The sequence below is a fragment of the Archocentrus centrarchus genome, chromosome 4 (genome assembly GCF_007364275.1).
Source record: "Archocentrus centrarchus isolate MPI-CPG fArcCen1 chromosome 4, fArcCen1, whole genome shotgun sequence".
Taxonomy (NCBI): domain Eukaryota; kingdom Metazoa; phylum Chordata; class Actinopteri; order Cichliformes; family Cichlidae; genus Archocentrus; species Archocentrus centrarchus.
The window spans coordinates 29,929,793-29,990,740 of NC_044349.1; the positions used below are offsets into that span (position 1 = coordinate 29,929,793).

At 41.5% G+C, this 60,948-nt stretch overlaps 2 protein-coding genes across 5 annotated transcripts; one reads left to right on the forward strand and one right to left on the reverse strand.

The window, feature by feature from the left end:
* The first annotated feature begins 1,915 nt into the window (after positions 1-1,915).
* On the forward strand, positions 1,916-53,505 carry LOC115778745 (cyclin-dependent kinase-like 5). 3 transcript variants are annotated; one of them, XM_030727026.1, is made up of 19 exons: positions 1,916-2,060; positions 4,085-4,305; positions 8,020-8,054; positions 29,791-29,836; positions 30,011-30,147; positions 31,393-31,513; positions 33,183-33,242; positions 37,595-37,685; positions 37,826-38,015; positions 41,512-41,592; positions 42,412-42,578; positions 44,515-45,553; positions 45,993-46,094; positions 46,501-46,606; positions 49,590-49,713; positions 49,930-50,035; positions 50,214-50,336; positions 51,900-52,061; positions 52,983-53,505. In XM_030727026.1, the coding sequence occupies exons 2-19, from the start codon at positions 4,242-4,244 to the stop codon at positions 53,340-53,342; spliced, it is 3,114 nt and encodes a 1,037-aa protein (XP_030582886.1). In that variant the 5' UTR covers positions 1,916-2,060; positions 4,085-4,241; the 3' UTR covers positions 53,343-53,505. The 3 variants fall into 3 exon arrangements, with proteins under 3 accessions (XP_030582886.1, XP_030582888.1, XP_030582887.1); XM_030727028.1 differs by lacking the exon at positions 50,214-50,336; XM_030727027.1 differs by lacking the exon at positions 45,993-46,094.
* A 2,462-nt stretch (positions 53,506-55,967) lies between these two features.
* Positions 55,968-60,191, reverse strand: LOC115778746 (retinoschisin). Of its 2 annotated transcripts, none has more exons than XM_030727030.1 (6): positions 60,086-60,191; positions 59,660-59,685; positions 59,365-59,557; positions 57,133-57,274; positions 56,843-57,038; positions 55,968-56,669 (listed from the first exon to the last, which is right to left on the reverse strand). In XM_030727030.1, the coding sequence occupies exons 1-6, from the start codon at positions 60,138-60,140 to the stop codon at positions 56,517-56,519; spliced, it is 765 nt and encodes a 254-aa protein (XP_030582890.1). In that variant the 5' UTR covers positions 60,141-60,191; the 3' UTR covers positions 55,968-56,516. The 2 variants fall into 2 exon arrangements, with proteins under 2 accessions (XP_030582890.1, XP_030582889.1); XM_030727029.1 differs by having other exon boundaries at positions 59,365-59,560; positions 60,086-60,184.
* Positions 60,192-60,948: the final 757 nt, after the last annotated feature.

Sequence of the window (60,948 nt, forward strand, 5' to 3'; positions counted from 1 at the left end):
CTTTCAAACTCGTTAGAATTATAAAAACTCTATTTTTGAATTATATACTGTATTTCTATACATGTTTGCAAATTTCAATAAATTGCTGCCCCATTTCCCATTTTCCTATTTGTTCTTGCATCAGGAAAAGTAAATACTGTGCCAAATCAAACATGTGGATCCCCTGTGGTAAAACCCTGGGAAATAAGAAAGCACCCAAATGTACCTTTGCTGCAGATTCTCCTGGCAGGCTTTATAACCCACGACTTAAAGGTAGTGTTTGTAATTACCCTCTGCAGAATTTAAGTAACCATTTAACCACCAAGGGGCAGTGTTTTGTCAGTGGGTATTTTCAGATATTTTCATATGTGTGTTGCTGTTTAACTTTTTCAAAAATTCTTTTAAATCCTTCTCCATTTTCACACGAGGATTTTCCTTTTCCCAGGCAGCCATTTTAAAGAAGAATGTGCTTTTCATGACTTTCCTGGATAAATAAAAATTATACTGACTCGCTGCGCCACATAGTGGTGCAAATCGGTATTACACTAAAGTGGCCTGGCCCATGTTCAGCTTCAGTTGATATGTCTTGAACATTGCACATAGATGATTTGACACAGCAGTTTGTTCACATTCTGCTTTCGGTTTTTAGACTGTTTTAAACACAGTAATTTGCATTGATTTATATCGACTGATGAGGCTATTTCGTTTGGAAAGGCACTTAATGTGACGGAGCCTCCACACAAACTTTCAGTCAGTCAGTGTGTGGGGAGTGGTTTGGAATTGGGTCATAGGCTAAAGTTGCATTTCTCCTGCACTCCCTGTGCATTTATATGCCACTGTTGCATGTCATTAACTTTTGCTTATCTCTGCTGTAGTTTTTAGTTTGTGGTCTCTCTCTGAGCTCCTCTTCTCTCTCTCTTCTCGTTCCCCTCATCAGATGAGGCAGCTTGCTGCCCCTTCCTCAGCCTGATCTGGTGGACGTCTGTTCCTGTTCAAAGGGAGTTCTTCCTCAAGCTTATGGACAAGGTCTCCCATCCCATGCATGAAACTGTTGCTGAGCTGGAGAGCTCCTTCAGTGACAGACTGCTGCATCCTAAATGCACAGAGGAGCGTTACCGCAGATCCTTCCTCCCAGCAGCTGTAAGACTTTATAACCATCACTGCTCCCAACAAAAACCACAATAGCCTACACAATGTAGGATAATATATAATATACTGTAAATAGTCCGGCCTGTTAAGGTTCAACACACAGGCACATCATGTACATTGTATATAGTGTTATTATTATTAGTAGTATTAAGGTTAATATTGTTTGTTGATTTTATATATATTCTTTTCTTAATAGTGTGAATTATTATATCTTTATTTATATTTATAATAACTGCGGCTGCTGTTACACCCAAATTTCCCCTCTGTGGGACAATAAAGGCTGTTTCTTCTTTCTTCTTCTCTCCACAGTTGCCAGCTGCTTGTTCCTGATTGTTGGAGTTCTTTAACACTGTAGCATCCTTTAGCTTTAAATATGAACCACCTTGAGATGACTGTTGGCATATGTCTATGACTGCTGATGTGAAGTAAACTGAGTCCTGCCCTTAAGGAAGGCACTTGTTCCTCACTAGTGTTGCGTCTTTAAACACGTTGTTACCTCATAAGATCCTTAAAAAGCAATCTTTCTGCCTCTTTATGTACTTTGGAGAGGCCTTCAGCTAAATTATGTTGTCATATTTGAACGCGGGGTGTGATTTGCCTGAATTATGTAATTGAGAAATTAGAACAATAATATCCCACCTTCATACCAAACACCCTCAGACCGCAACACAGTTTTCTCTCTCCCCTCCGGAAGCCCTTCTTGGCTCCCATTGGCTGGAACGAAGGGGGCGTTGGAATAAACAAGAGTTTCAAGCGTTTTCATTGGTCGCTGTCACGTCGCTCGGACTGTTGCCTGGCGATGGGCTTGGAGCTTGTCAACCGCACGATCCAGTTACTGTAGCTGCCTGCTGCAATGAAAATATCGTCGTTGGTGGGTGGATATATTTATATGGGCCTGTTTCCATCATTTGCCCCCCGAAAACAGTGACTGAGTGAGTATTTTCTTTTGTCTTTACTTGGATAACACTTAACCTCCGAAGGTGACGTGGATTTCTGATGTGATAAGGCAGGCGCGAGGTTTGTTTTTGCATGTTTTGTGAATCAGCTGGCTCAACAATAACTAAAAAGCTGTTAATTCGTGTTAAGTTGGCTTCATAGGTTTGACTTGTTGGGTTTGCTGTTGCTCTGCATTAAAAATGTGGGTGCTACATTCAGTCTGTGGGCAGTCATAGCTCTCTCTCACACACACACACACACACACGTATGCATACATATGTACATATATATATATATATATATATATATATATATATATATATATATATATATATATATATATGCACACTTTAATGCACAGGCTACAGTTAAAAATGATGATTTGTGACAGCTACATTTCACCCTGGTAACTGTTAAGAATGTGAGAGGCTTGTTATAAGAAGCAACACCACAAATGCAGGTGAGATATTTACATAAACAGCAGTAAAATTTTTACATTTTTTCAACCATAATTCATAATTTTATTATACATCTAAACTTCTCTCTATATTGTTGTTTGTCTAATTTTGTGTCTTTTCCCCCCAAAAGATCAAATTACTTCAAACCTGAGTGACATTGTTAGATGGATCCCTTATTTATTTATTTATGTATTTATTTTTATTATTTGTTTTTGCAAATTCCCACCATTTCATCTATATTTCTACACAAATAATGGTGCATTGATCATGTTAAGAGATTTTGGAGGTCCTGCATTTTCAATTCCACGCACCACGCATGAGTCACGCTGTTGATAGAGACAAAATATATGATCCACAGCTATGCACTGTGCATTCCTGATCATATTATCCTTCTAGGAGTGGGCCTGGTGGGTTAGTTGGCAAAAAAAAAAAATCTGCATGGGAAAAACAATAGGCTGCATGCCACCCCATGTAGGCTGCAAGCTGAAAGGGACTGAAGGAAGCACAGAAGCACACTCACGAGTAAAGATAAAAGGCATTTTCCATGAGGTGAAAAGTGTTTGAGTTTAGCTTACAGTTGAGGGTTTGCTGCTGAGTAAGATAAGGGACTAACAGACCACACAGCGATATTTGGTGTTCTGGGAGACTCGGTTTATTTTGGTGCCGAGGTTTTTGCATAGTGATGAGCAGCTCCTGTGCCCACAGCTCTGTAGGAGACTGCGAGTATGTGTGTGTGTAGGCTATACAAGTCCTTGAGCTTTCCAGCTAGGAGAAGATGAAATGGAGAAAGTGGTATCTGGAGTCTTATCTGATTCAATAAAGAGTGTGTGGATCAGAGGAGATCCTTTGATCACTGCGTGTGGTGCCCTTTCACTCTCGCTAAAAGAAGTAGGAATTTGGGATTTTCACCATTATTTTCATCAGGTTTTCTAAACTATTATATGACATCTTGTTTTTACTTAATTTATGCTGAGGAGACACTCCACTGATTTCACACATTCAGGTCCAGTTACTCGGTATGTGGAGTGCTGCACGGCCTGTTAAAACACTCGTACAATGTCTTCTGTGGTTCTAAAGGAGCTTGGCCAAGTCTTGAGAAAACAACCCCTGTGATATGATCGGGGTTTATCTTTACTAATGCCGAAGACTTCAATTAGCTGTCAGAAAGCCTGTGATTTAAAACTGTGGGTATAGCGATAGAAAAATTAGGGCATTTCACAGGCAGGAGAGGTCTAATGAAAGATTGTATTAAACTGCTTTCTGGGAATTCGAGGATCCTCCTTTTTTTCTTTTAATAGGGATTAAAGGTTGGGACATCTCAGCCTCTGCTGCACCTATTTTGATTATTTTGACCTTTCTCAATATGCTTACATGCTTAATAAGAGGGAAATATACGTATCAGGAATAGCCCTTTAACTAAAGGATTGTCAGTTTTGTGACATAGATGCACCTTTTCTCAAGCTTTCGCGGACACTTTCCATTTGGTATTGGCAGATTTTCTTTTAGATCTGGGCTGGGGGGGCTCTGTATCTATCTTGATTTGGTGCATTGTTTTCCTGCAGGTGAAGACGAGGCACTGAAGGAGGCATGTGACGGATATTATGGCTTACAGCAGGCGTTCTCCGCTTGGGAGCCGACAGCTGGCCGCCTCATGCCGTCCTGTAGCCGGGGCCCCGAGCCTGTGCGCCACGCACCTCATGCAGCATACCTTTTGACTTCATGAAGATCCCTGACATTGGTGATGTAATGAATAAATTTGAAGTCCTTGGGATTGTGGGTGAAGGTAAGAGTGGTTATTTACTTGCTGGAAAGCCTGTTTTATGTGTTTTTGTCAGTCTGCAGTAGACTGTGAGAGCCAGTCAGGTCTTGCCCTTCATGCACACTTTCCTGAGCTTTTTAGTTTATTGTTTTTATCCACATTATTATATTTTTTGCCTGCACAACAAGCTCATCAAGAGCCTGACCTGTACAGCTTAGTCAGGTCAATGGCATTTATTTCATATTTATTTATCAGAAAGAATTTTAATGTGTCAAACTGAAGCTAGATGCTTTAATCTGATTCATACTCTTGGGGTTTTAATTTATTGTAGTAAATATCAGCAGGGCATGGCTGTTTGATGGTTAAATTCCCCTGAAATGCTTCTCCTGGCTTTTCTTTTGCCTTGAGCTACTTGGTTGATAGAAAGTGGCAGCAGCCCTGAGGTGAGGCCACCCACTCGTCCCAGTTTTTACACCCTTACTCTTCTACTCCCACGTCTTAGAAGTTTTATAATGCGTGGCTGGAGGACACGGGGAAATCTTGGTAAGCTGCGTGCCTGTCCAGTGATGAGCTGGTTGGGAAGGAAGTCAGCACTTTTAGTGCCACATTAAACTGTAAAGTTGTAGAAGTTTTCCAGCTCGGCTCCCCCCTTTCCTGTCATTTCACTGTGCGCTCCACTTGATCACAGCATTATAGATTTTTCCTCAGTGATCTTGAGGTCAGTCAATTTTGTTAATGATTTAGTACTAAGTGCTAAGTGCATGCAGCTCACCCCAGCAATTAAAAATACACTGAATCTTGTTCAGTTTTCTCCAGCTCCTCATTCAAGGACAAAAATGAACAGGAGAAATAATTTTCCCATATTTTTGTACTTCAGGCACGTTTTGCAGCTTTTTATGTAACATTTCATGAGATTGCGTGACATGGAAAATGATTAGGGATAGGGTAAGGGGTGGGGCTAAGGTGTCCTTACTTTAAACTACAAAAATTCATAGTAATATCACACAAAGTGACTTAAATTGTCATGATACCAGGCTGGATACATTATAAACCTGTCCAGTTTTGATTCTCGTTAAGTTAGTCAGTGGATTTGTCATTAGTGGAGGTTCTCAAACTGTGGGGCGTGGAACCACAGGATGTCCAAGTAAAAAATATAAAGCCAAACTAAGATAAATAAATATGATTGATTTAGTGTAAATAAACAAGCTAAAAAATTGTGGTGTGTGAACTTTTTTTGGCTTCTGAAGTGGCGAAAAGCAGGAAAAGTTTGATCTGTAGCAATGGCGTTTGTGCTTTTTATGTTCACTGGAGTCACCAGAGTCAGAGATGCCAGCTGAACAACAATAAACATTTTAATATAAGAACTTTAATTGAATTCAGATCATCCCATAAATCCTATTAATGGTACCTTGTTTAATTTTCTGTTGTTAAGAATTAAAAAAACAGAGCCAGCAGAAAGTCATCAGCAGAGAGAACATCTAAATGCTAATGGATTAAGTAGCTTAACTTTTTGGAGTGAATGACAAACACTATCAACTTTTTCAGGGTCAGATACACCCGGCACAGGTTGCCAGCCTGTCGCAGGGCTAACACAGAGAGACAGGCAACCATTTACACCTATGGGCATTTTAGAATCACCAGTTAACCTAACCCCAGTAACTGCATGTCTTTGGACTGTGGGAGGAAACCGGAGTACCTGGAGGGAACCCACGCAGACACGGGGAGAACATGCAAGCTCCACACGGAGAGGCCCCAGCCTGCCGGTGGATACGAGAATCCAGACCTTCTAGCTGTGAGGCAGCAGTGTTAACCACCACGCCACTGGGCCTGTTCAGTATCAACTTATAATGTGCAAAATCTATAAACACATGGCATTTATTAAACATTTTCCTTGGAAAAAACAAACTTGTTTAAGCTACTTTTGTGCCTGTGATTGATTATGGTGATTATGGTGTTTGCACAGCACCTCCTCAGTAAATGTGTTGATTCAGTGTGCTGTATAGCTCTTTGTTTTGTTACAAATGCAAAGTTTCTTACTTGCCATTGTCTTCTTTATTATTTGTGGTCCTTGCAGGAATCATAGAACATATAAAATAAAGGTGTAGCCATCATAATAGCACACCCGGATTTTGGATTCTGTATTTTGAAGCCGCATTATCATTTTGTGTGCTGCCATTTTAGTTTTTTGAAGCTAGAACTTGCCATATTTGGACTTCACAAAAAAAAAAAAATAAATAAAAAAATTCTCATCAGGTCAAATTTAGCGTCTCAGATTAGACAAGTGGTAGCAGACACTGATTGGCTTTAGCTTCCAATCAAGGTGGCCATAGCCTTATTTCCACTGAATGGGTGGGTGAGTAATACAAACATTTGCCTGTCGTGCTGTTCTTATGAAGAGGGAAATGATCCACAGAGGTCAAAATAAATTTCTGTATCAGGCCTTAAACTGTTCATTCCTGCTGTAAAGTTGGGCATGACACGTGAGTCTGTGGGGAATGAATTGCCTTTGGGGACATCCTCGAGTGGCCACTAAAATCTGCAGTTTTTGGCACTTCCACATTGGCTTCATTCTTCAGTCCCAGAGGGTGCCACTTGGTTTCTATCTATAAAAAAAAACCGTTACTTCCAGCATAGCTGTACCCTCCCCTGTCTCAGCCCCAGCAGATACCAGCTATACTCCTCCAAATGGTTGCTTTTTAATTTTGATAGATCTTTTTGACATTAGCAGCATAGTAGCTTAGTTGTTGCTGTTCTTGCCTTGCAACAAGTAAATCCTGGGTTCAATCCCAGTCAGGGCCCTTCTGGGTGGAGTTTGCATGTTATACCGGTGTGTGGGCAGGTTTTCTCTGGGAGATCTGGTTTCTCCTGTAATGAGGGGGTACATGAGGGGGTAAGTTGGTGCTGGCTATACTTATCTCTAACATTTTACCTTCCTGTTCCTGGTTAAAATAAAAGATTAAAAACAAAAATGTAAATCATGTTTTATCTGCTGCAGTTTGTGTTGTATTTGTTGCATTTTGAATATGCTGTTTGTACATTTGCTACCTTGTCAAGGTTTCTCTTGAAAAAGAGAGTTTGATCTAAACTTGTAGAAATAATAACAATAATAATAATAATAAAGTTAAAATTGTTGCCTGTGGTAAAAATACATCAATACTATTTGTTAAATTCTACAGATCCAGTTGTAGTTGGCCTTTAAAGTGTATATTAATTTGTTAGAGTCTGGTCTATTGTAGATGACTTCTCGCAGCGCTGATGTGCTCGTGGAGGAGCACAGATCTGTTCATCATATGCCTGTTGAGTCCAAGAATTCCTCTCGAACCCTCGGGGATGCATGTGTGTGACTACCAGGGTCGATAACATCAGATCTACAGTAGCTTGCCAACACTTGTGTCCTACTTTCTGGACCACCTGTCCTTTTATAGGGGGGAGGACGTTTAGTTCATGTGAACATATAAGAAGCACTCAAAAGGTTATTTAAAGGCCTTTTCACTTTGCAGCAGTGCACTGAAGTGAAACAGGTTCAAATCAATCTCTGCAAAAGTTGGAGTGATAGTCTTTGTTTATTTATGGCTGTAGATCATGTTGGCATGCTAATTACAGAGTTTCAAGCTGAATTCGTGTTGTCGTTTTTATTATTTACTGATATAAATTCTACCTGAAAGTAAACAGTAGCTCTGAATAAATAATCAAGGAACACTGAAATCAAGTTAATCTTGCACTTTGCTTCTGTTTCAGGTGCCTATGGTGTTGTTCTGAAGTGCCGACAAAAGGTAAGGGCCAATTTTTTAATGTTTTGTGTACTATACTATACTGTCCAAATGAACCACAAAGTTTTAAAGGGTAAGAGGTTTATATTTGTCAGCAAAGCTAACAATAAACCGTGAGTGTGCTTATTACTCTGTGTTGTAGAGCTCTGTTGTTTTCTGTTAAAAACACATAAATGAGTCACACTGTTGCACTTGGTGACTTGATTGCTCCTTACAGTGAACCGGGCCAGTGTTTTATGGCTTAAGTCAAGCTCACATACACCACCTTAGTGCTGTAAATACTCACTAGAGCACAAATGGGTATAATTTATGGTCAAACAGTTGCCAAAAGTTGCACTGCTTACAAAATGCTTCTAGTACCCAACTGATTTCTTTCTTAAAAAATTATATAAAATACATAACCTGCTATTGACGTATGTCTCTAGTAAGAAGCAGTGGACTCAAGACTGAAAGGCACAGACATGCTGGAGATTTCATAACTTCTATAAAACATACTGACAGAGATAAATTAAGCGAAGGGCCACACTTCAAACAATTCAATTTAATTAGGATGCACATATTGCTGAACTTGTGAAAATTATGCTAAACTGCATGAATTTTGTTAGAGCAGAGTTGTAACAACTTTTTATCATCCGCTGAGCATTAACATAACACTTCCAGGGTTCTAGCCAGAAAAAAATTTCAGAGGGGGGACTAATTAGCATTAGCTTGCTACTTCTAAATGCTAAATGCCACGCCAGCTTGATAATTCAGTGACGGTGAACAGCTGGATAATATTATTTGTGTAATATTCTGTGATAATGGTTGGTCCTACGGGTCATTGAAGGCACCTGAATCTGATTGTTGATTGAACCATGTGACTTGATGCCCACAGGGAGTGTGGATCCCTCTAGTCTGTGTTACAATTCTCTGAAAATAAGATATCTACCTGCAGCTATTGTTAAACATTCCTTAAGCAGCATGTCAGTGTGTTGTCCTTGTGAGTCTACAAAGACAAGAAACAAGACAAGCTCCTCGGATTTTATGTTTAATAGGAAGCCCAAAATTGTCCTTTGAGCTCCCCTTTTCCTCTACTTCCCCCTCGGTTTCACGCCGGTTGCCATGTTGCTCCGTAAAATCAAGCATGAACAGAACCGTTGGGAGATTGCATGTGCACATTGTGACCAAAACTGGACGTGCCCAGTGGTAGATTGCAAATTGTGGTGAAAAAATGCTATAGTGCAGCGATCTAGCCAGAGGAAAAAAAAAAATCTGGTATCTGCGATGGGGTGGTGTGTGCGGGGTGCACACCTGCTTACTAATTACAGTGATTGAACACTTCTAACAGAGCAGGGCGATCAGCTGGACTTGTTTAGTTTGCCCTGAAGATTATTGGGGATTGAAACAGTCCATTATAAACATATATCCACATGTAATATATGGATATGTAGAGTGTGCAAGTAAGAGACACAATTTTTGGTATCAGCAGGGCCAGAGGCCCGGGGCTCCCACCATAGACTAAAGTCTGGACCCCTCCCAGGCCACCTTACACAGCCAGTGGTGAAGCCTGTTACGGGCACTGAGCATGCTCATAGAACTACACTTACATTAAATAGTTATTATTTTTCTACCAGAACTTTTTATACAACTATTTTTCACATGTAATTGCCTTATAAGAACAACTCTAGCAGCAGTTTGAGCTGGTTATTTTTTAATCAGCTGAGCGAGGTAAATCACTGGAATCCAAAAAGTCAAGTCTCTGACCATCTGGCTTACACCAATTTGCCTTTTTGAAAAAGAAAAACAGAGAAAACATCATTTTCTCTGTGGTCAGGGCACCCGTTTAAAATCCCTCTTACACTTGATGGGTTTTGTTTGTTTGGAGCATTGATGGATCGCAGGCTTTGTTGCATGGAGGTAGCAAACAGTCCATGCAGACAGCCAAAGGGCAGTGAATGCCAAAATTAAATCTTGATCCCTAAACCATATCCCTATCCCTATCCACCGAAGATTACTTCGTTTTGGGTTTTTTTCCTTATATATCTGCATTCATAAAGATCTCTGCATTAATCAGGAAGTCTGGACCTAGATGTGAGCAATATGATCAAAGGTCCCAAATCATTTGTCCCTGTCCAGTCATCGGACAATAGCTAATGGATTCCCAGACAGAGGACCAGAATCACGCTTCGGTTTCTTGCACTCTTTGTGGAATTTAATGACAATAACAAATCGACGTACCTTCGCCAAGGAGGTTACGTGGCTGGTTTGGTTTGTGTCTTTGTCTCACTAAACACATTGCTCAAAAAGATATTAAGAGATTTGCATGGAAATCTATCCAGAGGTGGCACTTGGCCCAAATTTGGAGTCGATCTGGATGCTATAAGACTGGACAACAATGGACATTTTGTGTCATGTTTTCCCAAATATACATCATATTGAAATGAGAAGTATAATCCAGGGACCTGATTCATCCATGTTTTGGAGGCAGAGATGTCCATTGTCAGACCACTGTTGTTTGTAAAGCTCCAGCTTTGTTCTTTGAGTGTAGTGGTCAGAGGGTAATGCTTGTTTGCCTGATAGAAGAGATCAAGGCTATGTGACATCAGGGTTTTGCTTGTGGGAGGTTAAAAAAGATCTACAGAAGCCCGGTGAACATCAGCTCTAGACCGTGTTTGTTTTCCAAAGGAGACGTGTGTGAAGCAAGTGTTCCTCATGAACCAGGAGAGGAAGATCTGCTTTGAAGGATAACAAATTCATTTCTTCCACCGCTTAGATTTTTTTTTTTTATATTCATGTAAAAGCGGCTTTGATAGGTTGCCCTAAAGCAGTTAATTTTTAGGAAAAGAAAAAGGAAACCAAAACAACCGCAAAAAAGAAAGTAGCAGGCGACCCACACTGCAGTAATAGCCTTGTCATCTCAGTCCATGTGAGGAAGAGGCTGTGCCAGGAATTGACAGCAATCCAGTATGAATAAGAGAGGCTAACTACCTCCTACTTACAGAGATCTGCAGGAAGGAGACAAAAACACTTTCTCAGCCTCCCCTATCAAAATCCTCAATGTTTTTTTTCCTGCTCTACAATTACTACGCATCTGCCGTCATTTTAATGTTTATTACAGCAGCGATTTCACTCTGTTTATCCACTGGCCTGATCTCTAATGCCAGCCGGTTAGCTTAAATGTTAGAAATAAAAAAACGCCAACACAAAAGCTTGATGTTGAAAGAGGAAAAATAGGAGAGAGGATATAAATATTATTCAAACCGATTGATCATGGGCCGAGGCGTCTGCAAATGCCAATGTCTCCATTTTGCACAACAGAACTCACATCAATAAACCTCCGTTAGGTTCACACCACAGATGGAGGCTGCTTTCTGCAGTGCTCTCGGTATTGTCTTCATTTGTGTGAAAATCCATCGGTGTCAAAATTCAGCAACAAAAGTTTGTCAGAACAGGATGAAATAAAGCTCAACATACATCTGCCAGGCTGATACGTTGCCTAATCACAGATAGAGGTGGTTATGATGTAATAAACTACTAGTTCTGGCTTACACTTCATCAGAGATTTCATTTAAATTTCATTTGGAGCAAAGAACCAGAGTGACTAGCTGGTGAACATAGTGGAACATTTGGGGGTTAAAAGCCTGAGTAATCCGTGCAGGAGTTGGTGGAGATCAACTTAATCTAAAGGAAAGTGATTATTAGGCCTGTAGTTGTTGGATGTAATGCACGTAGCTTTGTAAGGTAACAGTACTCAGCTTGCACCATAATCCCACCGCCACTCTGGAAAATGAAGTTTTACCTCCAGTTTTACTTTGAACAGACAGATTTGGAGAAACTGTTGACCTAATCAGCCAATAACGGCTGAATGCTCCCAATCCTGGAAGAGATGTGAATGCACTGTTCCTCACTGAGATTTGTTTTTCTACCCGTGATGTGTTAATAGTGCTTTGGCTAAAAATATATATGTGTATGTTAATGGGCTACTTTGCAAGCCGTGTTTTCATTAGTTGGTTAAGCGTTTTTGGAATGTGTTTTTAATTAGATCATTATGGTTTTTTTTTTTTTTTTAATTATTTCCTCAGTTGCATAAAAAAGAAGTAAATGATCCCCCAGAAGCCTGACATTTTGTCTCACGTTGCCTGGGCCTTTTGTGTGTTAGAAACTCAACAATATATGCATTTTTGATAGAATTTCTGCTGCTGACTTTATTGCTTGATGTGTGGAAGCACAGGAGGATGAATGCTCTGGCTGCAGATCAATGTGGACCTGTGCCATCTGGAAAATATCGTATTGTTAGTGTGAATGAACTGGCATGTTTTTTCAAGGGCTAACTCACAGATCTATGCTGCATAATTATGTGTGCATACACACAGACACTGGCACAGTGTCAAACGCACACTTCATGCGCACACACACACACACACACGTGCGTGCTAGCAGAAAAACACATAAGCTTAGCAAGGCTTTGATGATGCCGTGAGGATGAGCAGGGAAGTGCACTGACCAGAGAAAATGGCTGCATTTATATGGAGCTGCAGCTGCTCGTTCTCACAAAACACACTTATTTCACCAGCGACACGCCCCTTTGAACTTGAACTACCCAGTACATGTATTTAACAGGAATAATTAGATCCAAGAAAGATGTGGGGGCCAGATATAGAAGGGATGGAAATAGGCAAACATGCATTCGGGTTCTACGCAATAATCAGAATCTGTTTAGAAAGATGATGGATTACAGTGTGCGTACCTGATATTACAGGCTCCTCTAGAGTTATCTGGGTTAGTTGTGACACAGAGAGGAGGAGGAGGACATCGATTTTTTTTTAGGTTTCCATGTGGTCGCAGTAGATAAATGTATGAGGATGATTTATTATTCTTGCAAAGTTACGCTCCTTAAATCGTGATGCAAACACAAACGGGATAAAAGATTAGACCTCAATGCTGAATGTTTGCTGCTCTGGCATCATTACAAGATTTGAATAATTGTGTGCTTCCTCATCACGCCAGTGACTGCGATTTATGAGCTTTTTAACATCTATTTATGAAAGATTGTTGATACGAAATAGGATAATTTTCTTGTTTAATGTGTGCCTGAACATTATCCCACAGTGCAGGATTTAATGACCGGTTGTCATGACCCATTCTATGGTTCGGTCCTACACGCTCGTATATGCTGAAAGTAAACATAGAGTTAGCCATGAGAGTGTCACTCAGCCTAACATTTCAAAAAGCTTTACTAATATTCAAATTAAATGGATAGCCACAAAATTTTGTACAGATTTTTTGTGGTCACCAGATGCTGAATCCTGATCGAGCATGAAGTCTGACTCTGTATGATGTGAAAGAGAGAGAGGCGATTTCCCTAATATGGTCATCTCAGGCACACAGCTCCACCCACCTGCTTATGTTTGTGAGGGGCAGCCAGTGAGAAGAAAGTTGGCTTAAAGAGGGAGGGGCCTAAAACTGCTTGTTTCAGACATGGGATGAAGTGCGAGGCTGCATAAAGGCCCAGTATAAAATAAATAAGGATTATTTTGAACTATGATTTATGCAAAGCTACGCTATTAGAGGCCAACTCTATAAAAACCTGAAGCTGGAAATGAGCATAATGGGTATCTCTGAGTTGCTTTAGTCTGTCTACAGTTGCTGCTTTTCATGCTGTGTCTGATTTAATCAGTGTGATGTCTGCTGTCATTGATGCCTGCTCCACTCTGTATGGGGCTCTTGCTGCTGCTCTCCGCCTCAGGCTTTTCATGTATGCATGTGGAAGGGCGGGAAGATTCAGAACAGAGCCGTACGGCTAAATATAAATAGCTGCAGATGGAAATAACAATACCTTCCTTTGACTGTAGCGGTCCTGACTGAAATAGGCTCGACAGTATCACCTCATACCTTATAGGGACCCAGTTTTTCAAGACTCTCCAGCTTCACTCGCTCTTGGGCTGCACTGCCAAATGTTGCCACAGCTTTTTGATAAAGAGAGTACTCAGAGTAAAACTGCAACATGCTGCTATGTCAAGAGGGTTGAGCACACGGAGACACAGAGGAGCTTTTGTCTTGTACTTCATGCTCATCTGTTATTATTTTCTTGTCCATTTAAATAGATAACTGTAAGAACACGTTTGGGTTCACTGATTCTTTTTTGGCCACTCTTTTGGGACTGCAGCCTGTCATCATGGAGTGAGGAAATGAAGGGGCCACCAGATTCAAGCAGCTTCAAGGATGCTGCAGCTACAGATCCACCTTTTGCCAAATGAGCCACGAGGATGCTTCAGGACTTTTTCTGATGCTCGATAAAGCCCTATGAATTATGCTAATTTATTGTAAGCTAATTAAGAGGTTTAATCATGCTCATGTCGCCTAGAAGACGTCACTGTGCAGCTGTTTTTTTTTTTGTTTTTTGTTTTTTTTTTTAAAGCAAGTTCCAGCTTAAACAGATTCGAGAAAAATATGCTTATTTTCTGCACAGTATGGTGTTTGTGACCGTGCTTGACGTCAGAGATTGTGAGGCTTGAGAGAGCCTTGTGTTGGTTTGAAAAGACATTTCTGTGATGTGTTATCCAACAGTGACATGAGGAAAATGCTTTTATAGCTGTCCTGAAAGGCCACCCTTTAAGGTGTCAGTAGAAAGCTGGCATGAAACAATAGTCGTTTAACTGAGGGTGACAGTGCAGTTACGGTTAAATAGTTATAATGAATGAAAATTTGAAAAGCAGAAAATGATCTGATGACTGATGTGGGAAAGGTGTGGGAGGTTTCCAAAGTTATTCAACCCATCTGAAGTTCTGGTAGAGCATACTGATAGTATATACATTTGCCACTGTCTGGTCTTGGTATCTGTGAAGAAGTTAAATGTAGAACGTGAAACGAAAAAGCTGCATATATGTACTGTACACGATGTGATGTAGTCTATCTCTATGTCTATGTGTGGACATTGATAAGATTCATGGGCACTCCACTCCTTCCTTTTTCACGTGCGTTTATGTTGTGCCACAACAACAGTCGCCTCAAGATGCTTTGTATTGTAAGGTGAAGACCCTTAGAGGGAAAACCCCACCAATCAGATGACCCTCTAAGACCAAGCACTTGCAGATGGTTGGGAAGAAGAACTCCCTTTTAACAGGAAGAGACCCTGAACCATCCGTTATGCTGCTGTCCTGATGCGTTTACGTACCACTACAGCTTGCTGCCTCTTTTTGAGGCTGGTTCTGTTTGAGGTCTCGTCCTCTTAAATGGGAGTTCTTTCTCCCCATTGTCTCCAGGTGCTGCTCATAGGCAATCATGTAATTGTAGGAATTTTTTCTATATATTGTAAGATAAAACCCTACAATATCTAAATGACTAGCATAATATAAATAGAATTTAACTGAAGATTTTATGATGGCATTCTATTAATATGCCAGTTTGTTTATCGGTTTCCTTTTTTGGTTCCTGGTCAGTTTGGTGGTGGTACAAATATTGATTAATGGCTACAGTAAAATTAAGTATGTTTTTAAATACTGGGATTTAATTGGCTTGACGTCACTCATATCGTTTGTATCTTTTCTTCAAAATTCAAAATCTGTAAATCTGCAAAGTTACGTTTTAAACTTGGTGATATTTCGTAGTTTAGTCACAGTGTTGACAAAACTGGGAATATCAGTGCTGGGAGTGGAAACTGTGCTTTTTGCTCGCTCCAGTTTGACCCTGAGCTCACTGACACATGTTAAAAGGTATGTTTGCTCAGCAGAGATTACAGTGCAAGCTCTCACACACGCAGCTCTCAGCTGACCCAGAAAAGGCCGGTTAATGGACGAGTGTTTGCGGGAAGGTTGCGCATGAACTTATTGTGTTTTGTTCTAAATGAGAGATGTATTATATTTAACCAAAAACCTCATCGTCATCAGACCAGTGCCATACATATTGGCCTCTTTCAAAGTCGTGCAAATTCTACTGTAAACATACTATATTAAAGTCTATGATTAGAAGCCTTACTGGAAAAACAAATGGTTGAACTTGGCCATGAACATGTGAAACACTATCTGTTTACCATGTTTTGTGTTTTATGACTTCCCAGCAAACTCTGGGACCGGGTGACTTACAAATGAAACTCTTTGTTAAACCTTATCTGAGTCAAATACAAAGGCTTCTCTCTAGCAGCTAATCTAAATCCTGTTTAAGGCCTCTGCGTGGCCTTGTACACCAGTGTTTTTGTAGTGTGGACTGTGGGAGTGAGGGGTTAAATGTAGCAGCGCTGAGTGTGAGGAATGCACACTACACACAGCGGCACCCATGAACTGGTTTTCATAAGACAGTTGATTGAAAGAGAGGTAAAACATTGACAGGTGGGCTCTGTCTCCTGGAATAATAATCATCTTAAAGCAATGAATTACCTGTTTTTATCAGTCATAAAAGAATCGACCTTCTATATGAAAAGTCACGGCCCCCCAGCTGCAGAAGCATCGACTCGATATGTTCAGATTGGGTTTCAGTCGGAGCCACATGAGTTTAAATTAGTCATTCCCACAACAGGAATCACAGAGGTATACAAACAACATATAACCATTATGACACAGTTAAAAAAATATCTTGGGTCGTGGTGGGACCTTACTGTATGTACCTTATTGGGCAAATAATGAGAGTCAAATCTGTTTTAAGTCAAGCAATATTTTATGTTACATGTGCAGGGGTTAAAGAGGCTAAAGATACTTAGCTTACATGCTATCCAAATTGGAGCCTCCCTTCTTAGTGATGCATCTTGGGAGAGTAAAACTTTATTTATGTTTTTACTGAGACCCGGGGATGTCTACATGTCTGCGCATCAGCTGCTTTCACCAAGTCGTGTTTTTACATTGTAATATATATTCTGAACTTCTTAAATCCTAACCCTCCCTATTATAATTATTAAAAAAGGCTAAAGCTAATAAAAAACGGAACTAAAACTAAGCATTAAAAAAAATAAATAAATAAAATAAAATAAGCAAATCTGCTGTGGAAGCTGAAGCGAAACTGACCTCAAAATGAAGCTGGTGCTTTCATTATTGTGTGCCATAATGTTGGCCCTCATATGAAAGTATTTTTTTCACATGATTAGAACCATGACTGAGAAGAGTCACTGATACAGGTCTCCTCTCAGCGCACCCTCTCATATCACTAGTTACTAATTATCCCTTTAAACCACCTGAAAAGCAGTACCTATGCAGTAAAATGTATTCATATTTAAATTTTTTTTTTTAAATTGTGAAATTTGTTTTGAAAAGGTCATAGACAAGATGTATCACTGTCAAAGTGTGTTTGCATGACCATGACCAGGGGCGTCTAACTCAGATTGATTAAGATTAATTGATTAAGAACACAACAACCAGGCTACCGCTCAACTACAAAATTCAGAGAACCTGAGGCGACACGAGGGCCGCGGGCCTCGAGTTTGACACGTGTTCCTGTCAGAGCATCAATAAAATCTGCATATCTTGGATGATTGAATGATTACAATGTGAAGGAGACAGCAGAGCAGGTGTGTGTGTGTGTGTGTGTGTGTGTGTGAGGTGTCATCTTCTTCTATAAAAACATCAACAAACAGGCGGCTGTTTCCCACATCAAAACAAAACTTAAAATCGGTGTAGGGACATATGAAATACAATCACATTACTGTTGACAGAATGAATGAAAGCGCAGAAACAGCAGGTGTGAGCGTGTTTATTATCCAGATAATGTTATTAAATCCTTTTTTTTTTTAAAAAAAAAAAACAGTTGTCTCATTTTCTGTGACCTGTGTTAAAAAAACAAAACAAAACACATCTACAGTTTGAGTGACAGACGGATGCTGCACAGAAACGTTACACATGTCCAGAAAAGTGACAACATAGTAAATATAACCGTTTAAATCTTTGGATTGAAATATGAGAAGTGCAGCTATAAATCTGTAAACATTTACTTTTCCAGCTGCGGTGTGAAGCAGCTTTAGATTGACCTGAAATTTGAAGTAGTACGGTATTTAAATTTGAAACAATCCATCCATCCATCCATTTTCTTCCGCTTATCCGGGGCCGGGTCGCGGGGGCAGAAGCCTAAGCAGAGAAGCCCAAGCTTCCCTCTCCCCAGCCACCTCCTCCAGCTCATCCGGAAACAAATATTGCATTTTATGACATTTTACAGCTTTTTATCAAGCTTCATGTACTGTGCATTTTTGAACATTTCAATTTCATAAACAACAACAATATACTCTAGAGACTGCATGAGTGTCACAGAATATTTAGCTTTCATGCTGTTATATAATATATAGTAGATAATGCAGGATATAGAGAGCTACACTTGTGACATTATTTCCTGGCGAGCCTCTTTTTCCACTGGGAGATCAGGTGTATTTTTGACTTTCAAAAAAATGAATGCTTACTGTAAAATAATAATTAGCTTTACTGCAGCAGCTAAAAAAGAAAAAAACAAACAAAAAAAACCCCACACACACATTCTTTGTAGTTTTGCCTCCGTATACGACCAAAGTGGATTTCAAATGTGATGAAAAGATGTGATTGAAGTGCAGACTTTCAGCTTTAATTCAGGGGCTTTAACAAAACCTTTGCGTTAATTGTTTAGGAATTACAGCCATTTTTTTGCATGAGCCATTTTGTAGTCGTTTGTAGTCAATTTTAAATATAAGGATTGTTTTTAGTACTTGGATGAAAATTGACTGCCTGAAGTCTAGAACCCAAATACTGCATTTCCACTCTTGAGATGCTCTGCAGGCCTTCACTGCAGCCTTCAGTTGCTCCTTGTTTGTTGCTGTCTCAGTTTTGTCATCAGTAACTGAAAAGCTGCTCTATTGGGTTGAGACCAGGTGACTGACTTGGCCTTTGAAGAATATCTCATTTGCTTTTGCTGTATGTTTTGGGTCATTATCCATGTGCACAGTGAAGCACTGTCCAGGTTTTGCAGCATTTGGCTGAATCTGAACAGAGTATAGCCCTGTACACTTTGCATTTCCCCCTGCTACTTCTGTCACATCATCAATAAACACTAGTGACCTGTTTCCACTGGCAGCCATATACGCCCATGCAATAGCATTGCCTTCATCGTGTTTGACAGATGATGTGGTGTTCTTCGGATCCTGAGCTGTTTCTCTCCTTCTTCATGTTTTTCTAATCATTCTTGTACAAGTTCATCTTGGTTTTGGTTTTTCTGTGCACGCTCTTTTTACATGTTTTCTGGCAAAGACTAATCTGGTCTTTCTGTTCTGAAGTGTAACCAGTGGTTTGCACCATGAAATAAGAAGGGAGCAGACTTCACCTGGCGCTGAGACCGCTTGTCAGTCAATTGTCCAACAGTTTTTGAGCCATAAGAACAGATGCTGATGATATGTTGGCATGAAAATTAAAGGGAAAGACAGGCTTAAGTTGATTGTGACAGAAAAACCTTTTGACAGCGATCCCCATGCATTACTTGACATGCAAGAAGGAACTGACAGCTAAGTAAACTGAAGGAGTACATTTCTCTCCTTCAGTAAGTTGGCACTTTCGTTAATTAGTCTGAGAAAACTAATAGACGGGTTGGATTGCTTAACCGATCATATCATGAAATGTAAACAAGAAATTTTGTGAGTTGAGAGCAAAGAGCAGAGCATTTGTTCTGCTGAGCAGCAGAAAGGGTCACATGATCACATGAGTCATCCTATTATTAGCAATGAACATATGTGGCACATGCCAAAAGCAGTCTACAGGCACAATGCTTGCTTCTTATGGTGAAGGCTCCTGGCAGCTCCACTGTGGTGTGGGGTTGTATTTTCCTGGCACAGTTCAGGTTCACAGAACCCCCGAGGGCCGGAGAATGATGCCAACAGGAAGCCATCCTGAGTGAATATGTTCAGGAAATGGTGGAGGAGCACTCAGTGCCATTTTTCACAATGATACAGCCAGAGTGAGACCATATATCACAGCCTGTTAATGCAGCAAATGCCACCCTGCTGCCGTTTTAAAATATTTGGTATTAAGATAAATGTTTGGTGTATCGCTTGCAGCCCGAGGCTCAAGACTTGGGTGCCAGCTAGCGTGGTACTCTGGGTGCCTCTGCTACCAATCAAGTCAATGACTAGAGCATACATATAAAATTTTAATCAAATTTGTACCACAGTGAGGTTTTACATCTATCTGCTCTCCGTCTTTTAGTAAAGAGTAAATTATTCACTAAAATGTCTCCCACTCTCTGACGTTGAATTTTTAAATAAATGTTTAAAAAAGTTCTTAAACACGGGCTGTATGAAGTTACTCCCGTGTGTCTCTGTTATGCAATGAAACAGAATACGTTTGCAATCATTTAGCAGGTCAATGAGGGCCACTACAGGAACAAATAAGACTGTTATTTCAGTCTGCACTCATCTGTATTTGATGAGGTTCTTCACACCTTTCAGTGCAGTGCAGAGCAACAGCAAGGTCCCAGCACAGACCAGAGCAGGCATCAGTGACATCACACATGACACTAATTACATCTTTACAACAGCATGAAAGGAGGAAATGGGTTGCAAAGTTGTTTGCAGTGGCACAGGTGTTGTGTTTGACTAAATGATGGAATAGCTAGGCAACTTGATGAGGCCTTTATATGAATCGAATTGCATGTAAAAAGGCTGCATGGGACATGCGATGATGTGATATTTTTATTTATTTTATTAAAGCATAAACTGTATAATTTGTGTCTGGGCCTTGATCCCAGTTTGTCCCTTAGTGAACCTGAGCACAACACTGCTGAGCTGCAGGTTTAAATCGTTGCATCGTTGGCTGGTGTTTTTTTTTTTCTGTGTCATTAACCAACACAAAGCCTGACTTTTGAATCATAACACGGCACTTTTAGATGGATTTTGCATATTGTGTTAATTCATTTTAAGCTTTTTTTTATGCCGGTTCACGTCATGCTGTTTCCACATTGTTTAATAGCTACCACTGAGTGTGCAAAAGCAATTAACAGTGGTGGCTCTGGCTTTGAAAGCATATGCTTTTCACCTGTGAGGTACTCTCAGAATAGCACATTTATTTATTTTTTGCCTTTTGCCCCCCACATCTGACAGGAATCTGGCACCGTTGTATTTTTCCATTGTGGCTTTATGCTAGTAAGTAGGCTGTGAAGGAGAAACACTAGGTGTGATGTCTAATTAGGTTGTGGCCACAAGTGTAATACATGGTGCTCAAACATTTTTAGCCTATGGAGTAATTTAAGACATTTTCTTTTTTTTTTCTTTTTGCTGTGTGATTCATGGATAATTTACCCTTTAATGCTGTGTCACTTTGCCTACTGAGACACAAATCTATTATCTCCTGAAGACGATTCTTCATGTTTGCATTGTATTTGCCTGTAACATAGCACACAGCAATCCAAAAATTAGTAATTAGTGTATTGACTGGATCTAATAAGCCCATCAGTGTTTTAGGAGCTGCCGTGTAGCATCAAATGAGTCACCAGCACTCTGCAGTCATCTGTTGTTTGTCCTATCTTAATTTTTTTAATTATCTTTTATTTTAGATTGCATAACCGCTGCTGCTTTTTCCACAAATACTTGAACTGCTGCAGTAAGTTTTATTCCTCCCATATAAGCTGTCAATAACATCTAGATTTATTTAGTGGGAAAAAGAAAGAAAAAAAAGCCTCCCGCCCCATTTGAAGGGAACAGTTATTTTTGCACCCAGTGAACAGAAACTGGGACAGAAGAGGAAAAAAAAGGACTTTCACAGCATTAAATGGGTCACCTTGAGTGGAACACTTGCCTATGTGGTCCTATTAGGAGCCAGAGAGAGAGAACGACACAGAGATGCAGAGGGGACACATGTTTCCTGTCTGAATGTTAAAGTTGTCACTGTCCCCTGATAGATGGAGGCTATTTTAAGTATAAATGTGAGGCTTTGTCAAACGCAGACCGCCAGGCCCGGCCCACCTGTTGGTGCAGCCTTTTGTGCGTGCACGTGCTGGATATCAAGTGTTTATACGTTACAGAGCTCAGCATGAACAGAAGGCACTGCCTCACTACAGTTAACTCTAACAGGCAGTTAAGTTTTAGTGAATCATTTATCTAAAGTTCCCTTTAGCTTTTGACTTGACCCCAGTTATTCAGTCATTGCCCAACCCTGTACAAACACTTGTCTCTCGTACCACAAAGTGGGACAACCCACTTTATTTTACAAGAGTCTATGTTACCATCAAATTCAGTTAGTGTTTATTTAAATATTGTTCTTGTGGCGGTATTGAAGAAGAGGAGACATATGCACTCGCAAGCACTCATTTAGCGGCAACTAAAGTTTCAAAATAAGAGCGAGCAGATTGCCCAGTAGAAAATCAGTCATGTTATTGTATTGGGCAAATGAAAAAGCAAAACTGTATCACAAAATAGGCCCAAGGAAAATCACTGATATGAGATGAGGTCAGGCAGAATTCTCTGTGGACTTTGCAGATGACATTGTGATCTGTAGTGAGATTAGGGGACAGGTGGAAGAGAGACTGCAGAGGTGGAGGTATGCTCTGGAGAGAGGAGCAATGAAAGTCAGTCTAAGCGTGCCAGAATACATGTGTGTTAAATGAGAGGGTGACAGCTGGAAAGGTGAACATGCAAGAAGTACAGATAGTGATCCAGTGAGCTGCTTTGAGCAAGCATTTGGCAACAGTGAGGAGGAAGAACTCCCTTTTAATAGGAAGAGACCTCTGGCAGAACCAAGCTCAGGTAGGGACAGCTATCAACCTCAACGTGCAGTTGGAGCGGTGTGGTGATAGAGAAGAGGAGTGTAGGAAAGAGGGGAGGAAAGAGATGCTCGGTGCATGATGGGAAGTCCACCTGCAGCCTAAGGCAAGAGCAGCATGACTGAGGGTTCACAGTCACCTGATCCAGCCATAACTAAAAGGAACGTTTTAATCTTAAAAGTTGAGACAGTGTCTGTCTCCTGAATCCGTGCTGGGAGCTGGTTCCACAGGAGAGGGCACAATAGCTGAAGTCCATGTGTCCGCCCATGAAAACAGTTTGTTTTTGTGCTTCTTCCACATCATGGTGAACTATTCAAGCCAATATTTCAACCAATCAGCATTCTGTCTGCACCCAGCAGCATCGCAGTGGAGCTACAGAAGTGACACAAGCTAAAGAGCTTCATTTATAGTACTGCACTGAATCCCTGTTCTAGTAGGTGATATTCTCTTGTGTTGTCATTGCGCTGCAATCACAGGTAAAACTAAGTTGATCATGTTGGACTTCAAGCTCATAAATATTGAACAACACGTTATTTTACTGAAACTCAGGAAGGAGGGTAGACTTCAGAGCCAGCTGACTCTGTGCATGGATTTCAAAAGCTATGGAAACCAAAAAAATAACATCAGCAAATGTCGTCACTGGCAGAAAGCATAATGACAAAGCTGGATACAATTACAGCCTGTTCCATTTTGCTTCACAGTGTCATTATCCTGCAGTTAACTTCAGTCCAATTCAATTTATGTAGCGCCAGCTCACAGCAACCGTTGCCTAAAGGCGCTTTCCATTGTAAGGTGATAACAGCAGAATATCAGAGAGAAAACCTCACCAACATGACAGTCGCCTGTAAACAGCACTTGGCGACCGTGGAGAGGAAAAACTTTTTGTTAACAGGATGAAAACTTCAGCAGAACCAGGTTGAGAGAGGGGCAGTCATCTGCTGTGACTGTTTGAGGGTAAAGGGAAAAAAAGAAAAGAGGAGAGCAGTGAGAGACCAAGGACTCCTTGTGCTAACTAGTTTACTCTATTTACACCATATATTACTACTAAACAGGCCTATTGAAATCTGTGTGGCACCTACAAGCATGAGGGATAACACGGTACAATGAGGTCTTTAAAACATGTTGGCGATTTTAACCGCACTTCTGAATGAAGAGAAACTAATATGGGAGAAATATTAGATCTCCTTTCAGTCCACTTTAGTGCTCTCGCTGCAACGATGTGGACCAAATGAAGGCTGTAGCAGGATTTGCAGGACTGATGTAGCAGATTAAAATGGAGAAGGGGGAAGTAATTGATACTGTTAGTTTCAGTGCCTTTTACATGAGTACAAAAGGTAGATAACATTCACTGGTACCAAATGAACTTGTTCTGCATTACGCTGCTCACTCCACTCAGAGTCCACTCCTATGCTAGTGTCCACGGGAATTAGCTCCAGGGATCCAAGAGGCCTATCACTGAACATCACCTGCAGTCCCCTGCACTGTCTGAAATGCTGGCTCAGCAGCCTGCTGTGGAAAGGCGCTCATTGGGCCAAACAGGAAAACTCTGGCTCTTTGTACTGTATCAATAAATCTGCTGGGGCAAAGTTAAAGCTGCAGCCTAAACATTTTGTAACCTCTCACTTTGCTTTGGGGTAATTTTTCTGCTACCGTTGAACGTTGGCTTTGCACTTGGAGCATTTATCATCACAGAGAACTGCAAAGCTGTTATTAACAAATCTCACAGCCCAGCGGTTTATGTTTGAGCTCCTTGTTTGGACAGTTGAGCATGGGATCTTGACGCTCATAATTTGAAGCTCTACAAGCCTGTGACACAAAATCAATGCCCTTAATGCTGGGTTCAGTGTTGTAGTTTGCTACAGAAGATCGGCAGCAAGCACTTCAATCCAGATGGAAAAATGATGCACAAAGTAACACAGCAGAGTTATGACTCCATCCTCCACTGACTAATTGTGGAAAACACAGGAGATGACTGATTTAATCAAGATTATGAACGATGAATAACTTTGTAATTAATTTGATGTCTTTTATCATTTCCAGTGGGTGAGATTTGCATAGTTACAAAACCGATTTATCAGTGTCTGGAAGTGAAAAATAATCCCACAGTATGAGCTTTAATCACGACCAAAATGACATCACAGGCGGCAGATATTTTCCAGATGTTTTTAAAGGCAAAACAGACAGCTGCTGCATTTCTGGTTCGGGTGTGGCCAGAAATTTAAACTAACATATGAAGATCAAAAAAGTTTCAAATCAGTTTCAGTGCAACTTTAAGAGCAATCACGCTGAAAAAGAGAAGTATTTCCTCCTTTAGATTCCCTAAAAATGGACCAGGTTTGACAGTATGAGCTCCTCTGCAGACGAATCCGGGAAAAAAAGGGGGAAGCGTATTTAAAAGCTTTGTCTCTCGGGACAAACGTTTGTAAAATATTGTGAGCGGGACTACCATGCTGATTAGGCTTTTACACAATTACAAGTGGAAATCAGCCCAAAGAGCACTCCACTGAAAAATGTTGTGGCCACAGTGATTTTAGGAAGAGGTGCGAGTAGAAACTGAGGCTTCCACGTCCACGTGCTGCTTTTGTTACCTGTTGGAAATCGAGCTTTGGCTGCTTTTCCAGGCTCGGCACGTTACATCATTCAGCATTAGCTGGTAGCTTTGTGTTAGCATTGTGTAGTTTCAGGTGCTTGGATAACTTTGGGTGTCGCGTTAGCAGCTGGATACAGTAGGTGCAGATTGCACATTTATTGTCATGTTCTTGTCCTTTCATGCAGTAAAAATGGAAGTAATGTCCTTATCGCCACTCCTCGCACGTTTTAGACCTCTGTGCTGTTTTTCTCCTCCCTCTGCACAAACAGGTGTCGCCTTATGTTACTGTGTTTTTAGTTTTATTCTTTGCTTTTCAGGGACCATGCACAAAAACACTGATCTCATAAAAGAAAAGAAAATATTCAAGCTACAAGATAAAATTAAATGATCAAATATGCATCTAAAGCACGTTCGAATGCATGTATATGCATCTTCCATTCAATATATAAGCACAATATGTAAGTCAGGATGTGATACCCAAAGCTGACCTTTTTGTACGCTGCTGTTTTTTTGGTGTTGATAATCATGTTATCGTACCTGACCTTAGGACGCATCAAACAGGTGGCCTTATTTGACTCATGTTCCTAATCTGTGCTATCCAGGTTGTGGCAGAGGGACTGTGTGCTCATAGTAAATAATCATTTACCCATCTTTGTTTCTCTCCAACATAAATAAGCCTCACAGTCTATCACCGCAAGGGAATTCCTACAGAGCTTAAAACAAAGCGCTGCACAGAAGGTTCAGAGCACCTGGTGTTCTGCACTGATCCCTACAACGTTAACATGCTCTCATGATAAACTAAAAAACTCTTTTGACTGTTATAATCTGCTGCTAGATGGCTGTTATCAGCTGAGAGATGAGCATGAGCACTGTGCACGTGCCATGACTCTGACTGCAATTTGTACCTGAAGCAGAAATAACTTGAACTGACTTAAATGACTGATGTGATGCAGTGTGAATTGGAGCAAAGAAAGAGGAAAGTTTGCAGTCACTCGCCGGGTGGTTTAGGTGTTTTTCTCTGGAGGTGGAGATGATGGGAGCACTCTCTTTGAGGACTCACTTCTGAGACCTCGAGGTTGTGTGATACAGTGATTCTCCCTTCTGTTGTGGCAAGTGTGTGTTTACTGGCACGCTGCTGTGTCCGCATCAGAGAGTGCAGAAAAACATTTCATATTTTCAGAGATGTCAACAATCCTCTTTTCAAAGGGATGTTTTGAAGCCTGGATTTAGGTTGTTTTTTTTTGGGGGGGGGGGGGGGGGGGGGGGGCTGAGTCTGGGTGGAACTGAGGTGAGACAAGTAAGTCAAATAAACTGAAACACCTACAGATCAAATAAACAGGCCACACTTTGTTTTAAAGTGGCCTTGAGATACTTTTCCTTATTTTCTGACATTATTAGGTACAGCTGCTCATTAATGGAAATATCTCATCAGCCAATCAAATAGCAGCAACTCAATGCCTTCAGGCATATAGACATGGTCAGAATGAGGAAGCAAGTGATTTAAGTGACTTTAAAGGTGCCATGGTTCTTGGTGCCAGACAGGATGGTCCGAATATTCCAGAAACTGCTGATCTACTGGGATTTTCCCATACAACCATCTCTAGGGCTCATAGAGAAAAAAAAAGAGAAAATATCCAGTGAGCTGCAGTTCTCTGGGTAAAAATGCCTTGTTGATGCCAGAGCTCAGAGGAGAATGGGTGTACTCCTTCCAGATGATAGTAAGGCAACAGGAGCTCAAGTAACCACTTGTTAGAACCAAGGTATGCAGAAGAGCAACCCTGAACGCACAACACGTCAAACCTTGAAGCAGATGGACTACATAAGACCACACCGGTGCCAGTCCTGTCTGCTAGGAACAGGCAACTGAGGCTACAGTTCAACCAAACTGGGCAACAGAAGGTTGGGAAAACATTTCCTGGTGTGATAAGTCTCAATTTCTGCGCCAACAATTTGGTGTTCTTTGCAGGCCATCCAGTTAGCCAAACCAGACTCTGGTCCACATCTTTAAAACTGCCTGTTTAGATCAGGGGTATCAGAGGGTTTTTTCTACTTTGGGATCTTTGTGATATCAAACAGAGGGGATGAAGATTAAAATGATGACCATTTTTAGATTTGTTAGCTGATATAAGGGTAAATTAGATAACACTTCAGAATAACTTCCCAAATAAATCCCCAGAGACATTTCAAGATGAAATGTGGTGGTGACATTCACTTATGGAAAGACTTTGATGATGTGTATCTGTCAGTTTAGCCGTCACTTTATCTGGGATCCAGAAACAACAATAAAAATCCAAAGCACACCAAATAAATAAAAACAAAAACAAAAACACCCCACATTAGAATCAGCTATCGGGCAGATTGTTATTTTAAACGATGGCATCGGTCCAGAGTTTCACCATCTGTGCATCTCTTTTTTTTGTGCCCTAATGTTTTGAACTGAATGTGTAGCTTCTGATCAGGTCTAATTTTCTCCATTAGTGATGAAGGTTCACACATGAAAAAGGTTGTTTAGTCTCTGCTGCACGTCGCCTTCCTTCACTCGGGCTATCATGCTGTGACCCCGCTGTGAGTCATCTTGCATTTCTCGATGCTGGGAGGAGGGCTGGCTGTTCAGTCTGATCCATGTTGTAGTGGTGCGATGCTGCCTTTGGCTTTCTGAAGGAGGGGCGCGGGGGAACTGGAGCACTGCTCTGAGCCATAGGCAGAAATACCAGGCCTAACTAGGACATGTCAAGAAACGGGGCTAGTGGCGGGGCGTCTCTCTCTCTCTCAGAGAACTTCATGAAGGGATGACAAGAAGTATCTCGCTGGTGATTAGTTCTGAATTTCTTCGTCTGCTCCTCTTATTGTTGCTAATTTTGTACCTTGGACCTTTTAACAAATGACACAGATGCTTTTTAGAATTATTATTTGAGCTATAAAGTTTTTCCAGGTGCACTGCTTCTGTTTGCACTGCACTTCAGCCGTGAATCATTCTCCCAGTTTTTCTATGATCTGACCTCTTAATACAAAGCAAAGCCTACTCATCCGGCGTGTGATATGCCCATCGCACTAGAGCTGCAGATAATGATTCATTTACAGTTTTTCTATGGACCTTCTCTGCTTTTATTTTCTGTCATACATATACATATATATATATATATATATATATATACTGTTAAAATGGTGAATGTTCATATTAGACATGACCAAAGTTTCAAATAATGAGGTCAGTGTCTAAATGAATCATCCCTGTGACCCAAAAGCTCAGATTTCAAGCCCCTCTAAATGCTTTTTCTGAGTTTTTCTACTCTTGGCTCTCCGTGATGTCATAGAGAGGGGACATGCCTAATATGGTCACTTTAGACACACAGCAGCCCCACCCACCTGCTGTGAGGGGCAGCCATCAGAAGAAACATGGCTTAAAAAGAGAGGGAAAGGACTAAAACTGAGAATATTTGTTCACATATGAAGGTAGATCCAAAGAAAACCAACATCTTCTGAGTGTGTCTCCTTATCTGTGGAAATTTCTCCTCTCTGAGAGAAGAATGAAAACCCAGCAGTGATACTGACTTGAAGTGCTCTGCTGGTAGTGAATCAAAAGTGCCACAAACTGTCTGTGGTTCAGCGCTCTCGCCCTGGTGAAGTTAACTATTTCACTTACAATGTCAACAACACAGTTAATTTGTAGCACTTACTTACACAACACCTCCTGGCATGTAATGCGAGTCCTGGGTCACTTTATCCTGCATTTGCTTCAAAAGTCATTCAGGCATTTTTTTTCCCTGTCACATTTGGATACCCACCGGCTGCCAGTTTGTCCCTTCTCAGCCCCAGCCTATCCAAGCATGCAGTTACCTCTGTGGACAAATCACTCCCTGTCATGGTCCCTTTCACTGAGAGCATTGCTGCCAGCTCCTCTGAAATCTCAAACTCTTTTTTTATTTTTTTTTTTATCCCATGTACAAAGATGATTAACTGGGTGAATATCACACCTCTATCACAGCTCTATCACAGCTCTATCACAGCTCTTGACCAGGTACGGGTTCTATGGGAAATCACAAAGCTGGTCTTGACCGCTCCATCCCTGGATGTGTAAAGCTTGTTGCTTTTGTAGCTTTGCTAGCAAAGGTTCAGATGTCCATCCCTGCTTCCTCCTTTGCCTCATTTTTTCAGCCTCAAAGTTTCCACTTGAAACAGACACTTTCAGGCGACACCCCCGTTCTGAATGCTAACTTGTATACAACTGATATTTAATTAGGCATGCTTTTTGTAGATTTGGACTTGAACATCTGTGTTTGTGTTGCTGATTAAATAATTTATATACTTTCAGCGACAATCCCCACGACTGAATGCAAAACTGTGATATTCTCGCTGCTGAAAGCAGCAGTAAAAGCAGGAGCAGTAACACTGATATGCATGGTTTCAGTCAGCTTTATTGTTGTGGGTTTTTTTCACTGTTGTGATGTAATGACAGGATTGATTTCTCTGTTTTTATTGCAGGAGACCAATGAAATTGTGGCCATTAAGAAATTCAAGGACAGTGAAGGTAAGAGGGCTCGCCTCTCCCAATGAGCAGGCCTCATCAGAGAACACTTGTGATTTCCATTGTCCTGCAGGCTGTCCCTTTCCTTAATTTCTGCTGGCCTGCTGCATCCCATATCTATCACAACATGGCAGCTCAGTGTGATGTTCATTTCCTGTCTGTCTCACCTCCATGCAGAAAATGAAGAGGTCAAAGAAACAACCCTGCGGGAGCTCAAAATGCTCCGAACCCTCAAGCAGGAGAATATTGTTGAGCTGAAAGAAGCCTTCCGCAGAAGGGGGAAGCTCTACCTTGTTTTCGAATATGTGGAGAAGGTAAGTTTCCCCGACAGACTGGGCCTTTATGATGCCTACATTGATTTTGATGCTACTTTTACCTGGGGCCTGGATATCTTTTCTTTATCTGGCTTCACTTACCCTAAGATCAGCAGAACAATGAAGGCGGTTATCAGCTCGATTATTCAATCCAGAGTTTTCCCAGTCTAGCTATGAAAGAGGTACCACTATCAGCATATGACCTATAACTAACGCAGACAGGTATACTGGCAGCAGTGCAGGATATTTTCCAAAATAACAGCAAACTATAATATTTCAAAAATACAAAGAGGTTAAACGCATAATAGAGTCTGAAAGCAACACGGCTGCTGCAGCCAAAGCAGCAGTGAGCGGGTTTATGTGATGGGAAAAGCGCCGTAGAGCAGTGTGGTATTAAAGCACCCTGTGTGAGTGTGTAAGACTAGAAAAGGACTAGAAAGATGAGGTGTAAAAGCCAGGAGAGCTGGCAAAAGTAATGCAGACAGTGTCAGTTAGTACACTGATCAGTATCACTGCCCCATCATTAAAACACAAGAAGACCTGAGTATAATTACAACTTCATAGTTTGTTAAATTCATGTGCTGCTTAAATGAAGGCATTCCCATGGCGTGCCAGACAGTCTAAGCTTTATTCTTCAAACTGCATTCCCAGCTGTGTTAAAACGGCCTGAGAGCAAGTAAAGAACGAGCATATAAAACAGAATTTCAAACCTGCAAGTAGGTCAATATGCAAATTTCAAGTTGGGCCACAAATATAAGGCTTAGCTGTCCTGTTTTGGGATCGTATTGCTATATTAAAGCCTATAGAACAATAGTATTATTTGAAAATTGTCAAACGTAGCCTGAGATCTGGTCCAATTTGATTTCAGGCAGCTGAACCAGTAAAAGCACTGTTCTCAGTTAATGAACCATCCATTCACAAACTAGATCATTAAAAAAATAAGTATTATTTCAAAAATATGGAGTATTTTATTCCACGTTGAATTGAAAAGACCAGACTTTTGTTACCTTTAAAAAGCCATCCAGTGGGCTGAATTGGACTCTTTAGCGACCCGGTTTTGCCTCCGTGGCTGTGTGTTTGACTCTCCTGATTTAGACCATGTGTAAAAAAAGAAAAAATCTGGATGGACTGATGGGATTTCCTTGAGGACTGATTGGTCAGCCATTGCTCAAATACAAGCTGCTCCAGAGGTTAAACCCAGGGTTCCTTCACTAAATCCCAAATTCTTGTCTCTCTCTCTTTTAGAATATGCTCGAGCTGCTTGAGGAATTACCAAACGGTGTGCCGACTGACAAAGCACGCAGCTACATCTTCCAGCTAATCAAAGCAATTCACTGGTGCCATAAGCATGACATTGTTCACCGAGGTAAGGAGCTTTTCTTAACATAAACATACAGACACAGTGTTGGTGACATAGAGAGCATTGCGCTGTGGTGAAACAGCGCAATGCCCACATGAGCCCCTCAGAATCAGATTATTTTCATTGTGTAGTGGTTTACACATTTTGTTTAATAAGCAAAAGATCCCCAGTTTGATCCCAGGAGGAGACACAGATCCCTTTGGGGTTGTGGCAGGAACTGCATCCCGTGTAAAAATTTGCCAAATCAAAAACTTTTATAAAGTGCAGCTTTTACCGAATGCATATGAAGGGAAAGCTTTTTATTACAGTTAAATGGAGGTAAATTATTGCTAAAATTGTCAGATATGGCTCAAAAAACATATACGCTGCATCCTTACTGAAAACCAAATACTGTATATACAATCTTTACAATATTTACTTAGCAAAAGAGTTGGAAAGGTTATGTTCAAATGTAATATATTTGACTACATCTCAGTACTGTTAACACATCCCACTTTGTCCCACACAAACACCGTGTTTGTCCCACATTTCATTTGCTGGGATATGCTCATCGTACTTGTGAATAAATATGCAGCTGAAAGGAGCTTTAATGAAGTCATGCAAAATCTTACCTTCTTTTCCAAGTACATAATGGTGGGTCAAAATTTGGTGCTTTTAAATGGTCTTTCCAGCATTTTGGGGTTCACTTTCGAGGGTCATGTGACCATGTGGGACAGGTGTTTGGTCAGAACAGGTTCACCTTCTGTCTGTGGTTCCTTCATGGTCAAAGTAATTTTATAATATAGTCACATTTGAAAACTCAAACGTAGCTTCATGTTTTCATTCTTCTTCTTCATCTTTTGGCTGCCCCGTTTAGAGGTCACCACAGAGGGTCATCTGCCGCCAGCTCACCCTATCCCTAGCATCCTCCTCTGCCACACCAACCTTCTGCATGTGCTTCTTCACTACATCCATGATTCTTCTCTGTGGTCTTCCTTTTTTCCTCCTGCCTGGCAGCTCCATCTTCAACATCCTTTGTCCAGTGTATCTTCTGTCTCTATCTGCACCCGTCCAAACCATCTGAGCCTCTAACTTTGTCTCCAAACTGCTCAACCTGAGCTGTCCCTCTGATATACTCATTTATAATCCTGTCCATCTTGGTCACAATCCTGTCCATTACCAACACTTTCATAGCATCTTCTGCCACCTCCACTAGGATATATATTATAAGGATATAATGATTTTTCTCTGACTACATGCATGATTAAAAAGTCTTTTGATGCATGATAACCAAGTGTTATATTGTTCACAAGAAGAGCTTTTGGTGAATTGGTGGCAGCAGAGCAGGAAACCAGATGGCCCATGTGAGCCTTTGGCACACTGAGAGCAACAGAGCAGGCATCCAAATGGCCTGTAGTATATCCAGGCACCCATATGACAATGTTATCGAGGGAGTCAGTGTATGGGTTATAGTTTTTTTTCCAATCTGTGCATTTTTGCTGATGAAATTCCCTTTCTCTGAATCATTCAAATAGTCCTCTTAATGAAACAGATGAATGTGTGGCATCAGAAACTGATGGAAGTGATGTAATAATAATGATGATGATGATGATGATGATGATGATGATGATGATGATGATGATGATGATGATGATGATGATGATGTTTACTTTCCATCTGTGTTCTTCCTCCTCAGACATAAAGCCAGAAAACCTTCTCATCAGCTCAGATGACATCCTCAAGTTATGTGACTTTGGTGAGTCCCTCTTTCAAATCCTCCTGCTGTAAGAGCTGTAAGAAAGGTGGCCAAACAGGCAGAGCTGTGATGCAAAAGGAGTGTTTTCAACAGATACTATATTTGGCTGAAACCAGTGCTTCAGGAGTGCAGCAGGCAGGCTTCAACTGGTTATCTAAACCTCTCTGTGTGTGCCTCCCCTCTCTACTGCTGTTCATTCTTCTTTCATCTCAATTAATGAAACGTGTTGGGCAACAAGAGCCTAATCATGTTTCGACTCAGTCTGGCAGCGCCACAACAGAAACAGGGGGAAACGTAAAACATGGTGTGGCCAGCATCACACAGGCAATCTGGTGTGAGAGACTGAAGACCTGCTGTTTGCTCTGTGTCAGCCAAAGGCATCGGGGAGAAGAGAAACAGGCCAAACAGACTCCGCTGTGAAGGTTTACATTTCAGACCGAGTCTTACCGCGCACAGTCACATTCACTGCTCTGAGAAACTGGAGATGAAGAGCTGAAACTAATGGCTGGGTTAATGTAGTAATGCTTCCATTTGTATGTGGCAGCGGTGCAGTGGGTAGGCGTTCGCCTTGTATCTGGAGGGTTGCCGGTTCGAGCCCCTGTCCCTGTGCTGCATTGTGTCCTTGGGCAAGACGCTTAAACCGCATTGCCTAACGGTAGTGCCGGTCTCTGGCTGCATGACCGCAGATGCTCGTCTCTGGATGAGTGATCTGGAACAATTGTTTTGTTTTGTGCCTTGTGTGCACAATGACAATGAGTTGAATCTAAAATGTTCTCATTTTGGGAAGTACACTTGCTGAAGAGTCAGTTTATTTGTTTAGCTTAATATCAAATGTAAAGGTTCAAAGGGTTTCACAGGCATAAATAAAAGAAAACATTAAAAACTGAAAAAGAGAAAAAAAAAGCATGTTAAAATCATACAAGCAAATTAATATTTAAAAAAAAACAGTATAAACATACAATATATTTTGTATCTTAGCTGTTCCTAGGACTGCGCTCTTCTAGACAGAGATCTCGGATGTCATTCCTGGAATCTGCTGGAGCCATTCTCCCAGTTTGAGGTCACTGACCTGAGTGATCTGATTACCACAGGGACCACTGTTACCTTCACCTTTCACATCCTCTCTAGCTCTTCTTTCAGCCCTTGGTATTTATCGAGCTTCTCATGTTCCTTCTTCTTGATGTTATTGTCACTTGGTATTTCTAAATCTATCACTACGTCCTTCATCTTCTGCTTGTCCACTACTCCTATGTCCGGTTGCTTAGCCATCACCAGCTTGTCCGTCTGTATCTGGAAGTAGAACAGGATCGTACCTTGGTCATTTTCAACCAGCTGTGGGGGTGTATCTCATTTAGACCTCGGGACTTCAGGTCATACTCGGCACAGATGCTCCTGTATACTATGCCAGCCACTTGGTTATTGTGTTCCATGTATGCCCTGCCTGTTAGCATCTTGCACCCTGATGTTACAGTATGTGCTGGATTGTCTCAGGGGCATCTCTGCACAGCCTGCACCTGCAGTCTTGCCTGGTGTGGTAGACCCCAGCCTCTATCGTTCTTGTACTCAGAGCTTGTTCCTGTGCTGCCATGATTAGTGCCTCTGTGCTGTTTGTCAGTCCAGCTTTGTCCAGTCATTGGTAGGATTTTTCTATTTCAGCCACTTCTTCTATCTGCTGGTGGTACATGCCCTGCAGAGGCCCATCCTTCCATGATGGTTCCTGTTCTTCCTCCTCTTCCTTCTCAGGTTTCTGCTGCCTGAGGTACTCACTAGCACCAGATCCTTTGTAGCCATCTTCCTGATGTACTCATGGATCTTTGTTGTGTCATCTAGGACAGTGGTTCTGACACTCACTAGTCCTCAGACTCCTTCCTTCTGCTTAGCATGCAGTCTCAGGGTGCTGGATTTGCAGTGAAACCCTCCATGCATGGTAAGGAGCTTTCTTGTCTTGGTGTCAGTGGCTTCTATTTCCTCCTTTGGCCAGCTTATTATCCCAGCAGGGTATCTGATGACTGGCAGTGCACAGGTGTTGACTGATCTTGTTCTTCCCATTCAGCTGACTCTTCAGGACTTGCCTTACTCTCTGCAGGTACTTGGTGGTTGCTGCAGCTTGCAGCGGCCTCTCCATGGTTCCCATTTGCTTGTGGAATTCCAAGGCCCTTGTAGCTGTCTTCAATGTCTGCAATGTTACCTTCTGGTAGTGCAGTCCCCACAGTTCTGACTACCCTCCCTTTCTTTGTTACCATCCGACTACACTTCTCCATTCTGAATGACTCTCCAGTGTCATTGATGATGATGATGATACTTTATTGATCCCACAATGGGGAAATTACAGTTAACAGAACACCCATCCAAGAAGACAAACAGAACAACAGAACAGCTGCCTCAACTGTAGATCCTAGTGGTGTGGATCAGTGAACAGATGTCTGGTTTATTCCCCTGGCTTCTATCTCTCTGGTATACCTCTTCAGGTAGTTAGCCAAGGCTGTGAGTCTTTGCTTGGCAGTTTCTAAGGCCTCAGGTATGGACAGCTTGTTGTTTTTCTTAGGCACCCCTTTCTTCATCACACCTTGTGGCTGTTCATCCTGTAGTCAAGCATCCCAAGGATCACTGCTGCCATGTTTTATATCAGCTGGTTGGTTTCAGTGATGGTCGAAGTAGGGATTGTCCGTAGTGCTGGATTCACATCTTCTAGTAGACTTTTAGAGGGTACTTCAGGAGGGTCCAGGTTTCCAGCTTAGCCATGATCTTATCTTTCAGGTCAGCTGCTCTGGTATTCAACATACCAGTTGTTCTTGGGGCTTGATACCCAATCTCAGAGTGTGGGGATGATAATATCTCCCCCCTGACCTGTCGTCCTGGCTCCCCCTTGCCATAGCATTTGTGTTGTACCTCATCAATCTCTAGTTGCTTCTTGCGAATGTTGGAACACTGAGCTACTAGTTGTTTCAATGTCAGTCTGGATGTTGCGTGTTGAAGAATCTATAGATACGTCCCACATCCTCTTCATGTAGCCCCTTTCCCAAGGGTCGTGTCTATTTACAGTATGCTGTATCCTTGTTCCAGCAGCCCACTAATTGTCAGTATGTCCTGGTTCCTCAACACCTGACATGGACCTTGTTAATCGGGGTCTGAGCCAGTATGGCTTCAATCATATATTTCTCAGTCACAGTCCGAGGTAAGCTTGGGTAGCATGTGGGGATATATATATGAGCAGAATCTTGTTTACAGTTGTTTTAAAAATCCCGTATTTGTTTTTTCATTTCTATTTTCTCACTAACACACAAAATCAGTTAAATCCAAGACTGCCAAAGTGGCAATAAAGTCCAAGAAATGTTGACCATGCAATCACTTTGTATCTGCAGGCCTATAGTGATGTTGAGTGACTGCTGTTTGCACTATCAGCAGCCAAGAAGAGCCAAAACAGGAATCTTAAACTGCTACTGTGAAAAAAACATAAATAGGATCATCAAAAGTCCAAAGCTGCGTGACCCGTTCAAACCCTGAATGGCATTTCTATGAATATGCATGAGAGCTAGAATAGAATAGAATAGAATAGAATAGAATAGAATAGAATAGAATAGAATAGAATAGAAATAGAAATCCCTTTATTTGTCCCACAATGGGGAAATTTCAGTGTAGTAGCGGCAAGTATGAAAAGATAAAAATAAATAAGAAAATACATATACAGAATATACAAATAAAAACCTGTATACACTATGTACAGTATAGACAGTATAGACAATATAGACAATATAGAGATTGTGATCAGTATAGACAGTTTAGACAGTAGGGTCTCCAAAAACGTTGGCCTTTTCAATTTATTTCAGTGGGTTTTTTCACAATTATCATAAGAACTATATGACAACTCATAGCATGATATTCCCTGTTAAGCCACGTGTTTTGACATAAACTTTTGTGGGTGTTCTTTCTTGTACTGGGACTAGTTATGCGCTGAACATTTTTACAGAAGAAGTAGAAGAAGAAGTCTGGTGAGCTTCAGTGCTTTGCTTTGGCATACTTAAGTATCTACCTTCAGATAGGATGCACCTAAAAACGCATCTCCCATTAATCAGTTTAAGAGTCCAACGACGGGATCTGCTGCCATTAAAGTTTAAAGGATGAAATCTGTTCGTAGACTGCATAAAGGATCGCCCCTGCTGGCGTCTCTGCTCATCTGTTAGTGCTGCTCCCTGGCCTAACTTTACAAACTACTTTGTAAGTCAAGGCTTTAAAGCATAATGAGCGTCCAGAGAGGCAGCCAGCTGAAATTCATTTTTAGGTTTCTCAACATGTAGAGCATAACTAAAAGGTCCTCATAATATCATACTGCTTCCTCTGTCTTCTCTTGCCAGGCTTTGCACGTAATCTCTCTGAGGGGACTGATGCCAATTACACTGAGTATGTGGCCACTAGATGGTACCGCTCTCCGGAGCTCCTGCTCGGGTACGCCTGATAATTTTGTTGTTGTTGTTGTTGTTGTTTGTTTCCTTTAAGCTATTTCCACTCACCACACTGACATATCTTCTTATTAGATCTCATTATGCGTGGCCTCTCTCACCACCCTCTTAAATCTGTGGTCTCAGGGCTCCTTACGGGAAGGCGGTGGACATGTGGTCAGTGGGCTGCATCTTAGGCGAGCTGAGTGATGGGCAGCCACTGTTCCCGGGAGAGAGCGAGATCGACCAGCTCTTTACCATCCAGAAAGTGCTGGGACCCCTGCCACCAGAGCAGATGAAGCTCTTCTATAACAACCCTCGCTTCCACGGGCTGAGGGTAATGTCAGGCTGCCCCTCCTGCAAACCCTGCTGACCCATCCCTCCAAGCTGCTCTTATCACTGCTTTTCTTTACTCTCTTCCTTTGCTGTCTCTTTCTGCCTCCTCCTCCGTTTTTTCTTCTTCCCTTATTTATTTTCTCTCTACGCTCTCTTCTTTTTTCTTTTTTTTTTTCTGGCTGAGTTTGCTGTGCCGTGACTGATTGGATCACAATGACTCATCTTGTATCATGTATCCTGTATGCACTGTGAAGGAAGGCTGTGATAAGTCTTCTGTGGCAGGCTGGTAGTGCAGCAGACCTGGGTCGTCCTTCCCCTTCACTTCGCTGCCCACAACCCAGGATTTAATTACTAGTTAGCAAACTTCCCCCCCTGTGAATGCCTGGCAGTGAATACCCACCGATAAGACCACTTCTTGATAAAGCTGCATAATGGGTGAAACATTTTACGGTATAAACCTTGAATTTTCCTCTTCTGTCCAGCTCTTAAATACCCAGGTTGTTGTTCCTCAGTAAAATCCTCTCTCTGGTAAAGACAGGTACATGCTGGACGTGTCTGTTTCTTCAAAAACAAAAAAAAAAAAACAGCGCACCTGCTATTGTTAGTACTCGCTCAAGGGGAAAAAAACAACCTCTACCTCCACATTCACGTGCTTGTTGTCATTTAAAGGAGAGCTGCAAACTTCACTGATCCGTGGACATTAGCGCTCACAGTCAGCTCGTCCTATTAACACCACGACAGGGGAGAAAAAGTGTTTGATGGAAACACACATGCTGTTTTTATTAAAATAAATCAGAGCGGCAAGAAACCACACAGCACTTTTGAGTGAACAGAGGATGTTTGATGGTCGTTTCATCACGTTTGCCACCTACGATGTGCTTTTCTGTAACACTCAGAAATGTGTGATGTAAAAAGAACAGCTTCTGGACTTTTTTTCTGGTTAACAGCAAATTCAAAATATTCAGAAGAAAAATTCTATAATAAATGAAAGGTTGACATTGGAGGACTGGACGTGGGTGAAATCATAAGCCGTAGCAGTCTCGGAGAACAAAAGGGTGAAATGGTCGTAGTCTCTACGAGGTATTTGGGTGTTTCTAAAAGACTTCACCAAAGCATTGTCATGGTTACAGGATTTTTCCAATCAAACTTAGAAAAATACATATTAAATTCCAAAGGGGATAACTAGTTTGGTCGCTCTTGCACAGAGATACAAGCAAAGTGGTCACAGGAGACATCAAATGAAAGGCGTTCTACAACAGCACAGATATTAAAATGCAAGTACACAGATGTCAGGGTTTGTTTTTTAACTTTGGTGGCATATGGGGGACCCAAATTAGGCAGTAAAGAAAGCATTTTGTCAAGTTTTCAGGCTCCTGTGCTGCCATATATATATATATATATATATATATATATATATATATATATATATATATATATATATATATATATATACACACACAAGCCCAAATCATCACCCTTCCATCACCGTGCCTTTGCTATGAGGTGCTGGTGTGCTGTAGATGTAGCTCTTGTGTTTTTTGCAGTTTCTCTGTGGGTGCTGGAGTTTGTTCCAGCTGTCACCAGTCTATCACAGTGCTAACACATAGAGACAGGAAATCATTCACATTCACACCTATGGCCAATTTAGAATCACCAATTAACTTAACATGCATGTCTTTGGACTGTGGGAGGAACCTGGGGTACCCGGAGAACCCATGCAGACAGAGGAGAACAGGCAAGCTCCACACAGAAAGGCTCCGCCCAGCTGGTGGATTCCAAAATCCAGAATTGAATTTAAAATCCTTCTTCGCCCTTATAAGGTCTTGAATAATCAGGCCCCATCTTACCTTAAAGACCTCATAGTACCATGTCACCCCAACAGAGCACTTTGCTCTCAGACTGCTGGTTTACTTGTGGTTCCTAGGATACTTAAGAGTAGAATGGGAGGCAGAGCCTTCAGCTTTCAGGCGCCTCTTCTGTGGAACCAGCTCCCAGTTTGGATTCAGGAGACAGACACCCTCTCTATTTTTAAGATTAGGCTTAAAACTTTCCTTTTTGATGAAGCTTATAGTTAGGGCTGGATCAGGTGACCCTGAACCACCCCTTTTTTTGGTTTTTTGGTTTTGGTTTTGGTTTTGTTTTTTTTGGTTTTTTGGTTTTCTCTGTAATCGTATGGTCTGTACTTTGCAATATAAAGCGCCTTGAGGCGACTGTTTGTTGTGATTTTGCGCTATATGAATAAAATTGAATTTAACTGAACCCAGAACCTGAAGCAACAGTGCTAACCACTGCACCACCATGCTGCCTAATAAAATCCCATCTATTTTAATGTAATCAGTCAATGCATTTAAGACAAAGAACAACTCATGCACCTTCAAATGATGCCAGTGAATATAAAATTTAAAAAATCTGTTAAAACTGCATCTCACAGCTCATTAAGCAGGAAAATATCATACATCTTTTCACAACTGTAGACACAAAAGACATTCAGCAACATTTTCTGGCCACTGAAAAGGGAAAGGCCTTAAAAATACATTTTTTGGGGAGGGGGGGGTTTCTACTCTTCTCTGATTTCTTCCCGCTGTAACATTTTTTTAATTACTGAGGTGTCAGAGCACAAATAAAACCAGGCTTTTCATTAACAATCCAAAATGCTGCAGCGAGAGTGCCGACAGGAAATAAAAAGAGATCATATTTTTCCCACAATGGCTTCTCTTCGTTGGCTCCCCATTAAAATCCTGAATTAAATTAATCTGATCTACAACATCCCAGTTTGGTTTGCTCTGAAGGAGAAACTGTTTATACATTCCATTTAAAATGACATGTGTTTATCACACTAATGACACGTTATCATAGCCTTTGGTAATAAAGGTTAAATTAGAATTAGTAAATATTTTACCCTTTTTAAACAACAGAATTATAATGAATAAAGTTACCATACAGTAACAAATTTGTCATGTTTGTTTATTATGCCATTGGTTTATGTAATAAAATGAATTTTATATGTAGTGTTATGTAGGACATCATAGCTGATCAGAGACATATTGTAATAAATGTTTAATTGATCACTGAGCTTGGTCTCTTGCCCATGGCATCTGCTACTGCCATTAAGTCAAAGCTTCTTATTTTCCACTTATTAACAGTTGTTATCATGGAGGTGGTTGTCCACCGGTGGGGCTCAGAGCACCTGCAGGAGGATGTGGACAAAAGTGGAAATATAGAGAGTGAGGCTCTGCTGAATTTGGGGGGAAAGGAAAGAAACATATTTTCTCTGTATTCATGGTGACCTGTATTTCCCTCACATTAAATTTGGATACTTTTTCATTCTTAATGAAGGAAAGAAATTGTGGGTTCCTGTTTCTAAAAGGGAGCATGGCAGAAAGCTTTTCAGAACCACCGGGTTGATACTGCTGGTTTTTCTCAAAATGTAGCGATCTTTCTTTTATTTATCACATTTCTGACTGTAGCATTTTCCGCTGTCTCTGCTAATGTTGCAGTTTCCTACTGTGAGTCACCCTCAAACGCTGGAGCGAAGGTACCTGGGAATCATCGACGGAGCCCTGCTCGACCTGTTGAAGGTAAGGAGAGCCGAGCGCCGCTCTGCTCTGCTGGGAAAATGCTTTTATTTTTACATTTTTTGGTCTGTTTTCATTTTTCTTTCTGCTCAGAGAGTATCATGAAAGCACTCAAAAATAATAATTTTCATAAACTAGGCATCTGATAGTTGCATCATTATCACAGTGTTTACGTCGTGACTGCATGGTGCCTCCTCACTGCTTCGGCATCTCTCAGCTCATATCCTGGTTCCACTGCTGTTATTGCTGTGTCTGCACTGTAAACAGGAGCTCCATGTCAAGAATGTAGGCTGTGCTTGTGCACTTGCGCTTTTCCCAGCAGATAATGACTCATCACTAACATGATGCCATCTCAGGACTGACTTCAGCAAGGACAGACATCTCTCTCAAAGCTCATCAGGCTTTCTTGTGCTGAGTTTAGACATTAATTAAAAAAAATACATTTGCTAATTGTTGATGCAAAGCTGTATAGCTTCCAAATAGCTTCTGGCATTGTCCCATATATATATATATATATATATATATATATATATATATTTATATATATATATATATGCGCAAAGAAAGCTGCATCCAGAGTTTATAAATGCTCATATTAAACACATCATTTGGGTAAGAAAAAAGCAAATGTCACAAATCATATTTCACATCGTTTGGCTCGTTTGGTGACTGTGAGACACAATTAAATGCGGCAGCAGCCTGACTTTTATGATAATGGCGATGACTCACAGTAGCATGACTGTTTCCGTTTGTTGGAGAGGTCTGCATGTTCAGGGTGTCTTCAGTCCTCACGGGCTCCATCTGTATGTTTTGTGGTGTTAGAACCTGCTGCTGCTGAACCCCACAGAGCGCTTTCTCACAGAGCAGAGCCTGAACCACCACGCCTTCCAGACCCTGCGGATGGTGGAGCGGCCCGGGCCACCCACACCCACACCTGTACGCTCCTCCAAGAGAAAACCTCACCACGGAGACAACACCACCCCCAGCAGGTCAGCAGTGAGCACTATAGTTGGGTTAAGCTTGCCAGTGCAGCCCTCTGCAGATATTAATGGGTTATTTCTTAAACAAATGTGACCTGATGTTTTTAACCAGCAGCAACCATCCAGTGACATTTTGCAGAATATTTCAGTCCACCCATCCATCCATTTTCTTCCATTTATCCGATTCAGGTTCACAGGGGGTGTCGGTTAGATAATTTATAGTTTGGTATTGTTTAGTTTGGTATTATTCTGCCCCTCAGGAACCTACATACAGCAAACCATGATAGTAATATAAACAACTCCATACTTAAATGATTTTTTTTGTTTACAATAAAAAATATAACTACAATTTGGTGCAACCTCTAAACTGGCCTGTTGCATGGATTCTGCATGGATCGTCAATTTATAATGATGACATTTAAATGCAACTTTTAAATGTCCCAAAGAGTAAAACAGAACAGGAATCCATTAAAAGGGCTACAAGAAGCACGAGGAAGGAGTGGAAGACACACTGAGAGCAGAACTGCAATCAGCCTGAACAGTTGTTACAAGGCACGATGGATCCACGCTTTCATATTGTTTACGCTAAATTTTGATCCTACCATCCGAATGATGCAACAGAAACTGACACTCAGATCAGGCAATGCCTTTTACTCAGGAGAAACCAACCAACACACATGACACAACATAGGAGGTCATCTCAATATGACAATACTCAGCTGCACAGCTGCACTTAAAGGAGAAAGGACATTCTTTTGAGGATGCCAATGTTCACATTTTGAACCCAGAAGACAGATGGTTTGAGAAAGGATAATGGAGGCCGTCGATGTCCGCTATGAATGACCATCGTTGAACAGAGCTGGTGGCTTATAACACCACCCATTAGCCCCCACAATGCAGTCTTGATATCCCTAACTAGGCATTTCAACCCCTACTCATGCCTTGCCTCAGGTGACCTCAGTAGCTCACATGACGGTGCGGTGGGGGAGTGTTTTACAGAGGATTAACACTTTGCTTTGGCACCAGTGGCAGTAATGACCCATACCTTTTTTCACGCCTTGGCTCATGTGACGACTCACATGATTAATAGTGGGTCAGCGACAGGTTCACCAAGAGGATAGCCCCTGTGAGGGGTTATATGCCTGGGACTCTCAGCCAGTTGTTTTAGAACTGAAGGAGCTGCTTGGATGAGAGGAAAAATGTCTTCACAAAGTCCAGTTGTCCCCCTCTTTTTTCTTTTTAGCACACAAAACCTTGGGGTGCTAAAGACATTTGGATGCTCATCTACTGTGGCCCAAAGTACATGACCACCCAAAGGTCTACCTGAGAAGGTGTAGACAAAATAGGCTTACATTATTGCAACTCTTACTACTGCAGGTCACCTCGCTCTCTTGACTGTTTATTCCTTTGCACTTTTGTCCCCTAGATTTTAACTGAAGTTATTTAATTACAAAAATAAAGCCCTCATTTTTGGAAACTCTTAGCTAAGTCTTTTTTTTTTTACTATTCACATTAATTAGTCTAGTCTTTAGATTTCTATTATATTCTATATTTCCATTGCAATATTATTAACACTAAATTTTAGCCATGCTAGTTGTTTTTGACATATGATGTGAGAGTTCCAACTGAGTGTCTGTTTTCTGTTAGCTGTTAACATCCATTTTATCAAAGACTTCACTCTGTCAAACACTAACAGAGATGAATCATCAATATACAGAAAAACTTCATAATCGACTGCAGATTTCATATCATTCATATATATTAGGAAGAATAAGGGTCCTGCGATTGATCCCTGTGGAACATCATACCTTATTAAATACAGTTAGCGGTAATTTAAAGGTTCCAGGGAGTAGATTATTACATGTTTGTGTGTTTTTTTATTCCAGAACTTTAAGGATTGACACACAGTATTTAGATGTTGTAATTTTTCTCTGCTTTTGCTCAGGAGCCATGGAGGAAAGAGCTCAGGAAGCCACCGCTCCAGCAGCAGAGAGTGCTCCAGCTTACCCCGACACGAAGACCTCCACCCCAACAACGACAGCTTTCTCAACGGCAATATGTCTGCAGCCATCAACCTCAGCCCCACCCTGCATCCCAAGAACTATCAGCCGCAGATCTTCAACCACTCCACTGCCTGCAGCATGGACCTGGCCAGCAGCAACCTGCCTCATCTGCTCAGCCCCGGTGAGACCAAGTCCAAGGGCGACTTTGAGATGAACTTGGGGTCCAAGGTGTCGGATGGCCCTGGGGCAAAGTACCTCAAATCCAACTTCCGCTCGCAGCAGAATCGCCACTCTTTTGTGGAAGGGAAGACCAACACACTTCAATCAGGGGACAAACACAGCCGACACAACTATGTGGAGTCCCACAGCTCCACGCCATCCTCCTCCAAGTTTGCCTACCTGAACTTGTCCAAGAGCTATGGCACACTTAGCGATGCCAAGTCAGTGGGGAACTTAAATGATGTGCATCTTTATGCAGATGAGCCCACTTCGCGCTATTTTCCCTCCAGCTGCCTCGACCTAACAGCTCCTGGCAGCCCAGCAGCCCGCAGAGTGGAAAGACTGGGACCTGGCGCAGTTGGCCGAGGAAGCATGCGCTCAGAGAGAGAGAGCAACACTCTGGACTCCTCCTACAGGCGGTCCTCCACCCGCCATAAGACTTCAGAGGAGTCCAAGTCACCAGACTCCCTGGATCCTGGGGAGAGTGAAAGGAGCCATGCTCACTCTCTGTCTGCCCCACATGACGCTCTGTCTTATGGTCAGGGATACACCAGCCCCTTCTCCTCCCAGCAGCGGCCACACCGCCACTCCATGTACGTACGGAGGGATCACCAGAGGACGCACGGGGCAGATGAGGGACTGTTGGTCGGGCAGGGCGTGCCCACCAGAGCCAGCAGCCTCCAGCTCCTTTCCCCACAGCTGCAACACCGCACGCTGCCTCGCCACTCTGGGGGCTCCTCCAGAGAAGAAGACATGAGCAGGGTCAGTCCTCAGCCCACAACAAACCTCTCCAGCGTTAGGGAAAGCCTTCAGGATGTAATCATAACAAATGCCTACACCAGGTTTTGTTGGACGGCTCTGCCTCAGTCTCAGTTTGTCCAATAATGCAGCCGGGACTTATTCTGGTGGCGTCTGAAAACATGATCTGTGTTTAGGTTTTCAGCCAGATCTTGTGTCCCAGGTTTGTAATGAATTGGAAAAGCAGGATTAACATAGATGCAGCTTCATCTGTGAACATTTGAAGTGCTAAGAGTATGGCTTTCTCCTTAAGACATGCAGTGAATCATGCTGCCCGTATATTTATATATACTGTATACACACATATAGTATATATATATACATATATATACTTTGTGCGAATTTGTATGTATGTGCTGCAGTGCTGAGCTCACTTCATGCTTCATCATGTCTCCATTAACAGAGTGAACAGGCACCCACTGAGGTCACCCACAGCAGACCCCCAATAAGGGACTCCACAAGGGACAACACCACATCTTTTCACACACAGCGGAAAAAAAGCGAGGTCCGACATTCTGCCTGCACCCACCATTCCCCACCCACATCCAGTCTTCCGAGAGTGCGGATGTGGGTGGATACTGCTGTCATGAACTGCTCTCTCTTTCTCTCTCTCTCTCTCTCTTTTCTCTGTCTCTCCTGCATCAGATGCCTCTTCATTTTCTCTGTGTGCTTTGCTTCCCTCTAATGTGACTTCTTATGATAGCACAGTCAAGCTTGTCATCGCATCACGTTTCAGTTCTGGACTACATTCATAGCAGATGTTTTATTATACCGACCAATCATAAATCAATACGCCCCCACATTATCTGTCTGTCCCTTCAGGTAAATAAAAGTAGAATTTCAGACAGAGAGGCATGCAAAGCAGGTAGCCTCTGAGGTTTGATGTGATTAGTTTCTCTGTTGTGACTCAGGTTGGCTTATATCATGACCAGCAAACTGAAGATGGGGGTTCTTCCAAAGAGAACCGAAACATCTACAGCGAATCCATGCCAAGGCGGGTGGGCAGCTTCTACAGAGGTTGGTTTAATCAGGAGTGATGTTTGTTTTATTCACTGCAATAAGATTAAATCCCTCCTTCACTGGAGGGAGCATTATTTTTTTACTGATCAGGTGCTACTATACAGTATTTAGAATTAATATATTTTGACAGAATCATCATATGTCTGCAGAAAGAGACATGGAGATGTTTCAGTTGAAACCAAAAATGTTTACCTTATCACTAGAGGAAGGCTCAGCAGACTCACTGGTAGTCATCCTGTAATTTCATAGCAATCAAAGTGAGGTGTGGTTAAAAGGATCAGCTAATGGAACCATTTAAAAATAAAAATAAAAATTACCTGAATTAAATTGAGCTAATCTCTAGTTTAAGGTCATCTTCCCGGGCATGTCCAGACAGCTTGTAGCTGCTATTTTTAGATCACTCGTTGGAAGTTCTGTTCTTAGCGCTTACACTGTGCACACCACAGACCTCAAAGTTAAGAAGAGAGCAAACATCAACTTCTGTCTCAAACTGACTCGAATCTCACATGGAAGATAATTACTGCTGGGTCTCCAGCTACAGCTAAGCAGTTTTCAGCCATTTCCAACAGTTTTGCCTCGCTGTGATTTTGTCCACTTTCCAAAAATGAAAATCAAGTTAAAGGATTACCATTTTGACATGCTGGAGGAGGTTCAGCGCACACTGCAGAAGCCCAAGGAGACCGAGTAAGACTTCTACAGAGTGATCTAAAAATAACAGCGGCACTGAAACTGGTCCAAAGATGCACATGAAGATGATCTTCAGCAGGAGATCTGTCAAATTAAACCATGTGTTTCATGCTTATGGGCCCATACTGGAACGGTTTGGTCACACCTCATACAGTAGTTGCTGCGAGGAGGGTTGAGAGTTTTGACAGTGATGGGGACCGAGCAAGATAACTTACAGTTACCAGATACACATGCAGTGAACAGTATGCAGTATTTGAGGTGAAATCCCAAATTCCATTCATAAAAATGAAAGAAAATATTTCAATTTGTTCAGTTTTCTCTTTAAGGTAGTGTCCTTGGACCAGCTGCTATTTTAAGATCAAGCACTATGTGGCCATTCAGACGTGAGCACTAGCTCATGCTGGATTTCCTCCATTGTGTCAAAGTGGCGACCTTTCAACTGAAGTATAATCTTGAGGAAGAGGGTGAAATCATAGTGAGCCAAAGAGGTTCAAATATAGTGGGTGGTAAAGATTGTGTGGGGCCGAATTTCCTTTGATTTCAGCACGCTGAATGCTAGCAAAAACTGAGCGTACCACCGCTAAGGTCAACTGAATTCTCCTTGTCATGTTCTCCTTTACGTGTCACAGGGCACGAGTACAACTTTGCGATGACATTGTGATTGTTGGGGACGAAACTGTGTTGCAAACTCTTTGAATGTCAACAGAAATTTTAAGCGTGCTTTTGAACGTGGCCGCCTTTGGACACTGAAAACTGAAGACGGTCGTTATCACCATCACAATCCCGGTGCTTTCGGACTAGATCTGAGAAAACGAGGGATCCACCCTAAAGCTTCTCATACTCCTAAGAGGGACTGTAATACAAAATTATTTTGTGTTAGACAAAAAATTGAAACTATCAACTGAGACCATAAACTTCTTACTGAGGACGTAGAGCAAAGATCCAAAGAGCTGTTTTTCTCATAGACTTCAGTACAGTCAAACAGATCAGGACTTTGCCTGAGTGAAACTAGAGCTATCAGTGCACAAGGAACTGACCTTGAAGGCTTTACATTTTCATAGGAAAAGCTAAAAGTTTCAGAACTTTGTGATCAGTATATGCCATTACTTAACTGATGCAGCATTTGTTGTTAAGTGTTGCTGATCTGTACACATTTACAGACAATACAATACTGTACATGCGGTGAGCTAGTGTCTGCCGGTGTATTAACGGAGCCCTGCGTTAAGATGGCACAAGATCTTGTTTGTTGAAACTGAAACAAACCATGTGGAAGTTTGTGCATTGTTTGGCATTAGCCTATTTCCTTAATGATGTCACTAAATGAGTCATGAGACTGACTCCTTCTTTTTAAAATCTGGCAACGAGGGAAATGGCTGCACAGACATTTTGTGCTTGATGGCTGATGACAGAATCCAGAGGGAGCTAGACGGCGCAATCGCTTGTGCTCTTGTTGCATGCAAATGAAGCCACTGCTGACTCATTGTAATGGAATGGAATACAAACGAAACCGAGCAGACTCGAGTTGAGTAGGTACTGGTGGAAAAGCTGGAATAGAGGATCCATAGGGGTAATTTTGTACTCTCTGCATTAGTGTCATTTTGGCCACACGGGGGCACCAAAGCCTGAATCTTTGAATATTACACACGGCCACTTTAACTTGTGTTGTGCAATTTGCCCTTTTTAAAGTGTAAAGTGCTGTTGTTGTTTGCGCAGTGTCGTGTCGTGTTGGAATAAATCCCGAACAAGCGTTGCTTTTACTGATTGGAGAAGAGGAAGGCTCAGGGAGAGAAGACTGAAAAGCTGATTGAATCACAACACTATCAAAACACATTAGCAAAATGAACACACTTGATACAACTGCAGTCTGTTACAGTTTCAGTTCACAGAGGTCTTTCGCTTGTGCCAATCAATATAGCCTACAGTGTTTACGCGGCACGTTACAACCAAGCTGACCTGTCACAGTTGTTAAGGTCTGCGTCACTGCAGTGTGTGGGTACATTTCTGGGAAGACGCACATCAGGCTGTGGTGTAAATTTCTAGTTACTTGTTGGCAGCAAAAATATTAAAAATAAATACAAAATCACAGCTCCTTTTTTTTAATTATTATTATGCTCTCGAGTTTCTTTGTGTTATCTTTGGAAATGCTGAGTTTATTTATATTACCTGCCAAAACTTCAGATATTCTTTTGGGTTAGAATTCCTAATCTTGTCCGATATGAATTATGCCCACTAAAGTGTTTATTTCTCTGCATATCTGACATAAATGAACCCATTTGTCGTATTTGTCGAACAGTCCCGTCTCCCCGGCCAGACAACTCCTTCCATGACAGCCGGGGTCAGAGCCGGGGCTCTGGCTTGTCTGGGGACGGCAGCAGTTTGGCGAATCACTCCAAACGACAGCCGGCATTTGACCCCTGGTAATTATATCTTTTACCCACAACCGAAAATAGTTTCACAGCAAAGAACAGCCGCATTTATTCTTTTCCCTGTCTGTGGTGCTGTCAAAGCAGTTCACTGTCAGATGTAATTTCACGCTGGCCACATGACACAGCAGCTTTAACGGAAAGTGTTCCCGGGAGTTGAAAACATTTTAGCCGAGACATCACGCTCATTACTCTTTGTTTTTATTTCAGGACTGGCCCAGATACTGTAGTACTGAACGCCTCTGAGCCTTCCAAAGAAAAGGAGAAGCAGGGTTTCTTCAGAGCAATAAAGAAGAAAAAGAAAAAATCTCAAATGGTATGTTGTGTGTGAAGTACATCTGAGTACTGAACTCATGCGTGGATGCAGTGTTTCCTGTCTATGAGCCTCACTGGCACCCTTACAGAAATATCAAACCATTTTTTTTTTGGTTGCTGTTGTTGCCATGTGCATCGTGTTTACCTGTGCCACCAGTCATGTGCCTCTGTAATTACAGATTGAAGTCCCTGATGGAAGGCCTCCTGTCATCAAGAAATGTCTTTTCCCTCTGTTTAGCCCAAAGAATAACATAAAGCATAGTTCCTCTGTGAGAGTCCTCCCTGTAGTGTCCTCTCCCATGGTACATGCTGTTTTACACTATCCTACTCACCTTATGCCTCCATGTCACCCATCTAACATTGCATGCATTAACAGCATTGATCAACACTGTTTTAATGTGTAATTCAAAGCCTGGTTTTCTTTGATGAGCTGAGTGAATGAATCAATAAACCAGCTGGATCCATCTACAAAATAAAAAAAAAAAAGCTCCCACTTTGAAGAAACGCATGCACTTGACTGCAATCAGTTTACACCGGATGGATCTGACGGGTCATTTTTTGTGCTTCTGATCACCCGCCAGTGATTTCAGCCACGGCCCTAACAGCATGTCTCTGGTTATGAGCTGAGGATGAACGAGAGCACTCAGGCTTTAAGCTAAGCACACAAGGTTTCAGGAGTTTGTGTGCCTGTTTTCACGAAGCTCTACTGCTTTACCGGCATCACGCAGAGGCGTTTGATCAATTTCTCTGTGCGCACCTAAACCCATGACTTTATTACAGAGCAAAGATCAGAAAGGGAAAGCTGCAATAATGCTTGCTAAATATAAAAGCGACCACATTTTGACGCGCTAAACTGACTGCCAGGCTCTCTGGCAGTAGTGGTTCAGCATGAAACAGGTGTTTGAGGCTCTTTCTTCCCTTTACATTTCTATTTATAAGTGACAGTTTGCTCAGATTCGGGGAGGGGGGGGTTACTTGCTGATGACAGAGCACAAATAAACGCAATCTGGCCAGAAGGAGTCAGGCAGACTGAGAGTCGATGGAAAATAGCGTTTACCGTGTGAAGAGGAAAATCATTTGAACTGCATTTGAATTACACTCAGAAAACATCATTTATTTATCAAAAACAAGTGGGGTGTTCTCTTGTCTTCCTCAGATCAGCAAATACACAGGGTTTGGCTTCAGATGCATGTTTTTTGTTTGTTTTTTTTTTACTTCTTCACTGCACTTGAGATCAATTAGTAGCAATGCGGGTTATCAAAAGTAGCTTCACATTTATGTCTGTGATGAATGAGCGCATGTAAGGGGTAACATGAAACACGTTTTGATCATTTTTTATTATCTATCTTAAACGGTTCTCATTGTACTCATTTCCAGCTCCATAGTTTTATTCTTAGTGCCTACTTGAGTGGCTTTGTGTGACTCACAGTTCACAATAATCTTTATTTATCTTATACGGCCCTAATGTTCATTTACTGTATGAAAAAAAAGACAAATTAGTTTCCCCTTCCTTTGAGCTAACTTTCTTCTGATTGGCTGCCGCTCACAAACAGATTTGTGACCATATTAGGGATGTCTGCTCTCTCTGACATCATGCGGAAGCAGGAGTAGAAAAAACTGTCAGAAATGAGCATTTAAGGCAGTTTGAAACCTGAGCTTTGATACAAACTAACTTGATAATTGGAAAGCATACACCTTTGTAACGCTATCAACAGGTAGACTTTTTAAGTCAAAGAAAAGACCGGTTAGCACATTCAGTGCGTGTTTCTGGTTGCCCTTGACAATGCGCTCACCTACCCTGGTAATAAGTTTAAAATGCGTCTCACTGAACAGGGTGGATTATACCTATGTGCTCTGTTTGACAGGTTTCTGGTGAAGGGGTGGAGACAGTCATCCAGAAGTCCTCCAGGTCATCAAGTCACCAGAGCAGCCGCCACAGGTCTCGCGACAAGAGCAGAGACCGGGACCAGGACCGAGACAGGGAGAAGGACTGGCCGCCCGAGAAACTGTCCGATTCACACTCTCCAGTGAGAATCCTCCTCAGTTCCTATTTTGAAATGTTTGATTTAAAAATGTAATAATTTAATTACAATAGGGCCTTCGCACGTTTTGTGCTCGGGCCCTAATTATTACGAGAGAGAAAAAACTAACGTTGGTCACAAAAGGTGACCATGTCTTCTAGAAAAGATGCCCTTTTTTCTCTCCTGCCTGAAGAAGATAATACACACTACAGATTGAAATGCTGCTTCTGTATGAATGTTTTAAGAATTAAATTAAAACTTGGAGTCAAATAGGCTGCAGACCTTTCCCATTTTTCACTTTTTCCCGATGCTGAATAACCGTGAGCTGGCGGTCGTCCTTCGGTGTCTAGTCAAGATTGAGAAATTGCTCCAAAATGAAAGTTGTGCCAGTGTTGAGGGGCAACCTCCAAGTTGGCTTGGGGTACTTTTTAAAAAAATATTTCTACCAAGAATTTTCTAGGAAGAGAACTGTTCTGTAATATCTTTTTATGAGTTAGTACAATGCGAAATAAGGCACGATCGACAAGGAGAGGACTGTCAAAAAAAAGAGAAAAGGTGTCCAAGGCAGGAGGTCACAAAATTAAGGTGACTTTCATATTGACTAATGCTGAGAGAGGTGGTGGTTGTGACACAGTAAGTGTAGGCTACATAAATGTAAATGGCTCAGAAGTGTTGTTTATAGGAACTGATAATAGTAGTCTGGTTACATGGAGAGGATGTTGTGTGGCTGTTTGTTCATAAAGATTTAAGTAACGAAATAAGCTGTGAATCAAATGTGTGTGTATGAAAAAAACTCAAACAAACTTTAATCCCTGCATTGCAAAAATCTGATCGATAATTATCACTTTGTAAGAGATGGTCTGCCTGGGCTGTCATCGATGGGATTAAACTTCCTCTGATTTTTTTGTATTGTGTCGTGTCTTTCAGAGCCAGCCGCTGAAGTCGCTGCGTAAGCTCCTGCACCTTTCCTCCTCATCCTCTAACCAGACCGCACCTTCTGACATGCGCTACCAGCCGCTGCCGAATTCAGCCTCTGCTCAAGGCGGTTTCACCGAGAGTCGGGGTCACTCAGGGGTCAGCACGCCCCAACTTAAGGCCCGACAGTCAGCGTACCCGCTGCCTGCGCAGCTGGAATCCGGCTGGCACACGTCCGCCCTGGGCCGCCCCGAGGGCAACCCTTACCCAGAGCAAATGAGCATCAAAGGAGGCCAGAACGGGCACGGCTTCGGACGCCCGTCCAGATCTCGTATGCCAAACCTCAACGATCTGAAAGAGACAGCTCTGTGATCTCCAGCACATGCGCGTCAGACTCGTCTGTTGCCACCTCCCTCCTGTAACACCTGCTCAACACACACACACACACACACACACACACACACACACACACACACACACACACACACACACACACACACACACACACACACACACACACACACAAATACCAAACCATCAGTTTAAACACTGCTTGCAAACAGGCCAAAAGCCTTTTTACGTCTCGATTTTTTTAAAGCTTCCATGTTTGATAGACTTTATATTAATACTTATGTAATTCTGATTATAATTTGTATTATAAAGTAAATATATTACAAATTCTATATATATAATATATATATATATATATATATATAAATGGATAGATAAAGTGTAGATTTTAAGTGTAAGTATTTTTGTTTCTATTAAATATAGAAATATAGTACATTTTACTGCGTAGTATTATTTAAGACTAAGGCATTCTAAACAAATGCAGTTTTATCAGTTGTTACAATAGAGGTTGGTAACGTCAGTAAGTCGTGTTCATCTCGTCCAGGATTGTAACTCTCTGTCCAAGCTGTCTTGCTTTTGGATGTGCTCCGTCAGACTGGTTACAGATGCTCAAACGTGCAACTGTGAGTCAGTGCAGCCGTGTTGAAATATAGCTATAATGTGTGCAGTTTCTCTGAGCTGAAATTGACAATCTAAAATCTTTCTTTTGATTGCTCTTTTCTGTTCTTTTTTCCTTTTTAATCTGAAATGATTTTAGGTTTTATGTCTTAAGTGCAGCCATTTTAGAAACTATGGTGCCATCAACTAACAGAAACCCTAACCTACGTCGCCCTCTGTGGGAGATATCGAAGCACTGCATTTACTGTTTTCTGGGGTTGTCATGCACTAACAGTTAGGCACTGATTTTCCAAGCACTGTATGTGTAAATAATAATTTTCATAATATAAACCACTCTTACACAAACAAAACTCCAGTTACACTTCAGTTATTTCAAATAGAGCAAACCTCATAATTAAAAAAACAAACAAAGGTAAAATGTTTATCTATACAAAAGTGAAAATGTTTAACGACGCAGAAATGTTAACATGCCCTTATGGATGAATTATAACGTGTTAAAATGTCTTGCACTGCTTTGAGCAAACTTCAAGGAGCATCTGCAGCTGATAATGAAGGAAGTGGGTTTTCTTGGAAAACTGCAGGATTCAATAAAGACTCTTTGTTATTTCAGTTTTATTTATTTTAGTTTTTTAAACTTCCAAGTGGTTCTGCTTGTTTGGTCAGTTAAAGAAATGCACAAATACACCCCCAAAAAACCCATTTAAAGTTTAACTGCTGTAAAAAAAAACAAAAAAAAATAAGTTATTTATGAAACGCGAATTGCAGGGTTTTTATTTCATATATTTTAGAAGGTCATTTTTACAGCAGTTAGAAGAACACATAAGCCATTCTGGGTGTATGTGGTACAATGACTCCCAGCTTAGCCCTCTGAGAGGAACTTGAGTGCTGCTATTTCACCTCTACCTGTTAGTTATTTAACACTACTTATTACAGTATATAAAAGTGGATATTACAAGTCTATCTTAAACTGCCAATATTAAGGACAATTTGGGCAATTTACTCTGGCTTGGGAATGACATTTCTTTTGAAATTCTGAATTAAGGGGATGGATGGATGGATGGATGGATGGATGGATGGATCCATTCCTTTGAACTTTTAGCTGTTCTGAACAGTTACTTTTAGGAAACCATTTATTTTAAGCTATTTTGTCCATTTGTCCAATAAAAGCTATTTTTCACATTTATCTGTTTATCTGTTTTCAACCATTAATCCACTGTTAGCTGTCTCAGCCGTTTACTTATTACTTGAACTTTATCGGCCATTTAAGTACTTTAGAAATATGCTTATGCCAGCTGATTATCCATGTACTTTAGCCTTTTTTTCCACCATTTGTCCATTGGTTTCCTTAACTATTTACAAAATCTATCCATGGTTTTCTCCTAACGTTAGCAGTTCACCCTTTCCTTTCTGCAGCAAAATCCAGCTGTAATAGTTATTTCAGCTGCAGAATCCTTGCCCTGGCTGGGAATCACTGTACTGCTGTATTTTTAACTGTTTGCACACACTGAACCACTGGGGGGGGGGGGTGAGCTTTTGAGAAATCCTAAAATGGAAAGGCAGTGGGGGGGCAGAATCGTTACTGTAACATTGTTTTTCTGTTGGAAATAAAGTGCCATGAGAGTAGCTTGGCAGAAATAAATCCGAACCTTTTTAATGTTGCACTTTGAAGAGACGACGTGGCTCAGCAATATTGCTCTGTAAATTCTTCCTCACTTTCATGTTCGCGAGCGCAGTGTGTGAATATTGAAAGACGGGGGTGGGTGGGGGGGGCCCCCCCGCCGGCTCCTGCTGTAACACACCGAGCCCAGACGTGACCGTACCGTATTGTGTGTCGTGCATCTGTAAAGACTGTGCACACGCTGTACTTGACACACAACATTTCTCTCTTTGGATTATTGTTTTGCTGAAGGAGCACCGTGTATTATATTAATACTGATGTGTGACTACTTGTTTGGTAATATTTATAACAGAAGATGTTTATCAACTGTTTAAATGAAATCAAGTATTAAGTTTGTGCTTTTATTACAGACACAAATTAGTAGCATAGTTCAGTGTTTATCTGCTTTTTTTTTTTTTTTTTTTCCAACAGAGCATTTACATGACAGCGTAAACCCACAGATGAATGCTTAACAATTTTAGAATATTCATGTTTACAGATGTAACAGTAAATCTTAAATAAAACAAGCCAATTTGACTCTGAAAGTGTAGAAGGTCTTTTGTTTCCTGACACAGTAAACAACTCGTTTTGAACTCCTTTAGCTTTATTAAAGGTCACAAATTGCATTTTGTGCTGGGATAACCAATGTGCGTTGAGGAAGGGGGTCCAGGTGTGTGTTTATATAACAGCACAATGCATTTTTAGAAACTTTAAGACAGATAAATAATTCATCAAAGGACACCAGAGACATCCACCTGCCCAGATTGCTTTGAGCTTCACCAAGTCAGGACAGACTTGTTCGAGGTATCAAAGGATCATTCAGCATTAGACAAACGTTCCCCTTTTGGCAAGTGGCAGGTTGGCAGGGGGATGATGGTGGGTGAGGAAAAAAAAAAAAAAAAAGCAGGGTGGATTACACTTCAGGTACACTTGTTCATGCACATCAGCAGCTCCATCCTCATCGCGATGCGGGTGTGCCAGCCCAGCGGCAGAAGGCGGATATAACGAGCCACAATAGGCGGGCGCAGCAGGTTTTGCACTGTGGAGGAGCGATCAGAGTTTCCGTAGAAGACCTAAACAAGAACAATGTGCACAGCATTTAAATATACAGTCGAGTCAGTTTTCATATATATGTACCCTGCTTCGTGCCCTGTGACTGCTGGGACAGGCTCCAGCTGGGTAAGACAGCAGAGTGGAGAGTTAATAAAGCCCAGAGGACACTTTCATAACTGTTTAGTGTACCGACCCTGTTGTTTCCTGTCTGGTCTTTATAGTAGATCCAGTTGAGAGTTTCCACGATGCGGTACTGGATGCTGTATTTAGTAATCCACTCATCAGCATCGCAGCGGCCCTGAGTGAGGATGCCAGACACCACGCTCACCTCCTTCAGGTCGATCTGGAGCCACTGGTACTGGTCATTGAACTTGGACAGCCATGCACACCTAACAAAGATTGGCACTGTCAGCTTTTTGTTTATCTGCAGCATGTGCACTGTGTGAGTTGAACTGGAGAGGAGATGGGGTCTCCATGACTCACCCAAAGCCCTGATTGTTAAGGCGAGCCTTGTTGGGGATCCAGGAGGAGTACCAGCCGGTGTATTGGTCCTGATTGGAGCAGTTGATTTGGTCTGAGGTCACAGACCCAGATTCAAAGCCCAGCGGCCTGTGGTACGGGCATTCTGTGGAGGGCAGTGTTCACGGGTTACTGTGGCATCAAATGTTATGAATTACTGAAAATAAACAGAATATTTTAACATTTACAATTAACTGAGCTGCAGTGACTGGATCATTTTTTGTGCTAAAATTGTCCTTTTTTTTGCCATCTTGATGTTTTGAAGCCTGACATGCACAGGGTACATTTGTCCAGTGACAAACCAAGTAGCCTCACCCTGATGCATACATTGCTTAATTGTTCTTTGTCACTCCATTATTTGCAAAATAGTCATCATCTTGTATTCAATAAGGCTTGAAACAATATCACTGATCATTGCTGCTCATTTAAAAAAAAAAATGCAGGTTTGAGGCACTTCCTCACTGCTTTCACTTTTCTGACCTTAAGCTACTTCCATCTTTTATATACAGTCCTTTCAGTGATGCCTGCTGTGTGCTGTTTGGTGGAGGTCACGCTGCTGTTCGCCCTGCTTTGCGCTTCCTACACGTGTACGTAAAAACTTGAAAAGCTTAACTGACACAGTGCAAGCACAACAAAATTACTGCTCACTTGGTGGGTAACATTAAATAAGAAACAAATATAAAAAGTATAAAAATGTAAAACATATAAAATATTAAAATATTGGATTAATGTCATTATAAAAGGACACAAGACTGCAAGTGCGTCATCAGTAGGATAGGGCTGGATGTATCAGCTGTCAGCACAGCGGTGGAGCGGTGATGATTTGGGTTTGTTATGAAGTCACAGGAGCTGGGCACCCTGCAGTCACTGAGTCGATCACGAACTTCTCAATATACCAAAGTATTCTAGACTCAGATGTGAGGCCATCTGTCTGACACCTAAAGTCTGGCCCAAGCTGGATCATGCAACAGGACGGTGATCCCAAGCGCAGCAGCAAACCTACAACAGAACGGCTGGAAAAGGTGCTGTAATGGCCCAAAGTCCAGACCTCAACCTGGCTGAAATGCTGTGGAGAGAGCTGTGCGTAATGACTGCCCCAAATCTCAATGAACTGAAGCAACATTGTAAAGAAGAGGAGGCCATAATTCCTCCACAAGGGATGTGAGAGGCCGAAACACGGAAAACAGTTATTTCAAGTTATTGCTGCTAAAAGTGGTTCTACAAGTTACTGAATCATGTGACATAGTTAGTTTTTCACACACTGCTTCTTCATGTTCCTTAGGTTTTTTAAAATAAATAATGGTATGATCCAATATGTTACATGTTGTATTATTTACTCAATTTTAAGACCTGGTAAAGACCAGGTCATTTTTTAAAATTATGTCTGTAAAACCTAAGAAGTGAATGAGTTTTACTTTCTTTTGACTGTGACTGAACATTGACTTCATGTAATAAAAAAATATAGTACTGCACATGGAAACAGGCTGAGGCCCTGTGATAAACTGTCTCCATCTCCCTCTCGCCCCTAAATTGGATCAGCAGTTGGGAAAGTGGATGAATAGAAGTAACTTCTTTTGACTATAAGCTTATTTCATTTTAAAGGCATCAAGACTTTGTTCTATAGCAGAACATCTCACCTAGCTTTTCCTCTTGTGATGATCTAACTTACGGTGAGATTTGCTAATCAGGAAGCTTGCATGACAAGGCAGAAGAAGATGATCAGGGCATTTTCCGATGTGCACTAGCCTGGTATCATAGGTGAAGGGCATGTCCTTCTTTGGGCTTCCTAATCTGTTCGTCACATTCCTGCACAGGTAATGCGATTATCTGAAAACCATGTGCCTTTGCAGGCTTCGTCTTCACAGCTGTTCATTTCTTAACCTTTGGTGCGAGCCTCTTTCATCTTAGAGGTTGAAAAATTGTAAGATCGGAGATGGTGATTGTGCACAGCTGCAGAGTGAGAGTGTATGAGGACACAGCCAGCTACCATCAGCTGTGTCATCCATCACAGATGTCAAATAAAGATCCACAGGATACAGCTCTGCCCACCATTAATCTTCACATGTGTGACTTTCTCCTGCAAGCCAGTGTCCTTTGTATAAAGGGTGTCCCATTTTCACTTTTTAAAATCTGAAAAGGACATCCGACATGAGTGTAAGTGAAACAGACAGGGCACCACACAGGTGGAGTCCTCACCTGGCATGCAGTTCAGCAGGTGACCCTGAGGTGGTGGCAGCGAGGTCGGAGGAACAGTTGGGATGACAGCAGGGGTGCGTGTAGGTGAATCAGCAGATTCGCAGTCACAGGTGCAGGCTTTGATGTTCTTCGTCCAGGTCTCAGTCACCCTCTGATCCTCCTCCTGCAGCTCCTCCTCCTGGATGACCTCGTCCTCATGAAGATCACACAGAGTGGCATGAATTCAGGGATTGCTCTCAAAGGAATTTAAAAGCACATTTTCAAAAATCATTTATTTTTTTAGGCGCGTTCTTACCTCCTGTGAGAGAACAGTGATCAGAGCTAGATACCGCATTGATACAGAAGCGTGAAATGTAAGATGAACAGAATAACGTGCAGAAAAAAGAAAAAAAGATTTAAAAACCTAAAAGAAGCACCATGGGAAATAATCTCGTAAATTATTGACATTAAATTAACGAATGTGTCTTTTTTGTAGACATGATTTATATCCAGAAGAAGCCTGCACTGAGGTAACACCAAAGAAACAACAGTTTAAAATGCCCTCTTTATAATTTCACTTGGTCATCTTCTTTTCGCAGCAGTAACATGTCTGTGCAGTACTTTCATTCCTGTGCTCATAACTTATGTGACCGCTGGCATTATTACACAGAGACACAATAACATAGCCAGAGCAGTGAGTGCATGATTATTTTAAGGCAGGCTCAGCTGCACAGTGACTTACCCTGAGAGAGAAGCAGGAGGGAAAGCACAGCAGCACGGCAAGCAGGGATCTCCATCTTTCCTCCTCAGCTGTGCTGAAGTGAAATATGTGTGATACCCACTGCAAGTGGATGGGATTACTGTAATCCACAGGCCTGCGATAGCCTTATCTAATGCTCCTTATTGGCCCTTAGACACCTCCCTTAGGTGCTCTTGCACTGAATGTCATCACCTCGTGGATAAAAAGCGGCCATCATTCACGAAGGCAGTGGTGTCTTTGAGGTTTTATACTTAAGTGAAAAAGCTGTTTTAGTCACTGTGGCCCTTAGCTAGTTTAAAAGGGATGTATTGACTGAAACATGGCTACCTCTGAATGCGGCTGTTCATCCACACAGAGATCAGTATCAGGAAGATAGTATTCAGCTAACCCAGCTACAAAAATTGTTCAAATATGCCTGAAAGCAGCAGATTTGTCCATGAGTTGCCTGGATGATCTGGCTGTCAAACTGCAGGTATTTCAAGATGTCTCTAGATCTAGATCTGTTAGCCACGGTTCACTGGAAAACATCATAATGTAGTTTTCCAGTGAACTACATTATGACTCATAATGTAGTCATAAGAAATGAAAAATTAAGATAAAATGATGGCCTGTAATGTTAAATAAAAGCATCCACATATTTCAGGGGTCATAAATGCCCCATCTTACCACATCAGCGAGCCATTTCCTGTGAAAGCAGCTGTGAAATGTTGTAGGAGAAATTCATTGTAGGAAATACTTTAACCATTAAAATATCACAGTGCAAATAAATATACAACTGGGGTCATTGTCTGCACTAAAAAAGCTCAGTTTGAATTCAAATCAGAAATGGTCATGAACATTTTAAT

Excerpts from the sequence above, each read along its gene's own strand:
- LOC115778745 (XM_030727026.1), top strand. The coding sequence starts at position 4,242 with ATGAAGATCCCTGACATTGGTGATGTAATGAATAAATTTGAAGTCCTT. Across the intron at positions 30,148-31,392 it reads TTTTCGAATATGTGGAGAAG|AATATGCTCGAGCTGCTTGA; the intron begins GTAAGTTTCCCC and ends TCTCTCTTTTAG. Across the intron at positions 33,243-37,594 it reads CCTCAAGTTATGTGACTTTG|GCTTTGCACGTAATCTCTCT; the intron begins GTGAGTCCCTCT and ends TTCTCTTGCCAG.
- LOC115778746 (XM_030727029.1), bottom strand. The coding sequence starts at position 60,140 with ATGGAGATCCCTGCTTGCCGTGCTGCTGTGCTTTCCCTCCTGCTTCTC. Across the intron at positions 59,686-60,085 it reads CCTCCTGCTTCTCTCTCAGG|CTCTGATCACTGTTCTCTCA; the intron begins GTAAGTCACTGT and ends TGCGGTATCTAG. Across the intron at positions 56,670-56,842 it reads ACCAGACAGGAAACAACAGG|GTCTTCTACGGAAACTCTGA; the intron begins GTCGGTACACTA and ends GTTCTTGTTTAG.